This window comes from Lactuca saligna, chromosome 4 (assembly GCF_052625555.1).
Source record: "Lactuca saligna cultivar CGN05327 chromosome 4, ASM5262555v1, whole genome shotgun sequence".
NCBI classification, from domain to species: Eukaryota; Viridiplantae; Streptophyta; class Magnoliopsida; order Asterales; family Asteraceae; genus Lactuca; species Lactuca saligna.
The window spans coordinates 53,340,042-53,412,130 of NC_136420.1; the positions used below are offsets into that span (position 1 = coordinate 53,340,042).

The 72,089-nt window shown below is 34.4% G+C and overlaps 4 protein-coding genes and 1 long non-coding RNA gene across 8 annotated transcripts; 2 read left to right on the plus strand and 3 right to left on the minus strand.

The window, feature by feature from the left end:
• Nucleotides 1–40,361: 40,361 nt before the first annotated feature.
• On the plus strand, nucleotides 40,362–41,966 carry LOC145041868 (proteasome subunit beta type-1). The gene is made up of 6 exons (XM_078990075.1): nucleotides 40,362–40,536; nucleotides 40,636–40,743; nucleotides 40,971–41,052; nucleotides 41,149–41,421; nucleotides 41,494–41,580; nucleotides 41,741–41,966. The coding sequence occupies exons 1-6, from the start codon at nucleotides 40,490–40,492 to the stop codon at nucleotides 41,813–41,815; spliced, it is 672 nt and encodes a 223-aa protein (XP_078846201.1). The 5' UTR covers nucleotides 40,362–40,489; the 3' UTR covers nucleotides 41,816–41,966.
• A 230-nt stretch (nucleotides 41,967–42,196) lies between these two features.
• LOC145041867 (DUF1499 family protein) lies at nucleotides 42,197–43,810 on the minus strand. The gene is made up of 7 exons (XM_078990074.1): nucleotides 43,527–43,810; nucleotides 43,380–43,436; nucleotides 43,060–43,185; nucleotides 42,897–42,975; nucleotides 42,706–42,798; nucleotides 42,505–42,615; nucleotides 42,197–42,402 (listed from the first exon to the last, which is right to left on the minus strand). Exons 1-7 carry the CDS (start codon nucleotides 43,703–43,705, stop codon nucleotides 42,349–42,351), a joined length of 699 nt encoding a protein of 232 aa, XP_078846200.1. The 5' UTR covers nucleotides 43,706–43,810; the 3' UTR covers nucleotides 42,197–42,348.
• Nucleotides 43,811–52,585: 8,775 nt separating this feature from the next.
• Nucleotides 52,586–56,859, minus strand: LOC145041869 (uncharacterized). Of its 3 annotated transcripts, XR_013680455.1 has the most exons (7): nucleotides 56,516–56,859; nucleotides 56,219–56,312; nucleotides 55,831–56,091; nucleotides 55,401–55,717; nucleotides 54,834–54,881; nucleotides 54,527–54,606; nucleotides 52,586–52,658 (listed from the first exon to the last, which is right to left on the minus strand). It is a non-coding gene; the product is annotated as an uncharacterized LOC145041869 (long non-coding RNA). The 3 variants fall into 3 exon arrangements; XR_013680454.1 differs by lacking the exon at nucleotides 52,586–52,658 and having other exon boundaries at nucleotides 54,415–54,606; XR_013680453.1 differs by lacking the exon at nucleotides 52,586–52,658 and having other exon boundaries at nucleotides 54,415–54,881.
• Nucleotides 56,860–62,271: 5,412 nt separating this feature from the next.
• KU80 (Ku80 family protein) lies at nucleotides 62,272–66,283 on the plus strand. The gene is made up of 12 exons (XM_078990077.1): nucleotides 62,272–62,375; nucleotides 63,126–63,218; nucleotides 63,310–63,361; nucleotides 63,460–63,591; nucleotides 63,697–64,100; nucleotides 64,210–64,496; nucleotides 64,580–64,775; nucleotides 64,852–65,058; nucleotides 65,142–65,309; nucleotides 65,379–65,699; nucleotides 65,786–65,916; nucleotides 66,029–66,283. Exons 1-12 carry the CDS (start codon nucleotides 62,361–62,363, stop codon nucleotides 66,078–66,080), a joined length of 2,058 nt encoding a protein of 685 aa, XP_078846203.1. The 5' UTR covers nucleotides 62,272–62,360; the 3' UTR covers nucleotides 66,081–66,283.
• A 980-nt stretch (nucleotides 66,284–67,263) lies between these two features.
• On the minus strand, nucleotides 67,264–70,845 carry LOC145041871 (peptidyl-prolyl cis-trans isomerase FKBP43-like). Of its 2 annotated transcripts, none has more exons than XM_078990079.1 (12): nucleotides 70,762–70,845; nucleotides 70,482–70,555; nucleotides 69,671–69,903; nucleotides 69,447–69,586; nucleotides 69,107–69,359; nucleotides 68,771–68,962; nucleotides 68,551–68,673; nucleotides 68,311–68,436; nucleotides 67,997–68,225; nucleotides 67,772–67,898; nucleotides 67,611–67,659; nucleotides 67,264–67,540 (listed from the first exon to the last, which is right to left on the minus strand). In XM_078990079.1, exons 1-12 carry the CDS (start codon nucleotides 70,772–70,774, stop codon nucleotides 67,459–67,461), a joined length of 1,641 nt encoding a protein of 546 aa, XP_078846205.1. In that variant the 5' UTR covers nucleotides 70,775–70,845; the 3' UTR covers nucleotides 67,264–67,458. The 2 variants fall into 2 exon arrangements, with proteins under 2 accessions (XP_078846205.1, XP_078846204.1); XM_078990078.1 differs by having other exon boundaries at nucleotides 69,035–69,359.
• Nucleotides 70,846–72,089: the final 1,244 nt, after the last annotated feature.

Here is a 72,089-nt window from a genome sequence, read left to right on the forward strand (position 1 = left end):
AAATAAATTAAAAAAATCAAGGACATAATAGTCTTTTTAGGTAAGATAGGGACCAAGCGCGTAACAAAAACAAACAGTAAGGACCTTCCGAGTTAAAAAAATAAGTTAGGGACCAAACATACAAATTACCCTAAACCATAGGGACCATTCGTGTAATTTACTCAAATATTTAATTAGTATTGATCAAGAATTAATTTAGAATTAATTAAGTGATCAAAAAGAAGACTAATTGAATATATGGGGTTGATTATGTAAATCATCTATTCTTGTATAGTTAGGCTAATGATCCATGGTTTGTATAGATTGGGTTAAAACCCATAAGGTGTTCTATGGATAGTCCATGGAGGTTACAAACCCATGGATCATGGAATATGGAAAGCCATGACAATTAGGGTTTACATGGTGTAACCCTACTTGTGTCACAACTCTATAAAGACCCCTATGCAAACAAAATCGGACTACTACAAGCAACAAAGAGAGGGCTAGCCAATTTTGAGGTGTAAGTGTACTTCTCTCAAATTTATTCTAAGTATTGTGGTGTTGTGTGAGACATTTGAGGCATCACACTTGGGGTGCTAGGCTCACAAGGTTTTCAAGGAATCCAAGCAACTAAAAGGTATGTTCTTCTACTAGCAATTATGTTTTAAAGTTCCCCATACCATGCTAGTTATGTTAAGAACCTTGGAAAATCATTTTGCATGTATCTTAGTAAAACATAGATCCAAGGTTTATAGGGTTGCATGCACATCATAGGAGTGTTAGAATGCTCAAAACCGTTCAATAACATCCTGGAGTAAGACCCTGGGAGGAACCCACGACATCCTTATATGTTTGTATGCATGGCTTATATGGTTTATGTAGCTTTTATAGCTAATGTGGGTTATGTGATTATATGGATTGTGTGGGGTATGCTCTGGGGAACTCACTAAGCATTAGCTTACAGTTTGTTTATTTGTTTCAGGTACATCTGAGCCTAAGGGCAAGGGCAAGGCTTGATGGCGCGACATGCACTCTTCTGCATTTGGTTTGATGGGACACTCTGGTATTTGAGATAAAATGTTGATATTATGGATTTCGAAAATAATTGTCATTGTTACTTTATATTTATTAGGAATGTTTTGGTTAATTAACAATGAAAAAATTATTTTAAAATTTAGGTTGTTACAAGTTGGTATCAAAGCCTTGGTTTGAGGGATTCAGGCACACTCTCGGGTGTGTCAAGACTTAAACTAAGGAAATGGTAAAATTGTATTCAAAACTCAAAAGTTAAAAACTTCTTAATATGGGAAAAGAGGAGAGTGCAATGCGCATGATCGGCTAAGCTCATGTAAGTAGTTACTCAATATGTTAGCCATGTTATAATGATATTTGGATTATAATAATCATATGAATCTTGCTATGTGTATGCTTTCAAAATTGTATACAATTAGGGTCTTATAGCCTTAGAATGATTGATTTGGCCTTATTTCCTATTCCTTTTCTGGTTGTGGTCTTAGGGTAGATTCGATTATTCAAAAGTCTATTTGATCCTGTTCTATGTATAATGTGCATGCATAAGGCAATCTGTTATGATTGAGTTCTAGTTTGATATGGATGGAGAAAATCTTAGGATAACTTAGGATTTGAGCTACACGATAGCATGTGAGATATGTTTTGTTCTAGGATGAATTAGAGTTACCAGGTAGAGCTTTTGGAAAGGTACAGGTAGGTGTGGAATGTAGTATTGGGTTACTGAAAGCACATGACTTGTACCAGAACTAATGTTAGACCTGAAAGCTCTAAGGAGAACTGGTGTGGGAAGATCTTCTTTTTGGACATTTTGATCATTCTATCTTCTGGTAATTCAGATCAGAATGGTGTTGACATGGTTTAGAGCAGGGGGTCAAGATCAAGATCAAAGTCCGGATCTGGGTCGGGCGATGGTACAACACCCATTGATGAGACGTTGCGTGAGCTCATTGCAACCGAGTGTATGAGGGGCATCCTTGACGCGACCCCAATGATTTTTAGGACGGTCAAGGAAGGGATGATGGAGATTATGGAGGAGAAGCTCGGGGAATTCAGAACCAAGATTGTTGCGTGCTAGGTCAGGACCCGAACTCCTTCGTTCTGGGAGTTCAAGGTGTACGGGGCACCGGAGTTCTTCGGGGTCAGGGACCCCATAGTAAGCCGACGTCGGGTGGCAGACATGGAGAACGCCCGCCGTACTAGTTCTTGCCCTGATACGGAAAATGTAGGATTTGCTTCGTGTATGCTGAGGGACCAAGCCCGTGATTGGTGGGGAGAGTTGACCAGTCAAGTGGGGTAGCTGGAGTGGCATAAATGACATGGGAATAGTTCGCCATGCATTTTTATTTGGTGTTTGCACCATTTGTTGAGGTGCAACGACTAGTGAGGGAGTTTCATGAGCTCCAGCAGACCACCGAGACTGTGGTGGAGATCACCGCCAAATTTTAGGAACGAGCACTATTGATCCCACAATATGCTACAAATGAGGATATGAAGAGGAAAAGATGTCATTCCATGCTGAGGGATGATATCTGAGAGTTTGTGAGCTTTACAGGGTGCAAAACTCTGAACGAGATGGTGGGGAAGGCCCGTGAGCGGGAGATGGAGTTGGAGTTCCACACCAAGCGGAAACCAGAGCAGGCACAAACAACTGTAGGTCAGGCTAAAAAGCCTAAGACCTCGGATTCTTCTAGTAGGGGCTTGCAGGATCGTGGTCGGTGTGCCAAGTGCGGTAAACTACACAGTAGGGCTTGTCGAGCAGTAGGCTCACGAGATTACGCATGTGGCTATCCGGGTTACATGAGGATTACTGATGGCTGCCCTACTAAGACGACTGCTCCAACGGTGAAGATCCGCGCATTTCAGTTAACTACCAAGGAGGCTCGGGTAGCACCAGACGTTGTGGTTGGTACGTATTTATCTTCTACTCTATATTGATTTGCATTACTTATGTGTATACATTTGTGCTCATGTATAGGGACCTTTTTGGTCAATGGTATGTCGGCTCACGTTCTATTCGACTCGTATGTTACCCGATCGTTTCTATCTCTTGTGCTTAGCAAGAAGTTTTGGGATGCATCGGGGACTTTAGATTCCCCGCTTGAGGTTGAGATTGCTGATGACCGCACCATGAGTGCGGCGCGGGTGTATCGGTACTATGTCCTGAATATGCTTGGGGAGAGGTTTTGTGTTGATCTAGTCTCAATACCGTTGCGATGACTGAAGGTGATCATCGGGATTGACTGGTTGGGGGCCAATGGGGCCATGATAGATTGAGAATGCCAACTGGTGTGGGTTCGAACCCCAAGTGGGGGAGAACTGGTTATTCATGGAGAAAGGGTCTCGCAGGGGCCAACCTTCTATTCAGCTGCGAGGGATAAGAGACTTCTCCATCAAGGTTGTTCGGGATTCTTGGCATATATCTTAGATACGAGGGTTGAGCCTACGACAGATTTGGGTAGTGTGCCAATTATACGAGATTTTTGGGATGTCTTTCCCGAAGAGTTGCCAGGGATGCCTCCAGAGAGGGAGGTAGAGTTTCGTATTGATTTGGTACTGGTTGCTGCTCTGATAGCCAAAGAACCGTACCGTTTGGCTTCGCCCGAGATGCAGGAGCTGTCTACGCAGCTTCAGGAGCTGTTAGACTGCGGGTTTATCCGTCCGAGTAGTTCCCCATGGGGAACACCGATCTTGTTCGTGAAAAAGAAGGACGGGTCACACAGAATGTGCATTGATTATCGAGAGCTGAACAAGTTAAAGATGAAAAACCGTTATCCGCTCCCGAGGATCGATGATTTGTTTGATCAGCTACATGGTGCATCTTGGTTTTCCAAGATTGATCTTAGGTCGAGGTACCATCATATAAGGATTCGGGATGAGGATATACTGAAGACAACCTTCAGTACTAGGTACGAGCACTATGAGTTTGTGATTATGTCATTCGGGCTCACCAATGCCCCGACGGCGTTCATAGATCTCATGAACAGGGTATGTAAACTGATGTTGGATCGATAGGTGATCGTTTTCATTGATGATATATTGGTCTATTCTAAGACCAATGAGTAGCACGAGCAGCATCTGCGGGAGGTATTGGAGACACTGAGAACGGAAAGGCTATATGTCAAGTTCTCAAAGTGTAATTTCTGGTTGCGAGAGATGCATTTTTTGGGGCACGTCCATCAAAAAGTCTGACAAGTATGAATTTAGTGTAAATATGTTGGTTTAGTGACGACTGTGTGGCTCAAACTGTGTCGAAAATGAGTTTTGTTTTAGTAGTGCAACCCCTACAAAAATTGTGTAACCCGTGAGTTTTTTTTCCATGCGTCCGCCGTTGTATATAAAGACTTCAAATTGTTATCTTTTTTATGGATCTCTACTAGGTGTTTGGATGTCGGTGCTACGACAATTTCCTTCTATCCGTGGTCTAAATGCATTAGTAGCTTCTTGCTAGTTTTTGATGAATTATTGTTCAAAAACCAACCCTCAACCAATACTACTACCAAACACTAGGCATGACTAAAATAATATAACTCTAGCCAAACCAAAACGGAATAAAACCCTCTGATAGTGGAAAGACATATATGATCATATTTACACATATAAGAAAGACCTTGCAAAAATTACTCCAACATGTATTACACACTTTGTATCGTCATCTCCATCTTACATTACAATCGTAATTCATTTCCTTACCTCCCTACACAAATGCAAATGGTATAAGAGAAAATAAAAAGCATATATACATCAAATCGAATATCCCTAAAATTATTAATAAAATAAGTTTAGCCGTATCTAGCAAATATTATATTCCTACTAAAGAAACTTGTCTTCCGTTTCCAAATGTTTTTGGCTACAGATTCTTCTGTTCCCCTCCTGTTGGCAACCTTGATTCGTCCAACAAGAACTGAATGAGGGATCGTAATCTTCATGGCTCCCACTGGCACCCTTGACTAATTCTAGATGAACTAAACGGGGAACAAAATCTTGGTCGTCTTCATCTACAATAGTAGTGCTACTGTAAATTTCATATGTCATATCTTCATCAAATCCATATGACAATGGATGTAATTCTAAGACAGAGAAAAAGGAGTCGGAATGATATTGAAAATCTTCTTGAGCAATTCTAGAGAAAATGCCTACAATAAGAATGCTAATTGTAAAAAACATAAGTAAGACGTAGCTAGGTTTTGCCTCATATGCGAATTTCTTGAAGAGGACAACAAGTTTTTGGTGATTATGTGAAAGGAAAAAGGAAATGATCTTAGCCAAGAAAGATAGAAGTTTTGGAACCCCACCGATCTCCATGCACTTCTTTCTTAATTCTTGCCTACTTTTGATTCCAGTGGGAGTTAATATCTTTTGTGCGTGTGCGTATATATGTGTGTGAGTTTGTGTGTACATACGTTACATACATATAATGCATATGAGAAGTATGTATGTAAATGTTCATCATGGTTGACTTGTATGTATGTTCATGTATGATGTATGTGTTTAGATTTGACTATGTCCAAACCATATTATATATATATATATATATATATATATATATATATATATATATATATATATATATATATATATATATATATATATATAATGAAGCTGTGTTGAGTTGTGATGTCAAAGAACATATTAAATAAGAAATCATAAAGAACATGTTAAATCTATATGCATTTGCACCATGATAACAAGGAAAATGAGAGGAAAACGTAGTCTGCTTGTGGAAGTTTAGCGCAAAAGTCGATTGTGTGTGATGTTGTACAAATAATAGATTATTCATATATTGTGTACATGTCGTTAAGATTAACTGATTAACAAAGCTAGAAGATCATTGACCAACTAATACTTCCACATTTGATGGAATATTTTATTTACTAAAAGAATAGACTAAACTACAACTTCCGGCCCTATGATACATCAAAACTTACGTTTTGGCTCAAATATCTCATTTGTTATATAGGTAGTCCCTAAAATTTACTTTTGGTGCAAGACTGACTCTTAATCACCCTTAAACTCAATTGTTCAATCGGTGTGTCTAAATATTAAATCACTAACTAGCCATTTCGTAGAGTTCAAAGCGTTTTCAAGGAATTGAGAAATTCACAAAAATGAGATTTTTTTTTGGGCTGTAATACTAATGGCTTTCATAATGGCCTTAGGCACGTTCCACATGGGCCTCTTTCGCATACAATTTCGTAAATCATATGATTTTTTTTGGTAGCATGAAAATGACCAAAACGACAGTATTTTACTATTTCATATTTTCATATTGTCCAATGCATTTTGCAGATGAATGGATAGTTATTTGTAGGATTTTGTTTTATATATATATATATATATATATATATATATATATATATATATATATATATATATAGAGAGAGAGAGAGAGAGAGGGAGAGAGAGAGAGAGAGAGAGAGAGAAAGAAATTGGTGTGAAAAATGAAGGCTGTCTCGGCCCCCTTATATAGCCGCGAGGCCTCGGGGTACACTGGGCGTACTTCGGACCTACGTTGGGCGTAAGGGTTCGGTCGTAGAGCACGTATCGCTTCGCTGGTGGTGTATCGTGGCATGCTCCGAATCCGCGCAACCGAAGACCGCTGGGCTTAACCTCCTTCCGATGCGGGGTGTACTCGGACGTGGGGCGTTCCTTTCGTACGCGAGGCGTAATGAGGCCAGGTGTCCGAATCCGAAGACCAGACCATGACCAGCAAGCTACGGCCCTGATCGAGCCATGTCATCACTCTCGTACCAGCTTCGCAAATTCGAGTTACAACTTCAAAAATTCGTATCTTCTTCATACGAGCTCCGTTTTCAATGTTCTTTATATCCACGCGAAGGTGGGAACGTACTCTACAACTTTCGTTTAGACTCCATCGGCTAATTTTGACTCTATTTTAAAAGTTATATTATTAACAGACTGGGACAGGATTGGTCCATTAAATTCTCATAACTTCTTCATCCGACGTCTATTTTCATCCATCTTTTTCTCGTTACACTACTCTTAACGAGATCTTCGATTCTATTTCAGGTTGTGTCAGCCAAAAACCGCTCGATCTAATATTATTTAGAACAAAATAATCTTAATCCGAAACTTCGAAAAATCATAACTTCCTCATATGAAGTCAGATTTGGGCGTTCTTTATATGTATGGAAACCTTGTAACATATACTACAATTTGATTAAGATTATTTGTTCTAAATAATATTTTGCCAAAAATTCAATTTCGATCCTTATTGCCTCTAATTTGACTAGCCCAGATCTGCGGGCGTTACAGTTTTGTTATATTGCAGGTTGATGTTATTGTTTGGATTATGAAGACTAGGAAAGTGTTGAGTCATACTCTTCTAATAAAAGAATTCTTTTGGTAGGTAAATTCATTTTCCTTAGAGAAAGTAACACATTTGCTCCCTGAATATAGCTAGTTTTTGCAAATATGGTACCTAATTCTAAATAATAAGACTTTATTTTTGGTACCAAAATTGAAAAATCAGCTTTACTCAGGGACCAAAGGTAGACATTTTATCGGTACGTGGACCAAAAATGTTACAAAAACTAAAATTGCAAGAAAACATTTATCAGCACCAAACTTGAAAAATTCAAATATACTTGTAGACAAAAAAGGATTATTAAAAACTATAATCATAATAAATCTTGAAGGTTCAATCATTTACTCTAGGCAAAAAAAGGTTGATACCCTTCAATAAGAACACAACTTAATGATTTGATTGATCACTTCAACTCCTAATCACACATTTTACTTTTATTGCTGTCCTATTTCTTACCATTTCAATATGTCTTTCAATTATAAAGTAAAAAGCCCCTTTCAGTAACATCTCTTCTCCCCTGTTATCCCTTCATACAACTTGGTTTTCGTACTTACTACAATATCATATATGTAGTGATTGACAAGTAAATCACAAATAAATCATATATGAATTACATGTGATTAACATGTAATCACATGTAATTCACAAGTGATTCACATATTAATCACATTTAATTCATATGTAAATCACAAATGAATCACATATGAATTACATGTGATTCGCATGTAAATCACATATGAAATTCATATGTGAATTATTTATGATTTACTTGTGAATTACATGTGATTCATATGTAAATTACATATGAATCATATATAATTCACAAGTAAATCATAAATAATTCACATATGAATTACATGAGATTCACATGTTATTTACTTATAAATTACATGTGATTCATATGTAATTTACATATGAATCACATGTAATTTATAAGTAAATAACAAGTTATTCACATATGAATTACATGTGATTCATATGTAAATCAGATATAAGTTACATGCGATTCATATGTAATTTACATATGATTCACATGTAATTCACAAGTAAATAAAAAATGATTCACATATGAATTACATATGATTCACATATAAATTACATGAGATTCACATGTAATTCACATGTAAATCACATATGAGTTAAATGTGATTCATATGTAATTTACATATGAATCACATGTAATTCACAAGTAAATCATAAGTGATTCACATATGAATTACATGTGATTCACATGTAATTTACATATAAATCAGAAATAAATCACATATGAATTACATGTGATTCACATGCCATTCACATATGAATCACATGTAACGCACAAGTAAATCTCATATAAATTACATGTTATTCACATATTAATCATAAGTAAATCACATATGGATTACTTTTATATTCACACATATATTTTTTATGAGTTTTCTTGCATTAATCATTTTTTTTTTAATTTTCTCGTAGATTTAAAAGAATTGTGGAAACTATTGAAGATGTGCAAAGTGATATACTATATATATATATATATATATATATATATATATATATATATATATATATATATATATATATATATATATATATATGATAATCGTGACACGAAAACATGAAAACTCTTTGAAATTTTGTAGTATTTTTTGTTTTTCTATATTTTATTTTGTATCGAATATAATACTTTTACTATTGTGTTTATAGATTATTAAATAAAATGGATTTTTATATGATTTCTTACGAATATTATATTATAAGAATGATGCATAAATGTACTTGAAAAATATGCATATATGCACTTAAAACGTTGATTTTTTTTGTTAAAAATATTATAGTTTTTTTTAAAATTTTCCAGATTTTTCTAACTTATTGATTTTTCAAATTTAATTGTTTTAAAAAATTTTGAGTTTATATATATATATATATATATATATATATATATATATATATATATATATATATATATATATATATATATATATATATAATTTTCATTTTTTTTAAATTAAAGTTTTCCATAAAAATTTTAAAAATCTGCAAAAAAATCGAAAACTTTTATTTAGAAAAATGAAAATTTGATTTATTATGTTAATTTTAAAACCTTTTTATTAATATTTTCAATAACAAAAAAAAAATAGAACATTAAATGAGATTGTTAAGATGATGATCAAGCCCTTAATGAGTTTACTTTTATCTAACATTCCACCTTTAGTTAACGAAAAACTATGAGTTTCAACGGATCTCACCCCAATATATATATATATATATATATATATATATATATATATATATATATATATATATATATATATATATTTTGTTGGATTAGTGTCTAAGTCCATAACTATTTTGGTATGTACTTGACCCAATGGTGCATGGTCTTTTTGGGTTGCCTTCACCAAAGCAACTTGATAGGATGAATTATGGAGAGAAAGGACTAAATATGATTTATTAATATATTATGGGAATAATATATTAAAGTAGAAATCATATTGTTTAATTAATATTAGTCAATATATAATTGGTAATTAGTTTTGTGACTAAAAGAGATTAATTAAACTTAAGGGACTGGAATTGTAATTATAAGATAATTGCAATTTGGGTCATGGATTGCCTTGTATCAAGGGTTGGACGAATTCTATGGGGAAGCCCATAAGGAAATCGTCCAAGGGCTTGATTAAAAGGAGTCTATGGGTTGCTTAGGGCTTAAGCATCCAAATTAGGGTTTCCTTGTTAGATAACCCTAATAGCCCAACTATATAAAGACCCCTTAAGGCTCAAAAACATGGCTAAGCTTTGTGTTAGGGTTTCACACGTTTTTGGCAGCCTCCAACCTCTCTTCTATTCATCCTCTTGCTTATGGTGTTTGTGAACCATTAGAGGAGTGACACTTGTGACTCTAAGCATTCCAAAGTCAATTCAAGGAGGAATTGGGATTGTTATTGCTACATAACAATCAAGGTATGATCTTAAACCTAATTACATATTAATATGATTACTTGAATGCTAGAATTAGAGTTTATAGTCTTGGATAACTTGCATGTACAATAGAGAAACCTAGATCGAAGCTTTAGGGTTTGTATGAGCACATAGGATGTCTTATGACCAAAACCCATCATATATATATATATATATATATATATATATATATATATATATATATATATATATATATATATGGACAAAACAATAGAAAATGCATAAATGTTTGGAATTGCTAAAACCTATAAAATCAATAGTAATACATAAAAAAATAATTTAAAGTATCTAATCTTTTTCTGATTTTATAGGGCTAAAAATCGTAAGTTTTGGAACAAATTCACTGAAAAAAAAAATTGAAAATAAAATCAGCAGTTTTATAAAAAAGTAGTAATTTTTATGTTTGTAAAGTAATATATATATATATATATATATATATATATATATATATATATATATATATATATATATTAGATAACTCAAAGTATTTTTTTATATATTTATAGCTTTATGCATATTGTATTAATTTTTCCAATATATATATATATATATATATATATATATATATATATATATATATATATATGTATGTATGTATGTATCTTAATACCTTAAAAAGCATTTAGCTATTTTAGGACAAGAAAATCTTAATTTTAAGTAGTACAAAATGTTAAACACAATATACAAATAGCTAATGCATGGTCTTATACACCTTAATTCTTGCGTATTCGATTCCCAATCTTTCTTATCTTATCTTGACCTGGTCTTTCTTTTATATTTGAATTCCTGAATCATATTTAGTCAACAAATTTGTATCACGAGAACGATTCATAAGGAATATAGTTACATTAACTTAGAATCCCAAAATTTGAAAAATTCCCATCTCTATAATTTCTCTCTAGAAACCTAGAATCCAACAATTCAATGTCGACGTCGCCATCCTTCTCTACAAAATCTCTTAACTCGATGGAGGTGCTTCCAGTAACACCCACCGGCTGAAGTGTAGACTAGGGTCACCATTGCTAAACCACCAGTAACCATCTCTCTCTCTTTCTCTCTCTCTCTCTCTCTCTCTCTCTCTCTCTTTCTCTCTCTCTCTCTCTCTCCTTCTCTCTCTCTTTGTGTGTGTGTGTCTGTGTGTTTCTCTACACACAAACACATACCACCATTAATCATGATCTCTCTTATGTTTTGATCGATTGCAGGTTAGTTTTATCTCACACATCTTTAAATTTTGTAGGTGATAGGTGCTTTGAATGTTTTGTATTTCACGACATATAAATTGTTATGTTCAATCTTCAGGTTTTGTCTGATTTATGTTTTGATCTATTGCAGGTTAGGTTTATCTCTTATGTTATGGTCAATTGCAGGTTGTGTCTGATTCATGCTTTGATTCTGATTTTTGGTTACAACCTATGACTTTTACATGTTCACATGATCAAAATTTGATAATTTTACAACACTATGATATTTTTTGTTACTACCATCAACTTCCCATAACAAGATTATTTACTTTCTCTCAATTTTTCTAGATTCGGTTTTTAACGTATTGTTGGTTACATGTATTTTTTTTAGAACCAGAATGACCATAACAGATAGGATACCTAAAAGCTTCCCGACTAGAGTAAAAAATGCTCAAGAACTTTTTATAAACAGGGAAAATTGGTAATATATGTTAATTCATAGTTTTAAAGGTTAAAGGTAATATTACTCATAGTTTCTTGGTAGTGTCTTTTTCTTCAATGTAGGTTCTTATTGTTTCTTGATGCAAGGCATGAAATTAATGTATGTTGAACTTTACCTCATATATATATATATATATATATATATATATATATATATATATATATATATATATATATATATATATATATATATATATATAGAGAGAGAGAGAGAGGGGGGTGGGTTCAATTGAGAAAATAAAAAAGTTGAGAATGAAGGAATCATTCACATCCACTAATTTAATTAGCCTCTAAACATAAAGGATATGGTGGCAAACTTGTAAATATGATATAATAGCCTTCAATCACAAATACATAAGTGTAAAGAATTAGATAACAGTTGAAATTCATTCGTTTTTTGCTCTTTCAATCCAACCTTCAATTCTGCTTGAATTCGAACAGATGTTCAACATCTACGATTAATTATACTCCCAGCATCATTAGAACAACATCATCGATAATCAACAAAAAATTCAATTTGTATCATTCATTCAACATTATTCATCAAATAAAATATCGAAATTAAGGTTAGAAAAAGATAAAATCATTTTTTGTTTTAAATTTTCATATATTTCTCTACCAATATACTATTTTGTAACATTTAAATAGTCAAAGTATCATATTTATCACATTTTTAAAAAAGTTAACTTGTATGCACTCCAACTGTTTGATGAAATGCATAAACTAAATTACCACGTTAATATATGAATATGTTTTCTCACCTTAATTAATATGTGATTATTAATACACAAAACAAATATGCAAGTCTGTATGTTATTCATATGTGAATAACATATAAAAATTATATATTTTTTTTAAAACACATTGTAATATTCATATATGAATATACTGTGCAATATTCACATATAAATATACCAACTATTATTCATAAGTGAATATACGATCTAATATTTATAAGTGAATATACTATGTATTATTCTCATGTGATATACCATGTAATACTATATAATATTCACATATGAAAATATCATCTGATATTCATAAGTGAATATATCATCTAACATTCACAAGTGAATATACTATGTAATATTCACAAGTGAATGCATCGTCTAATATTTAAATATGGATGTACTATGTTTAGTATATGCTATATTCATATATCAATGATACTTAAATTGTAAAAAAAATTAATTATAGTTTTTATTCATAAGTGAATAACGAATGTACTGTAGTAAAAACCAAATTCATTTTTATTTACTTATGAATAACGATAGCTATATATATATATATATATATATATATATATATATATATATATATATATATATATATATATATATATATATATATATATATATATATATATATATATTATCTTAAAACTATATTAATATGGATGTCTATTTGTAGGGAATAAAAAATCATGAATTTTGGTATATTTAAAATCATTTTTCGATAAAAATGGTTTTTAAAAAATTAAAAAAAAAATTTAAAAACGATAAAACTATGTTTTTGTATATATTAAGGTAATGCTTAGCATAGTTTAAGAAAACATCTTTTGTCGGAAAACACATATGCATTCCTTTCCCATTTCCGCCAGTAAATTGGAGGCTTTTGCGGCAAAAATAAATGATTGACTGAAATTATCCCCCATTCTCAATCTTTATTTTTCTCAATTGAACCGTCCTCCTCTCTCTCTCTCTCTCTCTCTCTCTCTCTATATATATATATATATATATATATATATATATATATATATATATATATATATATATCGCTATTCTAATAAAATAATAAGTTTAATCTCATATTGATAAGTGTCATACAATTAGGACTTCTCATTAATGTTATATACCACATATTATATCAATTGTCAATCTATTACTTATCAATTTCAAATTTCAAATTTTAAATTTCCACTCTAATTACATTAAATTAATAATTGATTCTTCATTTTAAATTTCAAAATTTTAATTTTCTCACTTTAATTATATTAAATTAATAACATTAGATTGAAAAATAAAATAAAAATAATTTTATAAAATAATTGATTAATAAATTTGATTTTTTAATATAAAATTTTAATTAATACTATAACCGTGGTTCTCACGGGTTATATATATATATATATATATATATATATATATATATATATATATATATATATATATATATATATATACACTAGTCGTCTACCCGCGCAAAGCGGCGGATGGTGTATAATTTGATCTCTTTAGAGTTAAAACAATTTTGCGTTCACTTCGAGAAATGAATATTAAATGACCTCTATTTTTCAAGAGCATTACCATACCATATTAAGGGGGTGTTTGGCTAAGCTTTTTTTAAAACAACTTATTAGGTTCCATATCACTATAAGTTAAAAAAATACTTGGATTAAAATAACTTATTCCGGTGAGGAACCTTTAATACGTCATTTTTTTCATAAATTACCCTACACTTACTTATTAACTTATAAGCTAATAAACTAATAAGCAATAAGCTTTTTTGCCAAATACCCCCTAAATGGTTATTACTTCCATTTATACATACCCAAACCACTTGTACTGTTTATCGTCCTCTTTTTTTTCGTTTTCCTTAATTCCTTTATTAATTTTATGTCCTACTAAGTAAAATGTTAAAATATATAAATAATAGTTTATAAAAATAAACCTTTAGAAGGCTTTTGAGAAGGCCAAAATACTCAAGTGTCAAGTTGTTCATTTTTATTTTAAACCAAGTTTGGTCACAAATTAAAACGTTTTCAACGATGGTATGTAATTCAAGGATTCATATTGATTTAGGTTTCCGAAACTTTAAAATATTGAACAAAATCTATATAGAACCTTATAATAAGGACAATAATCACCGTAATCAGGAAGTTCATGTAATAAAACTTATATTATAAGGACCAATGATGAAAAGGGTTTCATTTTTAGACTAAACAAGATGAAAAATATACAAACTACCTTAATCATGTCAAATCTTGTGTTTAACCGTTCTTTATTGCAAAAGTAAGATGTCAAAATATACAAACTAATGATAATACAATGCTCTAACTGGCCCTCTTGGTTGAGTTCTTTAAACCTGCAAAGCCAACACATTAAAAAAACATAGTAAAAACCTTTTTAGGAACAAACCTAATATAATAAAGCCTTCATCCAATATATTTATAAGATAAAAATACAAAAAGTTAAAAATAATGAAATCAATTACAAGTAAGGATTAAAATAAAAACTTGTTAAGAAAGAACCATCTGCAGAAGGGATATTTGAATCAACATGTATTTTCTGCTGGTTTCAAATTTTGAATTATCCGAAATTTAGGGAAGGAAATAGAATTTGTTGAGAAATATAAAGATTCAAAACACAGGTTAAAATTTGATATTATTTTATTGATGACTACTTGTACTATTAGCTTAATGATTTGAACGTCTTAAAAAAATAATATTATTATATTCAATCTATTTTTAGAAATAGTGAGATTTCTTTTATAATATATATATATATATATATATATATATATATATATATATATATATATATATATATATATATATATATATATATATATATATATATATATATAGGGAAAAGTGAATATACCCTTAAGGGTATATAAGCTTAGGTACCCAAACACATAATACTACTTCGTTTTGTATCATTATGTATACATTATAATTATCCAATGTTCTTATAATTCAACTTATAACTTGATTTACTCTCAAGATTTTTATAAATTTCACATTTATCTCCCTCTTACATAATTTTTATTTTCAACTATAATATATATAGCTTAGTAAGTGTTCGACAAAAAGATGTGATGTAAGAGAAAGATAATAGTGAAATTTCGAAAATCTTAATTGTAAATCAAGTTAGGAATTGAAGTTAAAGAACATTATAATGAATATATCAAACAAAACGATATATTATGGTGGGTTTGGGTACGTAACCTTATGTACCCTTAAGGGTATATATATATATATATATATATATATATATATATATATATATATATATATATATATATATATATATATATATATATATATATATATATATGCAATTCTATGATCAATGTATAAATAAAAACCTGAATATTAAACTGAAATTGCACTCAGTTATAAAAACATACATATAAAAGTGGGGCACTTTTAACTAATTTTTTTTTAATAATTAGTTAATTCAAAGCTGAAATGGTCCCCGACAAGAAAACTTCAACCAAAATTTTCAACAATTTATTTTGTACATTTGCAAACTCTAATATTAAAAAAAGTCAATTTGAATAAGATCATAAATATTAAACATTATATTCAATTAAAGGTTGAATCCAACAAGTTCCCACTATTGGGGATTTTTAACATGACGAAATTGAATGTCTATTTTCCCAAAAATATATTAAAACGCAATACGCATTCTCCTATAATATATTAACGAGATAAGTAGATAACCATAAAAATATCAATATTTGATTTAACCTTTAACAAATTAATCATCTTTTTAGCTAATCGTAAATGATGACCAATTTTAGAACATCTGCCAATTGGAAAGTATTGTAGTTTTGATATATCCTATTCAAAAAACTACAATTATTCCATTAGATTTTGCAACTTTCTAAAATATTGTATTTTCTAAATATTCGCAATAATAAAATTATAGAACATGCGCATAGGGCCGGGGGAGTGTGTGTCGAGCTCCAACTCAGCTTCTTCCTTTCCCAAGTTTAGTCGAACGGCATGTGGTTGTCCACATCATCCTTCTCGACAACCTAATACATAATATGGGTCTTAATATAATGTAAATAAAAATATCTAAATTTGGTAAATATATTTGAGAAAAAAACTCAAGAAAAAAGGTTGTAAAATTGTTTTTGAAGGTTTGAAATAGGCTGGAGTTTTCTAAAGATCGTTTCAAAATGTATACAATACCATGTTCCACTATACACCAAGTTTAGCATGTTATTAATTACTATATGACCTTTTTACACCAAATTAACTTCGAAATAAATAAAATCATTAAAAAAGTGAGTTTTAAAAATGTTCTTGAGCGTTCAGAGAAATAGCATTTCAAATTAAAATTGAAAGATTTAGTTGATGAAAAGATTATTTCTAGGAATATATATGCAACGATTTAGAAAAATGAAAAGTTGGGAGATTGCATTGCCAAGAAAGAATTCAAAACTGGTTGCAGAGTATGATGTAAAAGCTTCAAGATATCCGTTTTTAATACTTGAAACCACGTTAAAGAATTCAAAACTGGTTGTGCAGTATTAATGCATTTTATATTTAATTATGATAATATTTTTCATAATATATATATATATATATATATATATATATATATATATATTATGAAAAATATATATATATATATATATATATATATATATATATTATGAAAAATATATATATATATCTTAAAATCACATCTATTATTATCTAAGAAATGCGAAAACGAAAATTAATATAACGATATTGATGAGACAAATGAAATATATATCATACACATTATTTACATTTATAATTCATAATAATTACACAACCATTAGTTTCATTTACACAAATTATCCCAAATTATCCGACAACTATACATATATATTAAGTATATGTTACTTATCACCAATCCTATCTTACATCAGAAGCATTTTGAATTATAAAAACATTTACCAACACCATTATAATTTCAAATATCCTTACATCCCTATAAAAAAAAACAAAGGGAAAAAAGAGAAAATAGCATGTATATATACAAACCATCAAACCTTAAAATATCCTAACAATATCAAGCTAGTATTCCAAGTATCGAATATTGTCAACTAGCATCTCCTCCTTCCATTTCTTAATGTTCTTGGCTATAAATTCTTCTATTCTAATGTTTAGATCATCAACGTCGTTACCATCATCTGAAGTACTATTATCAACATCATCTTCATCAATGTCATCCTCGTCATAACCATCATCCCCATGAAACTCTACAATCTCTTCATCGCTCCTAATGGCACCCTCAATCAGTTTTACGTGAGGAAAACCTAGTATGGAATCTTTGTAATCATCATGTCTCCCTGTGGCACTCTCTATTAATTCAAGATGAACTACTGGAGGGATGAACATGAACTCTTGGTTATCTTCTGCTACAATAATATCCCTCATACTATTGATTTCATCAGCATTATCAGCGAAACTATAATTAGTTTCATCTAATATGTCATGATCACCAACTTTGTACGATAATGGGTCTAATTCTAGTAGAGAGAGAAACGGTATGGAATGATACTGAGAATCTTCGGTATCATTTGACAGTTTGATAGAGCTTAAGAAAATGGCTACAATGATGAGAAAGCTAAGTGCCAAAAACTTCAGCAAAACACACGAAAATATTATTTCATATGTGTATTTCAGAAAGAGAAGAAGTAATTTTTGGTTACGATCTGTGGAAGAAAAGAAGGATAAGACTTTAGTGAAGAAAGCTTCTCTACGGATCTTCATGTACTTCTTTAGTAGTTCTTGCCTACTTGCCTACTTCTGCTTTTAGTGAGAGTTGATATCTTATATATATATATTAACGAAGATTCTAAGTTCAACCAGGGATGAATTAAATTAATTTATTACATAAAAAATGTAAAAATATTGGAGGTATGATGTCAACGAACGTGGAAAATATATATCTATCATAAAGTCTAATTGTGTAATTTCTTTGAAGAAGTTGAATGTACATGACATTGTATCAAAGTTAAATTATCAATGTACACGTCATGTTGATTATACACTCAAATTTATCTTTGACCAGTACTTAAACAACCACCGCCACCCGCCCCCCGCCCCCACCCCCAAGTCCCCAACACACATACACACACCCCACAAGCACCCCAAGTTAATCTTTTTCATCTAGAAAAAAGTTACACTGATAGACCCTTTGGTCTACAAAATCTCGCGATAATAAGTTCTTACGATTTTTGTCACCATCGTTTCTATTTTTTATATTTGATCAAACCATTACTATTTTACGCTTAATTTAATTTTATCATAAATGCCAGTCACCACCTAACTCCACAACCCATCCTATGTGCAACCACGAGCATACTCTATCATTTGCAAAATAGGGTTTTCAATTCCAAAGGGTTTCTAGTTTTAAAGCATATTCTGTTTTATATATATATATATATATATATATATATATATATATATATATATATATATATATATATATATATATATTTCTTGGGTTACAAAGAGAAGTTGAAGTTTGTTAGGCGGTAAAAGCATTAGTTTATAAAATTAAAGGTCTCAAGTTCAAAACTATTTGCTTATTTGAAGGACTCCAACTTTTTTATTTGCTTAGAGCTCCTAAATTGGTTGAGCCGTCCCTGTCAAACACTCTCCTCTATAATCACTTTATAATCATAGTTATATATGACGGCCTAGATCTACATCTTTCATCCTTAACATAACTTTTTGAGATAGATAGCATGACACCTTAAGGAAGATTTTATGTTTTGAATACTAGGAAGTCATTTAATATAGAGAAATTAAATATTTTTTTATAATTTCTTCCTACTCATCCCAACTATGGATTCAAGGGTTAAAGAGTAGGGGCAATGCCCAAAATGGCTAAAAATTTATACATATAAATATACCAATTATTTTCAATTTTACTTTAAAACCCTTTATGTTTTTTGAAAAAATTCAAAAAATGTCCCCAACAAAATAAAATACTAGAATCGCGGCTCCTCATCCTCTATTGATGTTAAATACTTACATGTTTCATATCCGATTAAATTAATACTATTTTAATCCATTTATCATCACTTAACATAGACATAAAAATAAATAGAAAGAAAATAAAAAATAAAAAATTAATTACTCTTTAGTATATGATATTTTGAATTGCAAGTTCTAGTTACACGGTCATACACCCTCGGACATTTTAATCATACTAAAAGACCAAGACTTCAAAGATATTATATTAATTATATATGCACTTGCTGTCACGAATTTGCTAAGATCTTTACTCCTATAACTAATGTATTAATAGCAATCTTCCAAAAACACATACATCATAATTAATTAGTGTTTTTTGTAGTGTTTTTCTTGTATGGATTATAAAGAGTGTTCTACAAAAACTCTTCATACATGTTATGTAATCCTGTACAAGTTTAGAGATCTTTAATTCCTGTTTTTTATTTTCTAGTTTGTATTGTATTAAAACTTATGAACAAGTTAATCATGATGTACACGTGTAATGAAAATTTATTTATGTAATAACTTTTGTATGCTTTTAATAATCTATGTAACAATATTTCGTTTTTTAATATTTCATCTAATAATATTTGGTTTTCATCAATTTATACAACTGATATACTTTATAAAAAAATGTTTCAAGTGGTTACCCATAAAACATGATAACTTTAGGCCTTAAAATAAAACATATTTGCCTTTTATATTAAAAAATACAATTGTTACATAAATTTAAGGGTGTTTTGAATTGTTTATTATTTTTTTTGGTTTGACACCGGCAATATGGAGTCAAAATTGTTTGGATATAAAGAATTTATAGTTATTTTCTACTTAGTTATTAACTTATTTAAAAAGTGTTTAACAAACTATTTCTTTATTACACGTATAACACAATTTATCAAACATTAAAAAATAACTAATCAATTTATTATGTTTTAATACCCAACAAATTAACCAAAACACTTTTTTTGAACTTTATTTTTTTACTGGATAAACTAACAAACAATTTTACAAAAAAAACATAAGTTATTTTAAAGAAGCAGTCTCAAATACCCTCCTAAGCAAAAATAATGAGTTTTTCCGTTAAGTGGCATTTAACCCTTCAATATGGTAATTACTAGAATGGTAGAGTACATAAAAGACCTTGAGATTTTTTTTTCGTTTTAATCTCAACTTTTTTTTTTTTTTTAATTTTCCTTTAAAGAAAACTATATAAAAGAATCTATACACTGGGGTTTTTGTTGAGACTTTGCAAGTGCATATATACATACTCACATGTACATATATCACTTAGACAAGCTAAAGTTACTTAGAGTTAGTTGCCCTCAAAGGTAAAATAATCTTTATTTATCAAAAGTAGTTATTACTCTTTTGATGGTTAGAAATAGTTAGTTGTGTAATCTCTCTCTCTCTCTCTCTCTCTCTATATATATATATATATATATATATATATATATATATATATATATATATTGTGCGAGCTGAGTTACTAGAGATGTTCGGGTCCATCAAGACCGCGTTGATTGAGACATTTGACGAGCGCTATGCCGCTCTTTCTGAGGCTGCGGTTGCAGCAGCTACCGCAGCGATTGCTGCGGCAAGACCCCAGGGAGGTGATGCGACATTGTTTAGGGAGTTCAGCAACACCAAGCCACCAGAGTTTGATGGTACGCAGGATCCGGTGGCAGCTATGAGGTGGATATCTGATATGGAGGGATGCTTCTTCACTTGCTCGTCCCCTGAGCATTTGAAGGTTCGGTTCGCGCTGAACCAGCTTCGCTTGGGAGCGAAGGACTGGTGGAAGTTTGTGACGGCACACTTCACACCGACTGAGCTTTCGGCAGTGACCTGGGAGAGGTTCACTACCATGTTCCGAGATGAGTACATTCCTCAGGTGGAGAGGGAACGTCTGACACAGGAGTTTCTGACCCTCAAGCAGGGTACAAAGTCAGTCACAGCTATTACGAGGATGTTTCATGAGAGGGCGATGTTCTGCCCTGAGCACGTGTCCACCGAGCAGGCACGTATGAGCTGTTACCTGAGCATTCTGAGACGGGATATTCGGGAGTTCGCTGCGAACTCCTCGTATCGGACATTTGCCGAGCTTCAGGCAAATGCTCGGAAGAGGGAGATTGAGCTTGAGACTCAGGCCAGGGAGGAGGCGGAGTCTCTGGGGAGGGATCGGCGGCCGGCACAGTCCCAGCCGGCAGCCAAGCGGGCCAAGCCCGCTGATCCCCGACCCGGGAGCCAGAAGGGCCGTACTTGTGGAAAGTGCGGCAAAGGTCACGATGGAGTCTGTCGAGCGGGGTCTTGCTACAAATGTGGCAAGGAGGGGCATATGGCCAAGGACTGCCCCAAGGGGTTTACAGTGTGCTTCCACTGTAACCAGACCGGACACCGGAAGGCAGAGTGTCCGCTGCTGCGCGGAGCATCTCAGGGGTCTGCTCCCGCCGCCATCAGAGCTACTGCTACAGAGAGTCGGCCCGTGAAGGCCGAGGCACCGAGGGCTCGGGGGAGAGCCTTTCAGCTGACTGCGGAAGAGGTCCGCGCTGCACCCGACGTTGTGGCTGGTACGCTTTCTTTTATTATTTATTTATGGTGTCGAGATATTATGCTTATATTATGCTATGCATAGGTACCTTCCTTGTGAATTCTGTACCTGCTTTAGTGTTATTTGACTCGGGTGCGAGTCGATCTTTTGTATCTTTGGCATTTAGTCAGCATATCAGTGTTAGTCGTGGGGCACTGAGTCGGCCCCTGCGGGTTTCCATAGCCGCCGACAGAGTGATTTGTGCCACGGAGGTCCTCCGAGGATGTGTATTGGAGATTTTTGGGGTTGAGTTCCCGATCGACCTGATTCCTATTGCGATGGGTGATGTCTGTGTTATAGTGGGCATGGACTGGTTGAGCCGATTCGGCGCGGTTATCGATTGCGAGCGTCAGCTGGTGACTATACGAGATCCTAGTGGGGGAGTTCTTTCGGTTTACGGTGAGGGTACACGTTCTGGATCAGCCTTTTGTTCGGCTGCTAGGGCGAGGCAGTGTTTACAGCAGGGCTGTAAGGGTTTTGTGGCATATGTGATGGATACGCGAGTGATCTCTGAGAGACCGAGTTCGGTGGATGAAGTCCCGGTGGTGCGTGAGTTTCCAGATGTCTTTCCCGAAGAATTACCAGGTGTGCCTCCCGTGAGGCAAGTGGAGTTTGGTATCGATTTGGTTCCGGGAGCCGCGCCTATCGCTAAGGTGCCGTATCGCCTTGCGCCTCCAGAAATGCAAGAGTTATCCTCGCAACTTCAGGAGTTGCTGGGGAAGGGGTTTATTCGGCCGAGTAGCTCGCCGTGGGGAGCACCCATCCTGTTTGTGAAGAAGAAAGATGGCTCGCATTGCATGTGTATTGATTATCGGGAACTGAATAAGTTGACGGTCAAGAACCATTACCCGTTGCCGATGATCGACGATTTATTCGATCAGTTACAGGGAGCATCTTGGTTCTCCAAGATTGATTTGAGGTCGGGCTATCATCAGGTGAGAGTACGGGACGAGGACGTCCAGAAGACAGCATTCAGGACGCGTTATGGGCATTATGAGTTTGTGGTGATGCCTTTTGGGCTCACCAATGCCCCGGCTGTATTCATGGACCTCATGAACAGGGTATGTCGGCCGATGTTGGATCGGTCGGTGATTGTGTTCATTGATGATATTCTGGTATATTCGAGATCTAGAGAGCAGCACGAGGAGCATTTGAGGGAGGTTCTTGGAGTTTTGAGATCGAAGAAACTTTATGCAAAGTTTTCCAAGTGCGATTTTTGGTTGCGGGAGGTACAGTTTCTGGGACATCTCGTTAACCAGAAGGGGATATTGGTCGATCCGGCCAAGGTTGACGCAGTGATGAGGTGGGAGGTACCAAGGTCACCTTCTGAGATCCGGAGTTTCCTTGGGTTGGCAGGGTATTATCGGAGGTTTATTAAGGATTTCTCCAAGATCGCGGTTCCACTCACCAGATTGACCCGGAAGGGTGTTACATTTCTATGGGGTCCCGAGCAACAGACCTCCTTTGAGACGCTTCGCCAGAGGTTGTGTGAAGCTCCGGTATTAGCTCTTCCGGAAGGGATGGAGGGTTTTGTGGTATTCTGTGATGCATCGATTTTAGGACTGGGAGCGGTACTGATGCAGAAGGGGCATGTGATAGCATATGCATCGAGGCAGTTGAAGCCTCACGAGACGAGGTACCCCACACATGATCTGGAGTTGGGGGCAGTGGTGTTCGCCCTCAAGATTTGGCGGCACTACTTGTATGGGGTTCGATGTACGATTTACACGGACCATAAGAGCTTGAAGTACCTGATGGATCAGCCTAACCTAAACATGCGGCAAAGAAGGTGGTTAGATGTGGTCAAGGATTATGATTGCGAGATTTTGTACCACCCGGGCAAGGCTAATGTGGTAGCCGACGCATTGAGTCGCAGGGCGGAGAGTGCTCCACTGCGAAATGTATGTTTGCGACTGACTGTGATAGCTCTAGTTCTGGACGCCATTCGTGGGGCACAGGCCGAGGCTGTGCATCCGGAGATGCAGAAGAGAGAGCGGGTCGTTGGGTTGGTTTCGGAGTTCGTATCTGATAGTCGAGGACTTATGACTTATCAGGGCCGGATCTGGGTACCGTTTGTAGGCGGTACACGTACTACATTGATGGAGGAGGCTCATAGATCAAAATTTTCGATCCATCCCGGGGCTACAAAGATGTATTTGGACCTAAGGAAGGAGTATTGGTGGCCTTGTATGAAGAGGGATGCCGCATGGTTTGTCGAGAGGTGTTTGACCTGTCGAAGGGTAAAGGCCGAACACCAGAGACCGCATGGCAAGTTGCAGCCATTGGAGGTTCCCGAATGGAAGTGGGAACAGATCACTATGGATTTCATCACCAAATTGCCGAGGACTGCCAGAGGAGTCGATGCAATTTGGGTGATTGTGGATAGGTTGACGAAGAGCGCTCACTTCCTTGCCATCAGTGAGAGTTCTTCGGCGGAGAAGCTGGCGGAGATTTATGTGAGGGAGGTTGTATCTCGGCATGGGGTGCCGATCTCGATCGTTTCAGACCGCGATGTGCGTTTCACCTCCCGCTTCTGGAAGAAATTTCATGAGGAGTTGGGTACTAAGCTGCATTTTAGTACCGCATACCACCCCCAGACCGACGGCCAGAGTGAGCGGATGATTCAAACACTTGAGGACATGCTTCGGGCATGTGTATTGGACTTTGGGGGTAGTTGGGATACGTATTTGCCTTTGGCGGAGTTTTCCTACAATAACAGCCATCATTCGAGCATCGGTATGCCGCCCTTTGAGCTGTTGTATGGTAGGAGGTGTCGGACTCCCATATGTTGGGGAGAGGTTGGGCAAAGGGTAATGGGCAGTACGGACATCGTGAATCAGACAACAGAGCAGATACAGCTGGTCAGACAGAGGTTATTGACCGCTCAAAGCCGACAAAAGAGTTACGCGGATAGACGCCCGTCCGAGCTAGAATTTCAGGTCGGCGACTTTGTTCTCCTGAAGGTCTCTCCTTGGAAAGGAGTGATCCGGTTCAGGAAGAGGGGCAAATTGGGGCCCCGGTTTATAGGTCCGTTTCGTGTGATCGAAAGGGTAGGACGGGTAGCCTATCGGCTGGAGTTACCAGCAGAGTTAGGACAGATTCACAACACTTTTCATGTATCGCAGTTGAGGAAATGTATAGCCGACGAGTCGGCAGTGGTTCCATTAGAGGATATTCAGGTAGATGCAAGCCTGAATTATGCTGAGAGACCAGTGGCTATTAGGGATCGAAAGATCAAGATTTTGAGGAACAAGGAGGTACCTCTGGTATTGGTACAGTGGCAACATCGGAAGGGATCAGAAATGACCTGGGAGCCGGAGGGTATGATGCGGGAGCAGCATCCGGAGCTATTTTAGAGCGAGACTTCGAGGGCGAAGTCTAGTTCTAGTGGGGGAGAGTTGTAACATCCGGATTTTACCAGGTATCTTGTAATCTAATTTTGTCATATTGTGAGAGGGACTCGGCGAGTTGGAGCTCAGACTCGCCGAGTAGAGACGCGGAATTGAACATTGGTGCGCGCCTGGACTCGGCGAGTCCAGGATATGGACTCAGCGAGTCTGCGCTGTGTAATGAAACCCTAAATCTCAGGGTTTGAGGCCTATTTAAAGGGCCTTATGGCTGTCATTTGTGCTCACCCAACCCTCAGTGAGTGACCCTTGTGTTCTTGAGCTATTGTGAAGAGAAAGGAGCCATTCTTGATCTTGTGTGTGTGTTATCTAGCAAGAAGAAGGAGACCCTAGGCAAGAGGAAGCAAAGGAGGTTGCTATTTCGTGGATTTGGAGCTTAGATCATCACTCTAGAGGTATTATCTCGGACCATTTTCTGTTTAGTGAAGCATGATGCAATTTAGGGCTTGTGGTGGTCATTTATGGGATAATTTGTTGCCCATTGGTTCCCTCTTTGAGTTGAGGCCATGGATCTGGATCCATAGAGGTCCAGAGAGCCTCACTCATCAAGCTTTATGAGTGACAATAGAGTCTTTGGCCTTGTGTTGTAGTATTTGAGTCATAAACATCATATATGGTCATATAAAGGTTGTATGTGCATCAAGATTGTAACTTTACGTGCTAAATGAGCTTGGAGGGACTGGATCTATGGATTAATGAACTGGATCTGACCTTTAGAGCAAGATTGAGTCAGTGCATGGCATGGACTCGCCGAGTCCGAAGAACAGACTCGGCGAGTAGCATGAATGTTGCCCGACCACTCTGTGAGTGGCCTCGCCGAGTTGGGAAAGGTGGACTCAGTGAGTCAAGGGGGAGTCAGAATGGATAGGTGGACTGAGTCTAGCTGGACTCGCCGAGTTGTTCTTGAGACTCGGCGAGTTGAGTTGTGGTGGCCCCACAACTCATGCCAGGTGGAACTCGTCGAGTTGAGGGAATGCTCGACGTGCCAAGGGAGGATTCCAGGGAAATTGGTGTACATGCCCAGACTCGCCGAGTCGCCTGGGTACTCGCCGAGTCCGGTCAAAGTTGACCGTTGACCGTTGACCAGCGTTGACCTAGATTGACTTGTTATAGTGTGGTCAACCCCAGTGGGGAAAGTGTTAATTAGAGGTGTATTGTGCTATAGGGGGACGACAGCTCAACAGGTCGAGTGATTAGCGATTTCAGGTTTACGATTTACCGAGACACGCGAGGTGAGTCTTCTCACTATACTTTACCTTGAGTAGGTAACCAGAGTTATGTGATAGAGTATTTGTATGCTATGTATGTTATGTGTTGTACTGCATTACTTCTATGTGCTTGATGTTGTGCATGTTTACAGAGTTAGAACCGGAAGGTTCACAGAGTTAGAACCCGAGGGTTCACAAAGTTTGGGTGCACGGACCCACAGAGTTATAGCCTCGAGTGGCTAATATGTGTTATATGTAGTATTTTGGGGAACTCACTAAGCCTTGTGCTTACAGTGTTGATGTTATTGTTTCAGGTACTAGTGACGACCGCGGGAAGGCGCCGGCTTGATCCGTACATACACACATTCGGAGCTTGATATCATGATCTTGGGATTTTGTATTGTCTTGTTTGGATAATTAAAATGGTTGTTTAATGAATATCAATGGAATTATGTTTTATAAAAATTGAAAATTTTGTTTCGAAAATTTTCGGTGTTACAAAAGTGCTTCTAGTTCTAGTTCCAAACCAATAATCCCAAAATTAGGGTTTTCCAACCCAATCATAGCCCAATAGGCACAATAGCTAGGTCTTTTGATCAGTTATGGTTCATTAGGCCCATTAGGGTTTCATTGGGCCCAATTTGTCCAAGCATCCCTAAACTAGTCAAAACGCAAACGAGACACATCGCCACCCAACACAGTGGTTGGTGGCGGCAGGAGGTGGTGGTTATGGATTTTTCTATTATTATTTCGGGCACCATTTACAATTTACAACTCAATCCAAATAAAACACACACACATCCTAATAAAAAACACACACACACAACCACCCTTGTGGTGGCCAGTGGTGGTATAAGGTGGCAGAAGAGCAGCATCCAGCCGACATTCACCATGGTTGGCTGCCATGGTGGCTCCAAATGTTTTCCGGCCACTATAAACCCCGTACACGACCTTGACTGGATCACACCTGAAGATACACACACACACACACACAAACCCCGGAACAGTTTCACTACCACCTACCTAGTGGTTTACGATGACGATAGCAGCAGCGCTAACAGCATAGCGATGGCTAACGGCGGCAGATGGTGTTGGCAGCAACTTCACAGAGGAACAGCCACATGGCGGCAACAATAATGACGAACCTAACAGTAGCAAACACGATCGGTCCTTCCACCACCATAGCATCGGTCTTCCTCTTCTTCAGCCACCACAGAAGCGGCGACAGCTGATGGCAGCAGATGCAACAATGGGACGATGGTGTGTCTTCAATCGTTGGCGGCAGTAATCGTTCGTCGGTCTCAGCATTTCCCTCTCGGCCGTTCACGACGTCCGACAACGAAGTTGGACACGAGATGGGCGTCTGGTGGCTTAGGAGTTCAACCGATCAGAAAGACGAAAGGGTGTTGGGGTGGTAACGGTGGCTGGACGAGGTAGAAAAAAGATGGCAGCTGGTTGTAGAGGTTAGGGTTAGGGTTATGGTTACGGGAGGAATTAACGACTATATACCCGACTCTTCAAACTTCAACCCATAATGACATAAATGATCCCTCTTTCTCTTTTTCCTTTCAACTTAAGTCCTTCATTTACCATTTAAACCCTTCCATCTGTAATTCCTTGCAAAACAAGTCTGAAATATTTACTAACAACCCTAGCCATCCAAAATGGCAAAATCCTTTCAGTTTAAGTCCATTAATTTCCAAACACATCCCGACTTCTGAAACCATTTTCAAATTAAATCCAGAATTTACACTTTTAACCCCCAAGCTCTTAAAGTATAATATTCGGTTCCCCAAAACCAACACCCCACTAAATAATACGGATTTAGGGCGACTATTCGTTCATCAATTTTTATTTATTATTTAATAAATAAACAGAATGTTACACAAAAGTTTACCGCCTTGAGAATAGTAGAGTTGAATCATTATAGAGATAGTCGAATTAATCATCTCTTGTCACTCTTTGAATCACCTTTTAAAATGTTTTTTTTCGTTTGCAATCAACAACAATCTATCATTGTAGATATGGCCGATAGTGGAATTAATCATTTGTTGTGTGTGTGTGTGTATGTTTGACTGTTTGTGTATGTGTGTGTGTGTATGTGTGTATATATATATATATATATATATATATATATATATATAATTGTCTAAGTTTTGCGTATTATCAATCAAGAAGACAAGCAGTGTTTCTGATATATTATTACTCTTGTTTTACTTTTCTGTTTTTGTTTATACTTTGGTTGTTTTGCATTCCGTTTCTTTTTAATATATTCTGCAACTACTAGCCATATTTTTACAAGACATTCCCTCATCAAAACTAAACTTTGGGTTTGATTTAATTATACCAAAACAAAACTCATGTTCACTATTAGATTGTTGGTTGCCTTGGCAAGTATCCACAATCTGGTTATTCACCAAATAGATGTGAAAACAGCCTTTTTAAATGGTGATCTTGACAAGGAAGTTTACATGAAACAACCTGAAGGTTTCATTATGCCCGGTAAAGAGCATATGGTTTGTAAACTTGTCAAATCTTTGTATGGGTTGAAACAAGCACCTAAACAATGGCATCAAAAATTTGATGAGGTGATTTTGTCTTTTGGTTTTAAAACAAACCAATGTGACAAATGTGTTTATAGTAGATTTGATGATGCTACTAGAGCTGGAGTGATCATTTCCTTATATCTAGATTACATGTTGATTTTTGGTACCGACCAAAATCGAGTGAATGAAACAAAGAAATTGTTGTCATCCAAGTTTTCCATGAAAGATTTAGGAGAGGCTGAGGTAATTCTTGGAATAAGAATTAAGAGGATGAACAAAGGATTGGTAATGACTCAAAGTCATTATATTGAGAAAATTCTCAAGCGGTTTAATTTTACCGATTGTTCTCCTATGAGTACTCCTATGGACCCAAGTGTGAAATTAATGCCAAATAATGGTATTCCCATTTCACAGTTGGAATACTATAAGGCTATTGGTAGCTTGATGTATGCCATGACAAGTATCAGACCTGATATTGCGTTTGTTGTGGGTAAGTTGAGCAGGTACACTAGCAATTCTACTTCTCAACATTGGCAAGCAGTGAATAGAGTGTTTAAGTATCTCAAGGGAACCATGAATTATGGTTTGTGTTACTTGGGGAGTGCTTCGGTTTTAAAAGGTCATTCAGATTAGGGGTGAGCATTTGGACCGGTGGACCGGACCGAACTGGACCGGACCATTTTTTTGGACCCTCGGGCCGGTTCTCGGTTCTAAGATATGTATCCGGTCCGGTCCGGTTTTTTTTCCCAGTTCAGTCCGGTTTTTACCGGGTCCAGAACGTGTTGGACATGGTAAAAAAAAACAATTTGATCGGCCTTATTATACCACCACTAGCAAGAGCGGCGTTCCTTTCCCATAACACATAAAGTCGTTCGATGTCGATTATCTCAAATCGCAAATCGTGCCTTCCCTGATTATCTCAAGTCGCAAATCGGCCCTTCTCTCAAGTTGCAAATCGACAGTGTGTCTCAAGTCTCAAGTTGAAAATCGCATGGAGCCGCTCCAATCGCAAGTCGCAAGTCTCAAGTCGATTCTGATTTTTGAATCCTCACGTCGCAAGTCTCAAGTCTCAAGTCGATTCAAGAGTTTTGTGAAACTCAAGTCTCGATTCAGAAGTAATGGAATCAAAAAACGGGATTGCTAATTGGATTGGACTTGATGATGATGAAATTCAAGTAAGGGTTACGATTTTTGGTTGTTTTTTTGTTAATTTTTGTTGAAATAACAAACAATATTGTTATATTTAGTTGAATACTTGTCAAAACAAAATTATTGTTATTATATGTAAACTAAGGTTATGTTTTTTGGTTGAATTTTGTTAATATTTGTTGAAAGTTATAAAGTATGTTGCTATATTTTGTTGATTAATTATGAAAAAGTTTTTGTTTTGATTGTATGTAAACTAGGGTTATGATTTTTTGTTGATTTTTGTAATTTTTATTGAATGTCATAAAGTATGTTGTTATATTTAGGTTATTTGTTGTTAAAAAAAATTATTGTGATTGTATGTAAACTAAGGTTATGTTTTTTGGTTGAATTTTGTTATTTTTTGTTGAAAGTTATAAAGTATGTTGCTATATTTTGTTGATTAATTGTGAAAAAGTTTTTGTTTTCATTGTATGTAAACTAGGGTTATGATTTTTTGTTGATTTTTATTAATTTTTATTGAATGTCATAAAGTATGTTGTTATATTTAGGTTATTTGTTGTTAAAAAAAATTATTGTGATTGTATGTAAACTAAGGTTATGTTTTTTGGTTGAATTTTGTTAATATTTGTTGAAAATTATAAAGTATGTTGCTATATTTTGTTGATTAATTGTGAAAAAGTTTTTGTTTTGATTGTATGTAAACTAGGGTTATGATTTTTTGTTTATTTTTGTTAATTTTTATTGAATGTCATAAAGTATGTTTTTATATTTAGGTTATTTGTTGTTAAAAAAAATTATTGTGATTGTATGTAAACTAAGGTTATGTTTTTTGGTTGAATTTTGTTATTTTTTGTTGAAAGTTATAAAGTATGTTGCTATATTTTGTTGATTAATTGTGAAAAAGTTTTTGTTTTGATTGTATGTAAACTAGGATTATGATTTTTTGTTGATTTTTGTTAATTTTTATTGATTGTCATAAAGTATGTTGTTATATTTAGGTTATTTGTTGTTAAAAAAAATTATTGTGATTGTATGTAAACTAAGGTTATGTTTTTTGGTTGAATTTTGTTAATATTTGTTGAAAATTATAAAGTATGTTGCTATATTTTGTTGATTAATTGTGAAAAAGTTTTTGTTTTGATTGTATGTAAACTAGGGTTATGATTTTTTGTTTATTTTTGTTAATTTTTATTGAATGTCATAAAGTATGTTTTTATATTTAGGTTATTTGTTGTTAAAAAAAATTATTGTGATTGTATGTAAACTAAGGTTATGTTTTTTGGTTGAATTTTGTTATTTTTTGTTGAAAGTTATAAAGTATGTTGCTATATTTTGTTGATTAATTGTGAAAAAAATTTTGTTTTGATTGTATGTAAACTAGGATTATGATTTTTTGTTGATTTTTGTTAATTTTTATTGAATGTCATAAAGTATGTTGTTATATTTAGGTTATTTGTTGTTAAAAAAAATTATTGTGATTGTATGTAAACTAAGGTTATGTTTTTTGGTTGAATTTTGTTATTTTTTGTTGAAAGTTATAAAGTATGTTGCTATATTTTGTTGATTAATTGTGAAAAAGTTTTTGTTTTGATTGTATGTAAACTAGGGTTATGATTTTTTGTTGTTATTTGTTAATTTTTATTGAATGTCATAAAGTATGTTGTTATATTTAGGTTATTTGTTGTTAAAAAAAATTATTGTGATTGTATGTAAACCAAGGTTATGTTTATTGGTTGAATTTTGTTATTTTTTGTTGAAAGTTATAAAGTATGTTGCTATATTTTGTTGATTAATTGTGAAAAAGTTTTTTTTTTATTGTATGTAAACTAGACTTATGATTTTTTGTTAATTTTCGTTGAATGTCATAAAGTATGTCGTTATATTTTGTTGATTAATTGTGAAAACATTTTTGTTGTAACTATATGTAATGTAGGATACAAATGTTGATGAAGAGGAATTTATTGAGGATACACCACAAATCAATTTAGTTGATGATTCGGCAAAAGATGATCAATCAAATGTTAACAAACGAAAAAGAACAAATAGCAAAACGAAAACAAGTCACAAAAAAAACAAAAAAAACAAGTGGCAAAGAACCATCCTCTTGCTGGGACTCATTTGATAAAGTTATGATAAAAGTGGATGATGGTATGGAAAGAAGATATGGAAAATGTCATTGGTGTGATAGGCTACTAAAGGCGGATGTGGAAAGAAACGGGACTTCTAGTTTACTCAAACATGTAGGTCGGTGTCAAAAAAAAAACCCGGATAAGCTACAAGATCCAACTCAAATCAAATTGAATCTAAAAAAGGAGTCAAATGGAGATACTAGTGTTAAAACATGGAAACACGATGATGAAAGGATCAAAAAAGCATTACTTAACATTTTTGTGGTAGGCGAATTACCTTTCAAGTTCGTTGAAAACGAGGCTTTTGTGGAATACACCAATGCACTTAATGTTAAGGTTGTGTTGCCATCTAGACATACAATATCCCAGAATGTTTCCAAATTTTACATAGAAGAAAGAACCAAAATGCTTCAATTTTTAAGTAACCCAAAGACCGATATACATTTGACAACGGACACTTGGACGTCTTGTTGTCAAAGGACTACTTACATGGTGGTCACGGTTCACTTTATAGACGAGAATTGGATGATGCACAAGAGAATTATAAACTTTAGGGAGATGGATATCCATAAGGGAGAGAATATGGGCCGAGAATTACTCGATTGTATTCGTGGATGGGGAATGAAAAATGTCATGACCATTACCTTGGACAATGCCACTACAAACGACAAGGCAAATGCCTTTTTGGTCAAAAAGTTGCCCAATCTTTACGAGGGTGGAAAGCATTTCCAAGTTAGGTGTATGGCCCACATTTTAAACCTTATCATAAAGGATGGACTAAAATACCAAAACTATCATGTTGAGTGTATCCAACAGGCGGTACGGTACATTAGATTGTCACCACAAAGAATAAACAAGTTCAAGAAGGCGATGAAAGATTGTGGCTTACAAACGAAGAAGTTTCTATGTGGTGACACTCCTACCCGATGGAACTCGACTTTCGAGTTATTGAAGTCCGCATATCAGTTACGAGAGGTATTTATGGAATTTGGCATAAGAGGTAATATTTATTTTTAAGTTATATATCAACTTTTCAGCAAAATTATTAAGATTTTGTAATTTGTGACGTTTTCTAAACACCCATAACTTATTCGTTTTAAGTCGGATTGACCTCCGATTTTTTCCAACATTTAGTTTACAGTTTGTATATGAATTTAGACTATAATTTTGTTTATTTTGGTATTATATTCACTGAATTACAATCATTCAAAGTAGAGCTATCAAAGCTGAAATATTTGTTTGTTTAGACTATAATTTTGTTTGTTTATGTATCTTTGACAGATAAATCATATGAAAGGGATCTCGATATAGTACCGGAAAATTATGACTTTGAAGTTATAACCGAAATGGTGAAATTCTTTGAAAAATTCAAAACAAAAACAGAGCTTGTTTCGGCTACATCAAAACCTTTGGTAAATCTTTTTATCCGGGAAGTCTTAGATGTGGACATACATCTAAGAAAGTGGTCAACCAAACCAACGTTTCTTGATATGGTAAAAGATATGAGGACGAAATACAACAAGTATTGGGGTGCATACAACAAGATTAATGATTTTATGTACTTTACGGTTTTACTTGATCCTACCACCAAATCACCTTTTTTGTTACATGCTTTTAAAAAAATGATCGGGTACATAGAACCATCATTGACCCCCGCGAGCAAGGACATAAAAGCACGTCAAATGGTCCGAGAGGTTGAGAATAGGATGGAAAATTTATTTATGACATACTTGGAACGATTTGACGGCGGTGGATCATCTCAACAAGAAGCGAGTCAAATAGTCATTGATGTTGATGATGATAACGATTTTTTTGGTGATTTTCTTTGTACGGGAGGTAGCAACTCGGATCCAACGGATAACGAGTTATGAACTTATTTGAAAGAGAATATAGTTAATTATAAAAAAGATTTATCAATTCTCGGGTGGTGGAGAGTAAACGCAGTTAGGTTCCCAACAATTGCTCAGATGGCGAAAGGTTATTACTTTTTTTAGTCTTTCATAATTTCTTTATAAATTAATGTTGTTACAATTTAATTCTTTGTTGTTATACATATTGGCGATACAAATCTCAAGTGTAGCGTCCGAGTCCGCGTTTAGCACATGTGGTAGAGTTGTAAGTGAGTATCGGACTAGTTTATCGATGTTGATAGTTGAAGCTTTGCTATGCACCCAAGATTGGGTGAGAAAGTCTACAAATCCGATAATTGACAACGTTGATGACATCTTGAATGATGATGATATAGCTTTGGGTAAAAAAAATTACAAGCTTTGTTCTTTTTTTATACAATTATTACTTTTTATTAAATACTAACAACATTTTCATTTGTGTTTATGTAGAGATTGCACAAGCTTTAAATATGTTACATATTGATGACAATGATATGGGGAAGAAGCCAATGGAAGATTAGATTATGAGTTTATGAAGTTTGTTATTTTGATTGATTTTAAAGTTTAAACTATGATTTTTGTTGCTACGGTATTACTTTTGTATGTTTGTGTTAAAATTGTTAACTTTTGTTGGTGAAGTTGAATTATATGTTAGTTGCTTTTATTTGGAAAATTAAGTTTGAAAGTTATAATATTATACATCAATGTAGATTACTTATACTCTATGCAATTAAAGTTGTACCGGTCCAAACGTGTCCAAAAACCGAAAAACTCGGACCCGAACCCGGACACGGACACGATGCATCCGGTCCGATCCATGGTCCACAATTTTCTCCATAAACGGTCCCGTCCAAGAGCCGGTCCGGTCCGGTCTGGTCCAAATGCTCACCCCTAATTCATATGCAAGTTGGATTACTAACATGGAGGACCATTCCTCAACTTCTGGTTGGGTATTCTTGCTTGGGGGAGGTGCCATTTCTTGGGCTTCCAAGAAGCAATCTTGCATTACAAACTCAACAATGGAATTTGAGTTTGTTGTGTTAGCAGCTGCTGGTAAAGAAGCAGAGTGGCTAAGGAATTTGGTCTATGAGATTCCTTTGTGGTCTAAACCGATAGCACCTATTTCAATCTTTGTGATAGTGTTGCCGCTTTGGCTAAAGCATATAGCCAGGATTATAATGGCAAGTCTAGACACCTAGGTGTTAGACATAGTATGATTAGAGAACTAATCATGAATGGTTTGATTTCGGTTGAGTTTGTGAAATCGCAACAAAATTTGGCAGATCACTTGACTAAAGGTCTGACAAGAGACTTAGTGCACAAGTCTGTAATTGGGATGGGATTAAAGTCCATTTAATTCTATAATGATGAGACACCCAATTCCCTCCTAATATAATGTTAGGAGTTGAATTCAATGTGGAAAGCTCATACTTATAGATTGGAACACATGAAGTATTCATCCCAGGTATGTGTTTGGTTCTGCAAGTTAGCTAGGTTGAAGTTTAACTTCTTAATAATTCCTTTGATAAATGTATGTGCAGATACATGGAAAGGAGTTACCTACGTGATTGTCAAGTGTAGCTGTATTTCAAGAGGTTGTGGACTTGACCTTGATACGATCATGAGAGGATTGGGACACACGGCTTTATAATAGTGTCAAGTTGTATTATGCTAGAAATTCAATAAACTAGTATGTATTTTACTTTCTGGTATTCAAATGGGTTGATGGGTTCAATTCTTAGAACACCCTGATTCTCGAGTATTTGCAAGTGTATGATACTAAGTGGAAATTCAATCGTTTCGATATTTTCATTATGTACTAGTTTGGTTTGTTGTTGATAAGGTTATGTTGGTTCAAGGTTTACACTAAAATGGGGGAGGATTGTTGGTGATTTTAGTGTCACCATGTCATCTTAAGTAACTGGAACTAACATGTGAGCTAAGGGGCTTCATGATTTGTACTCTAATACATGTACGGGTTTGTGCGGAGTGCATGCATGTATAAGATCGAGTCAGAAGCCGGTTCAACGACTAGTCGGGGGTTCGGGGGCAGCGCCTCCGGGTCCGGGGTTTTCAAAGGGCAGCGCCCCTTTGGCGGGGTCTAGGGGCAGCACCCCTAGTGGGGTCCAAGGGGCAGATCCCCTGGATGGGGTCCCAAACCTCACCGAATTTTGCATGTGGGAACATAATGGAAAACTCAATTTCTTAAGGGTGATTATGGTAAAACTAACGAAACTCGTTAGTTTTTGGTAGCCCTAATCCGGATTAATATTACTTGCTTCCAAAGCAACTAATGATGTCCCAACCCTAATGAAACCCTAATCGTGTTTAGTATATAAACAACTCTTTCTTTCCAGAAGGGGGTCTTTTTCTGAGCTCTCGTTTTTCATCACACATTCACAGAACCTTTTAGCATATTAACTTACGTTTTTTTGTGCCTAGAAACGTAAGTGTCCACTTGGATTATCCTAGGTTGAATTTCTTGTAACCCATGCATAGGGTAGAAATATCAGTTCAGAAAGTGATATCACGATCCAAGTTGGTATCCAGATCTCCACCACAAACCCTAATATTCCCAACATATCTTTTGTTGAAACTAAGAAAAATTTTAGAAATTCGTAAATAATATATCGTGAATCTTGTTTTATCATATACGTGTGTACAATTAAATTTTGTCAATTTTGGTATTTGGTTTCGTTCCATCCTAATTACTAATTAGAACACCCCTCGAGCTTTTTAATAAAAACCAAGAAGTTTAAAAAAATATGAAATATCCGATATAGTAAAAAAATCACAAATTTTATTTATAAGTTGTATTAGAAATATGAACAAGTTTGAATTTGTAAATTTACAAGGAATACAAAAAAAATCAAATCAAAATCAAATAATAATTCTTTTAATTTTACATAGCTTATTTTTTTTTATTAAATTTCTGAATAAATAAAATATGCAAATGCTCAAACTTTTCATGTATACAATTCAATTGTGTCACAGGCCTTGTTTCAAATGTTCGATCTAGACAATTTCAAGAAACAAATGTTTTAAAAACCGGTTTGAATCAGTCGGTCAAACCGGTATGACCAGGAGTAGAAGAACGGAACGGTTCAATTAGAACTAGTTTATGTCTATTTCTGAACCAAAATGAATCGATCGATTTTTACAAGTATTCAGTTGTATCAGTTAAATTAAATCAGTTGAATCGGTTAAATTATATAAAAACATATGGAAACAAATCATTTTAGATAACAAACTTTTGTGTTTTTTCACGTCTATTTATATTTCCTTCAATAAAAACACATGGTAAATGTTTTGCAATTTTCGAAGCGTACGTATTCATCTAAAACTATATTTTTTTTATGCGTATTATACTTTATTTTCCTTTTTGATGTACGTAGATTGATGTAAAACTTATGGCAATGACGGAACCAAGAATTTTCGTTAGGGGTAGCACCAAAATACCATTCTTATTTTTAAATTTTTTGAATTTTATAACAATGAACTTTCAGTTTTTTAATTTTATAACAATATACTTTCAGTTTTTCAGTCACTCATGGTCAAAATACCATGCAACACCCAAATATAGAGGATTTTGGTTCCACTAACATTAAAAATAAAAGGGAGTTGCATGAAATAATTTTTCAAATAGAACTTACAATAAAATGTGTTTTAAATTTTATCTTACGCAATGATACTTTATATTCACCTCATATTTGGATTTGCAAGTCCTACAACTAATTTTGCTCCTAGACACACACATGTAAACACATTAGGAAACACTTTATTCTATCCAATGAAGTCTTTTACATCATCCAAGGAAATTTATTTAAGATGACTAATTATTGAAGATCAAGTATTCTCTCGAGTAAATTCATGTGTTTTCTTGTATTGAATATTTTAAGCGAAAGACTCAACTGCCAATAATTCTTTTTATAATTAATTCATGTAATTTTATTAGGACTGCTTAATGTTAGGGCTGTAAACAAACTGAACGTTCAACGAACTTTTCATGTATATTTCGGCGGGATGTTCGTTTATTTAATAAATAAATGAATATGAACGCAGATTCCCGTTTGTTTAGTTATACGAACGAACATGTACAATAATCTTGTTCGTTCAATTATGTTCGTGAACGTTCGTTTATGTTGTTCGTTTACATTTGTTTATGTTCGTTCATATTAGTTCTTTTAATGATTATATATGTTTAATTGTATTTAATTATATTACTATATTATATGTTCATTTATGTTCATATATGTTTGTTTATCTCTGTTCATTTATGTTTGTTCGTTTACCATGTTCACGAACATAAACGAACAAACATGAACCGTGCAATTTGTTAACCGAACGAACATGAACAAGAAAATTCATTCGTTTATCCGTTCGTGTTTGTTCATTTGTTCGACTAACTTAAACGAACAAATACGAACAAGCATCGTTCGTGTTCGTTCGATTCGTTTACAACCCTACTTAATGTTCAAGGAGAATCTCAATCCATTTCCAAATAGCAAAAAAAAAAAAGTCATTTAGGCATTCTACCAAACACTTGATATGCACAAATTTACTAAAAATCAAAGTTACTTGTTACTAGTATTGGATATCGGATGGCAAAGAAAATGAGAAAAAAACAAGCACAAACTTTTCAATTAATTTTCAATTTAGCTTTTTGTTGCCATTTATATGGATCGATTTACGATTATTGGGTTCTTCTTACCAATTTCTTAACAGACACATTCTTGAATCTCTCCACATTAATATTTGAAGTAGCATCATACATCATAAACGAGTACCATCCCATTATCCAAAAAAATTGCAGTTCTTGAACAAATCCAAGGGGTAGCACGGGCTACCCCTGACTCTATGCTAGTTCCGCCACTATTATGGTTATGTGTTTTTTAATTTATTTTGATTGATATACAACTTGTATTTATGTGAACCGGCGGTTGAACACTCCCCCTTTTACAGATACTGATTTTATTAAGCAATAATAATAATGTCAAAAATTTTAATGTAGTATACAAAATAATCAAAAAAAAATTATAAACTCTGAGAATCCGTCACCATACCAATTTAACTTAAAACTCAGTTTTTAATATATTGAAAAGGAGTACCATCCCATCATCCAAAAAAATGGAGTTCTTGAACAAATCCAAAGGGTAGCACGGGCTACCCCTAACTCTATGCTAGTTCCGCCACTATTATGGTTATTTGTTTTTTATTTTACTTTGATTGATATACAACTTGTATTTATGTGAACCGATGATCGAACCAGTTGAACATTTACTTTTTTCAGATATTGATTTTATTAAGCAATAATAATAATGTCAGAAATTCTATTGTAGTATACATAATAATAAAAAAAAATTATAAACTCTGGGAACCCGTCACTATACCGATTTAACTTAAAAATCGGTTTTTAAAATATTGAAAATCTTCAATAAGTCTTAATATTTTGATTTAGTTTACGATTTAATCCCAATTTTTATTTTTTGAAAAAAAAAAGTTGTAGCTATTTTATATTTTGGTCAAACTAACGAAAAAATCTTTATTTTTTTAATAGAAAATAACAAATTATCGTATAAAATTAGATAATCACGATTTAACTAAATATTAAGACTTTATCAACATTTCTACAACTAAATTACTTCTTTCTCAAAATAATAATAATAATAATAATGATAATAATAATTAAATAAGTAATTTTTTTGTTTTCTTGATAGAAAAGAAAACAGTCACAGAACACAAATGCTCAAAAAGGTTTCTTTTCCAACATCAAGAAAAAGAAGCATACTTCATTCTTCTCTCACAACGCACATATTCACGTAAACGCAGCGACTTTGATCTGAAATCCGATATCATAATAATGCCGAAGGAGCAAGCAAACTGGTCTCCCTACGACAACAATGGAGGGTATCCTCATTATGCCCTAAATCATCTCCCTTTCTCTCCATAAATGTATCAATTTCTCAATGTCTTCCCTCTTTGGTATGCATCTATGAAAATGTGCAGAACTTGTGTCGCGATTGCCGGTGCGGATTACTGTGTGATTGCAGCCGATACTCGAATGTCCACTGGCTACAGTATTCTCACCCGAGAGTACTCCAAAATCTGTAAATTGTACGACCATTTTCGTTCCAATTTTGTGTTTAATCAACTAATAAGCTTATATGTACTTGTCATGTGAATTTCGTTTCAACTGGTATGCTGAATATCCAAATCCCTGTCTTGATTAATTGTGAATTCGTGGTAGTTTGATCCACTTTAGGGCTTTAGGGTTATCAGAGATTTACACAATCAACACCTTTCTCAAAGAAAGTCATCGTTGTTTGATCCTTTATTTTCAGAGCGGACAAAAGCTTCATGGCTTCTTCAGGATTTCAAGCCGATGTGAAAGCATTGCAGAAGGTCCTGGCCTCTAGACACTCTGTAAGTACTTAGTCTGGATAAAGTGCTGAATAAATAAATTTCCTTTCATTAAGTCAAAAAGAAACATCACTTTTATATGTTTTTCATCTTCAACAGATCTATCAGCATCAGCACAACAAGCAGATGAGTTGCCCTGCAATGGCGCAGCTTTTATCAAACACCCTTTACTACAAACGCTTCTTTCCATACTACGCATTCAATGTTTTAGGTGGACTTGATAGTGAAGGAAAAGGTTGTGTGTTCACATATGATGCTGTTGGATCATATGAAAGAGTTGGATACAGTGCTCAAGGTTCTGGTGCTACACTTATTACTCCCTTTTTGGATAACCAACTTAAATCCCCTAGCCCTCTTCTGTTGCCAGCAAAGGTTTGTTTGGATCGAGTTTTCATACATTTTTTAGTTTTATATAAGTTTGTTTATGATTGTTGTTTTGTGCAGGATGCTGTTACACCACTTTCTGAAGCTGAAGCTATAGATTTGGTGAAGACTTGTTTTGCATCTGCAACAGAAAGAGATATATACACTGTAAGTATCTACACCACATAAATGATGCCTAAGAAAGATTTATAGGATATAATAGGGAAAGGGAAAGTTACGTTAAGTGAAAAAGAAACACTTATCTATATAGCTTAACAGATGAAAAGTTTGTGTATCTTATAGCTTCTTTCTTATGCACATTATACAGGGAGACAAGGTCGAAATCGTAATTTTGAATGCTGATGGTATTCGTCGTGAATACGAGGAACTTCGCAGAGATTAGTCCTTCTTGTGATCAATCATGTTTGATGGTGTTTCATATCTGAGTTCTTGTAATTTACTCTTGATGTTGAATCACTTAAGTTTGCAATCACATAAAACTTGTGTTTTCGCCTTATTGTCTTTCTTGAAAAGTAAACCATTTTTTATTTTTATTTTCTGGCTTTTGGGATGCAAGCTTTTCATGTTTGGGTATGCATCAGCCTTTCAAGAAAATCAATAATCATTACGTGCTATGTTGAATGTTGTTGACAGCTTTGTGTTTTTTTCTATCTGTTATGGAAAGAGAACACATAGGTGAATACAGTTTCTTTTGCTCCACGCTTTGACTGGAAGCATTGTATTTTTTTTTTAACAAAATATAGTTTGGGTGAAACATGACATACGAAAACAAGCCCTCATTTTTCAATCTACATAACCTAACAACAGCAAAAAGTCCTTAAATCTTATTATTTGAAAACAAAAACTATATAATCAAAATAAGGGAGCTCCACATAATCAAGTTCAATGTTAACATGATCAGCAACTGAAGCCTTATTAAAAGTCATCTTCAGAAGTCCATCCCTTTTTCTCTAAAGCCAATCTCAATGCCTACAAAAACAAATATCACCTTAAAATCATGTGATCATTTTGTTGCATAGGGGTTTGTTTTTTAATACACAAATTCAGTATCAAAAGGAGGCTTATTATTACCTTGACTCTCTTTTTGTTGGCATCAGAAACAAATCCAAAACGTGAAGCTGATCGATATTGTACAACTGGTTTCTTCCCAGAAGGAAACCAAAACTCAACATCATCCACAAACTGACACATGTAATGTAAAACCACAAAACCAATTCAACACCATCATTTCAACATATAAGAAAAACACATTTTGTTTTTTCTTTAACTTACCCCTAAAATCGGGCTTTCATACTCCACTCTTATGTAATCATCTTTCTTCTCTACTACCCTTGGTGTGAAGTTGTCTGGTTTTGTTGATTTTATCTGTGATACCCATAAAAATCAACTAAACTCCTAACACACTTGAAATTTGAAGAAAAATAGGCTTGTAAGTTTTACAACTTGGAAATTAATTATCTAACCACATCTACAAGCTCCTCCATTGCCGCTTCTTTGCTCACAGGTTTCTTGCTTCCACGCCCTTCCTTTGGATTATAATTCCTGCATAAATTTTGAAAATTGAAGTAGTTTAATTGATATTCAAAGTCAATGTATGATAACTTAAATGGTAACAAATGATCTTACCAAGGTGGTGCATAGTGGACAAGGTCACTGATATTCTCAGAAGTTGAAATGCAATTGTTAGTTGCAGGGCATAAAGCTAAAGCAGGAGGATTCTTCTGCACGCCAAGATAATTGGGTTTATTTCCACTGCAGCAAACACAAATTAACTCAAAATTTCTCAATTCTAATTCTTTTTCATTTTTGCAATAGCCCCCAAATAATTTCAAAACTCCGAGGGTTTCTCGCATTTTCCATAACTACAAGCACAGCTAATGAAAATCTAATTCAGTCAAAATATCAAGCATTCAATATCAGAACAATGATTTTTCCACAATAGGTACCTAAAGTGAAAGATAGCACCAAGAACTGCAATTTCGCTGCTCCTCAATATAACCTCCCTGAAAAGTGTAAACACCACGCGTTTGGATAAACTAATCCAGAAATTCATCAGCATTCTTAGACTGATGTGAACGAATGAGATGGGTTACCTTCGAGTTACTTGTTCTTGTTGGTCGTCGGAGTTATTGTTCTTCGAAGATGATATGAACCGACGAGACCAATTGATTCTACTTTTTATGACATTTAATTTACCTTTTGGATTAATTGAGCTATTGTTGTTGTACAAATGCTTATAGATGCTTGGTGATGATGGTGCCATAGACGCCATTGCTGCGAGTTTCAGAGTTGGTCCAGTGATGTGTGTGAACCGGAGATGAAGGGATGGTTTCGACTTTCGAGCACCAAAAAGCGTTTAATTACTTTGTTACGAATCCGGCTTATTTCACATGTTCATCGGATACGTTTACTATGAGTACTCTACGCTTATTGATTTGTAATTTACAACTTTTTTTCTTCATAAATCGGTGTAAAAGTATTGAGAGTTGAGATACAAAATTCTTACCCCACAAATTTAACCCTTCAGATAAATTAGTCGATATGTCTAAAACTATGGTTTCGGGTTTTGACTTTTGAACATTTGTAACACTAAAATATACTTTTACAACCCACAAGGCACAAGATGCGTAAAAGGGTCTTTTTTTAAGCATTAATTAAAGCTTTAAATCACATTCAATTAAATGTGTATGCTACAAAAAGTACGTGGGTTTCAGACTCTGTGGAGCTAATTGACTAAATGAACGAATGCTGTTAAAAAAAACGTTTTTTACTTCCATTTTTTCTTTATGGACACCTCACTTTGTGGATATATGTTTTTAATTGGTGCTTAGTCACCATACTTTTTCTACTCATGCCACGTATATACATGTTCACCATTTCCTATCTCAATTTATTCACCGTATGCACATAGGAATCACCAATTCTACACTCTAATCGTTATAGATAATACGATTATATATATATATATATATATATATACATACTAGGTAAATTTAAAGGCCGTCCTAAGGACGGCCCAGGGTCATTTCACAGCTATGTAGGAGCAAGACATTTGTTATTTATTTCAAAAAAAATCATTGTTTAGATTTAATTTTCAGTAGTATATACATATTGCAAAATGAACATATTTATATACAGAATTTTTGATACATAAAAGCAAACAAACGTCGGAGTTCAAACCTCAAATTAGATAGTTTAGTTAATGAACATAATATATTTAATTCAACACTCTTATAGGTATGTTTAGAAGAATTAACTTTGATTCTTTCCATACTACATCCACAAGATTAACATCATACAAGTATACCAACTCATAATTGCTTTGACCAACGACCTTTAATTCATTTACAGCATCAGAAGAAAAAAGAAACTGCTCCCTTCACAAATGGAAAAGCAGTGGTATTCAGACACAATCATAGGAACACATGATAACGCTAACAAATCAAAAGATTATAGATATTACTCATGGACTTGATGCCAATGCTGTCAACAGGAGCTAGAAAATCATTAAGTCATTCAGTATGCATTCCTGACCAGCAGTCTCATATTTGTAGTTTGACTGTTTTCCATCAAGCTCAATGGTCCTTGTCTTAAATTAAAATACTATTTTAAGTGTCACGAGCACACAAATCAAATTTTAATGTTATAGTTAGGTAGATTTCTCAATGTATAACGTCCAAATAAGAAAAACATTAGAAAAAGTACAATGCTATAATTAGACAGAATCTACATACTATAATACATTAATTACAAAATATTTGTGACATCCCCAAAATCTCGGCCAGAAAAGACCAATTTTCATTTATGCTTTTAAAATAAATTCAGAGTTAATCCTTTTGATTTGAAAGAGTTGCGGAATTTGTTCCCAAAAACAAAACATGATAAAACAATGTTTACCAAAGCATTTCATAAAAGAAATGTATTTTTCATTATATAATCAAAACTCGGGGTGTCATGTTCCGATATAGACCAACAAGCATAAACGATAACATTACAAGTCATTCAACAAATATATACATATACAAACTTGTAAACAAAACAAGTTGATGGTTCATCCATCTTACGCCCTTGCGCCACTTCCTGTAATACAAATAAAACTGAGTGGTCAGGCTTGGGAGCCTGGTGAGTATATAGGGTTTTCAACCCACAATAAATAATTAAATTAATTATTATCAACCAACAATAACCCAGTTACCCATTCCCGTTATTCTCACTTTACGTCCCTAATATAACTAACACAAGGGACCTAATCTAAGAATATTTTCATCGGGGTGACAACACATGCTGCGGGGGTTCCTCAGCAATATAAGTCAAATAAGGCAACCATGAGGGGGATGGAATACAGCGAATGAACACCCAAGTTCATTAACACCTACAGGTTATGAGCCTGCTAGCGTTCCACTGGACTGTCTAGAAAAGTCCGTGGTCGTCATCTAAATTCCGCTAGATGACTGGATCAAAACAACAACGAGGCCTCTCATCTGTTTATTACACACCAACTATCTACCCATGTTCTACCCAACATATTAGTAGATAAAAACATACATTTTTATACATATTTTCAAAACCTGTATAGCATGCTTGATCAATACATTTTCCATATAACAGATGAGGCACACACACATAACACGTATTTCATATAGAAATAATCAGATCTGTAAGATAGAAGAAAGTGAATATACATTCACACACATAACAACAAAATATATACACATAACACGTATCTCGTATAAAATACTTCATAATTATACGTCAGGAGAAAGTAACAACGCACTTACACGTATAAACAACAATATACTTAATACACTCAAACCATACTTGTATTATTATTGCGTTTATGAAAGGTAGTATACACTCACTTCATCAGAAGATGATCGGACAGCACTACGACTTGCAAAAGTAGTAATCCTCAGTAGATCTGGAAGATCTCTTCAAAAATCGAACTTCTCGCAGGCAGAGCTTCGGCTCGGAAACCGCACTTCTCGGGATCTTCGGGATCTCAGGACTTGCTTCGGGACTCGGGAATATTACCGGGGCTTCGGGATATTTCTGGCACGCAAATCGAGGCAAAACGGGAGAGAGAATGGAGAAAAATAGCAAAGAAACTCGGCAGCCTCGCATCCTATTTATAGGAGGCTGATGCCTCGGAGTACGCGGGGCGTACGCCTGTACGCGGGGCGTACAGGTCCGAAATCGTAAGCGCATGCGTCATCCGAAGTCCTCGAGTGCGAATGTCGATATCTTCACTGTACGCGGGGCGTACTCCGGATGAGTCCGGTGACTCGTCTTCGGATAAGGTCGGATTTAATAATTAAATTTAATTATTAATTATTTAATAAACTTCGAAAATTCATATCTCCTTCATACGAACTCCGTTTTCGACATTCTTTATATCCACGCGAAGGTGAGACTACGCTCTACAACTTTCGTTTAGGCTCCGTCGGCTAATTTTGAATTTATTTTTATTATTTATTTTTAATAGGCCGGGACAGAAAATTTCGTTATAAATTCCTAACTTCTTCGTTTGACGTCCGTTCTCACCTAACTTTTTATCGCTTTGATACTAACAACGAGATCTACGATTCTCGTTTAGATCACTAAGGCTAAATATCGCTCTAACGTAAATTTCACTTTTTACGTTAATCAGCGTTGTCGGTTCTGTCGCGAAACTTCGACATGTCATAACTTCCTCGTTATAACTCGGATTTCGGCATTCTTTATATCTTCGGAAACCTTGTTTCAACTACTACAACATTACCTAAAGATATAAAGGTTATTTTACACTTAAATTTTGATGCTTATTTTTATTCTTAATTAATCAAACCACATAATTAACCAATTAAACACAAAACACATAATACTCAAATAATACACTTCTATTATTTCAAAACGGGTTACAAAGGTTAACCTAGACTATCACATTGCTAAAAATGGCAAGCCCAGAAACACAGGCGTTACAATTCTCCCCACCTTAGAATGATTCCATCCCCAGAATCACACCTCAACAAACAAATGCGGATAGCGACCCATCATGTCACTCTCCGTCTCCCAGGTGAGATTCGGCCCATTCTTGTGTTTCCATCGGACAAGCACTAATGCGACCATCTTGCGTCGCAACTTCTTAGTCTTTCGGTCAACAATTGCCTCTCGTTCTTCAATCAACCTTTTGTTCTCATCGATTCTCAACTCCGAAAGTGGAATCATATCGGGAACTTCCCCCGTGAACTTTCGTAAATAACACACATGAAAAGTGTTATGAATTCCATTCAGTTCTTCTGGTAGTTCAAGCTTGTAAGCTTGGTTCCCAATTCTCTGAAGAACTTTAAACGGTCCAATAAACCTTGGACTCAACTTTCCCCTTTTACCAAATCGTATAAGTCCCTTCAACGGCGAGACTTTAAGTAAAACCGAATCCCCAACTTCAAAAGTCATCGGTCTTCGCTTTTTATCAGCATAACTCTTTTAACGATCTTGAGCTGCTAACATTCTTTCCCTAATTATTTTCAACTTTTCAGCAGTTTGATGAACCATCTCCGGTCCCATAAATTGCTTTTCCCCAGCCTCAAGCCAACAAGACGGCGTACGACACTTTTGTCCATACAAAGCTTGGTAAGGTGTCATCTTAATGCTCGAGTGAAAACTATTGTTATAGGAAAATTCTACCAATGGTAACTGTTCATCCCAATTACCTAGGAATTCTAAGGTACATGCTCTCAGCATATCTTCAAGTGTTTGTATCGTTCTTTCACTCTGACCATCAGTCTGCGGATGGTAACATGTACTTAAACACAACTTGGTACCCAATTCCTCTTGTAGACTTTTCCAAAATCGTGAGGTGAAACGGCTATCACGATCTGACACAATCGTTAACGGAACACCGTGAAGCCTCACAATTTCCTTTAAGTAAGAATTCGCAAGCTTTTCCATAGACCATTTCTCCCTGGCTGCTATGAAATGCGCACTCTTAGTGAATCGATCGACAACCACCCAAATCATGTCGTGACCACTCTTTGTTCTGGGTAGTTTAGTGACAAAATTCATAGCAATGTCTTCCCACTTACCCATAGGCACAGGTAAAGGTTCTAAACTCCCATACGGTTTCTGATGTTGTGTCTTGACTCTTACACAAGTCACACACTCTGCCACATACTTTGCAACATCAAGCTTCATCGTCGGCCACCAGTAGTAGGGTTTCAGGTCCCTATACATTTTAGTGCTATCGGGATGAATCGAGTACATGGTTTTGTGAGCTTCTTCCATCAGAAGATCTCTGATTCCTCCTATCTTAGGTATCCAAATCCGATCCTGGAACACCTTTAGTCCGTGACTGTTTACACCGAACACCAACGTTTTGCCCAAACGTTCCTCCTTTCGGTCATTCTTTTCGAAAGCTTCCTCTTGAGCTTTCTTTATACTTTCCACAATGGTCGAGACAACTTCAATTCTCAACGCTCTTGGCCTTTTCCTTTCAAGATTGACTTTCCGACTGAGAGCATCAGCAACAACATTAGCTTTATCGGGATGGTAAAGTATCTCACAGTCGTAGTCCTTGAGTAATTCCAGCCAGCGTCGTTACCTCATATTCAATTCCTTCTGATTAAAGAGATATCGGAGACTCTTATGGTCAGTGAAAAGTTTTCACTTCGTGCCATAGAGGTAATGCCTCCATATTTTTAGAGCGAAAACTACCGCTGCCAACTCCAAATCATGAGTCGGGTAGTTCTTTTCATGCTCTTTTAGTTGTCGAGACGCATATGCTATCACCTTTTCTCTTTGGGTCAAAACACAACCCAATCCAACCCCAGACGCATCGTTATAAACAGCAAAATCTTCGACTCCATCGGGTAGAGAAAGTATCGGTGTCTCGCATAGCTTCTTCTTTAGCTTCTCGAATGCTTCTTTATGCTTATCACTCCAAGCATAAGTACCTCCTTTGTGGGTCAAAGCTGTCAATGGAGTAGCAATCGAAGAAAAGTCTTGGATAAACCTTCGGTAATATCCGGGTAATCCAAAAAAGCTTCGGATCTCCGTGGGACATTTCGGTTGTTCCCACTTCATTACAGCTTCAATCTTCGCTGGATCAACCATTATCCCTTCTTGGTTGACCACATGACCCAAGAATTGGACTTCACAAATCCAAAAATCACATTTGGAGAACTTAGCATATAACTTCTCCTTCTTCAAGACTTCTAACACTTCTCGCAAGTGTCTGCCATGCTCCTCCTGGCTTTTCGAGTAAATCAGAATGTCGTCTATGAACATTATCACAGATTAATCAAGAAACGGATTACAAACTCTGTTCATTAAATCCATGAATGCTGCCGGAGCATTGGTTAGTCCAAACGACATAACCAAGAACTCGTAGTGTCCATATCTAGTTCTGAATGCAGTCTTCTCTATATCCTGCTCTCTTACTTTCAGCTGATGATATCTTGACCTAAGATCGATCTTCGAGAAATAGCTCGAACCATGCAATTGATCAAATAGGTCATCAATCCTTGGCAACGGATATATATTCTTTATTGTTTCCTTGTTCAGCTCTCTTTAATCAATGCACATTCTCATACTTCCATCTTTCTTCTTCACGAATAACACCGGAGCTCCCCAGGGTGATGAACTAGGTCTAATGAAACCTTTGTCCAATAACTCTTGAAGTTGCATCATTAGCTCCTTCATCTCCGTCGGTGCTAATCGATAAGGTGCTTTTGCTATTGGCGTGGTTCCTGGTAACAAGTCAATTTGGAACTCCACTTGTCTATCAGGCGGTAATCCAGGAAGATCTTCAGGAAATACTTCCGGATAATCACACACCACAGGAATACTCTGCATCACCTTCTTTTCCTTCTTAACATCAATCACGAATGTTAAATATGATGTACATCCCTTGGTCAAACACTTTCTGGCTTTCACTAGAGAAATGATTCCATAATTTACTCTACGTTTATCTCCATATACCATAAACGATTCCTTCCCTGCGAGTTTACCTTCATTATCTTCTTCTTGCACAATATCTCGGCATCATTGGCACTAAGCCAATCCATTCCCAATACGATGTCGAAACCATTAAGTTTGATAGGCAATAATTCCTCGTGGAACTTATTCCCATTCAGATCGATTAAGATGTTTTTCATATGATGGCTAACAGGTACAAACTTGCCACTAGCAACTTCGACTAATAAAGCATTATCTAGTCTATCAACAGGCAAAGCTAGTTTTCTACCAAATTCATGCGATATAAAGGAGTAGTTGGCTCCAGAATCAAATAAAATTTGGGCAAGCAATTTGTTTACGAGAAAGGTACCTGAAGCGACATCAGCTTCATCTTTAGTAGCTTCCAGTGTCATCTGAATGCTCTCGCCTTCGGCTTTGGTGGAATGTTGGGCTTAGCTGCCTCCTTCTTCTTCGAACAGTCTTTCAAAATGTGCCCCTCTTCATTACAACCAAAACACATTCTTTTGTTGTTCGGACATTCGTTAGCAAAATTTCCAAGCTTCCCACACTTGTAGCAGGTCATATCCTCGCTACATTTTCCAAAGTGCTTTTTCTTACACTTTTCACACCACTTCGCTTCTCCTCCTTTTCCCCCACCAAACCTTTTCGAATCAGATTTCGAAAATTTGCATTTCTTACCGGAACCAGATGCCCCCTCAAATTTCCTCTTCTCACCAACCTCAACCTTGTTGGTGGTTCTCCCCTTTATCATGTTCTCAACAGACTTGGTAACCCAGATAGCTGCCTCTAGAGTATGTGTCTGACGTACTGGCACCTCATACTCCCATGGGAGTCCCTTCGCATACCGGTCCACCTTTGTCAGCTCGTCTGGAACGATACGCAAGGCAAACTCCATCTTATCGGTGAAGTTATTGGTGTATTCATCAACTGACATGCTGCCTTTCGTTAGTGTCAGAAACTTGTTCTCTAGCTCTAATAGATTTTGAGCCAAGCAGAACTTGCGTTTGAACTGCACCAAGAATTCTGCCCATGTCAATTGCAGTGGCTCATTTGGGCTTAAAGTCTTCCCTAGAGTATTCCACCAACGAACGGCTCCACCTCGGAACTGACGCACTGCATAGATAGTCTGCAACTTGCCTCTGCAGCCACAAGTCATGAAGGCCAATTCCATTTCTGAAATCCAATCCATAACTCCAATCGGATCCTCCTTTCCATTGAAGGTCGATGGTTTGCAAGTTAGAAAGTCCTTGTACTTGCATCCTATTCCATCATTTCTTCCATCATTGTTATCTCGCCTAACTATCGGTGGGTTGGCTTGACCAACTGATCCACTGAAGTTTCCACCTTCCGAGTGCCCTTCATTCAATTCAGGCTCTTCCACACGAATTTACAGTTCTTCATGATTCTGTTGAAGCAACCGTCTAGTTTCATCCATATGACGATCCAACATTGTTTGAATCATCATTTGTACACCATCCATTGTTATTGGCTCAGGTGCTGCTGCTACGACAGGTCTTTGCTCAATCACTGGTGGTTAATTCCGGTTTTCATCAGCATTTCCAACTCCACTTCTTGTTCTCATCATTTTTGATCTACACACCGAATAAGGTGAAATTAGATCCTTACTCACGATAGATATTCAAATCATCATTATCACTCCGAAACGTTTACATGCAAGTTCTAATATCGTAGACGTACGCTTAGAATCCTACACACATAAAGTTTCTAGATCCGGTCGGCAACAGACCATAGATCCGAACAATATAATATCATATATGGCAACATATAACATTTAGCACATAACGCATTTTAGGCAACTTTCCTAAAATAAACTAGTGCTCGTGTCTAAAATATAGCAGACACACATCTCAAAATTTCACTTAGCATTCTAAGTTTAAGTCTAGAAATCCTAAAAATTCATAGTTCGCTTAAACTAATGCTCTGATACCAACTGTGACATCCCCAAAATCTCGGCCAGAAAAGACCGATTTTCATATATGCTTTTAAAATAAATTCAGAGTTAATCCTTTTGATTTGAAAGAGTTGCGGAATTTGTTCCCAAAAACAAAACATGATAAAACAATGTTTACCAAAGCATTTCATAAAAGAAATGTATTTTTCATTATATAATCAAAACTCGGGGTGTCATGTTCCGATATAGACCAACAAGCATAAACGATAACATTACAAGTCATTCAACAAATATATACATATACAGACTTGTAAACAAAACAACTTGATGGCTCATCCATCTTACGCCCTTGCGCCACTTCCTGTAATACAAATAAAACTGAGTGGTCAGGCTTGGGAGCCTGGTGAGTATATAGGGTTTTCAACCCACAATAAATAATTAAATTAATTATTATCAACCAACAATAACCCAGTTACCCATTCCCGTTATTCTCACTTTACGTCCCTAATATAACTAACACAAGGGACCTAATCTAAGAATATTTTCATCGGGGTGACAACACATGCTGCGGGGGTTCCTCAGCAATATAAGTCAAATAAGGCAACCATGAGGGGGATGGAATACAGCGAATGAACACCCAAGTTCATTAACACCTACAGGTTATGAGCCTGCTAGCGTTCCACTGGACTGTCTAGAAAAGTCCGTGGTCGTCATCTAAATTCCGCTAGATGACTGGATCAAAACAACAACGAGGCCTCTCATCTGTTTATTACACACCAACTATCTACCCATGTTCTACCCAACATATTAGTAGATAAAAACATACATTTTTATACATATTTTCAAAACCTGTATAGCATGCTTGATCAATACATTTTCCATATAACAGATGAGGCACACACACATAACACGTATTTCATATAGAAATAATCAGATCTGTAAGATAGAAGAAAGTGAATATACATTCACACACATAACAACAAAATATATACACATAACACGTATCTCGTATAAAATACTTCATAATTATACGTCAGGAGAAAGTAACAACGCACTTACACGTATAAACAACAATATACTTAATACACTCAAACCATACTTGTATTATTATTGCGTTTATGAAAGGTAGTATACACTCACTTCATCAGAAGATGATCGGACAGCACTACGACTTGCAAAAGTAGTAATCCTCAGTAGATCTGGAAGATCTCTTCAAAAATCGAACTTCTCGCAGGCAGAGCTTCGGCTCGGAAACCGCACTTCTCGGGATCTTCGGGATCTCAGGACTTGCTTCGGGACTCGGGAATATTACCGGGGCTTCGGGATATTTCTGGCACGCAAATCGAGGCAAAACGGGAGAGAGAATGGAGAAAAATAGCAAAGAAACTCGGCAGCCTCGCATCCTATTTATAGGAGGCTGATGCCTCGGAGTACGCGGGGCGTACAGGTCCGAAATCGTAAGCGCATGCGTCATCCGAAGTCCTCGAGTGCGAATGTCGATATCTTCACTGTACGCGGGGCGTACTCCGGATGAGTCCGGTGACTCGTCTTCGGATAAGGTCGGATTTAATAATTAAATTTAATTATTAATTATTTAATAAACTTCGAAAATTCATATCTCCTTCATACGAACTCCGTTTTCGACGTTCTTTATATCCACGCGAAGGTGAGACTACGCTCTACAACTTTCGTTTAGGCTCCGTCGGCTAATTTTGAATTTATTTTTATTATTTATTTTTAATAGGCCGGGACAGAAAATTTCGTTATAAATTCCTAACTTCTTCGTTTGACGTCCGTTCTCACCTAACTTTTTATCGCTTTGATACTAACAACGAGATCTACGATTCTCGTTTAGATCACTAAGGCTAAATATCTCTCTAACGTAAATTTCACTTTTTACGTTAATCAGCGTTGTCGGTTCTGTCGCGAAACTTCGACAAGTCATAACTTCCTCGTTATAACTCGGATTTCGGCATTCTTTATATCTTCGGAAACCTTGTTTCAACTACTACAACATTACCTAAAGATATCAAGTTTATTTTACACTTAAATTTTGACGCTTATTTTTATTCTTAATTAATCAAACCACATAATTAAGCAATTAAGCACAAAACACATAATACTCAAATAATACACTTCTGTTATTTCAAAACGGGTTACAAAGGTTAACCTAGACTATCACATTGCTAAAAATGGCAAGCCCAGAAACACAGGCGTTACAATATTTACCTTCATAATCATGAGAAGGTCTTCATCAACCACTGGTGAATAAGTAAATTAAGGAGAATCATGAGGTTCCAAATTTCTTCCTATTAAAACAATAAGAAAGGGTCGTGAAATATGGTATCACAAAGTTACCTCTAAAACCTAATATAACAACTCAAAATGGCTAAATTTGAAAAAAAGATTGAAGTTTTTTTTGTTTGATTGGAAAAAAATACTTAATGTTTACTACTAAAAAAGAACTGCTTATGGTCAAGAACCTGTCGGAAAAATACAAACGAAAAAAAAAAGTACATAGAGTAGTTAACGGTACCATTTCAAAACACTTCTAGCAGTTTCATTTATATTGTCATTTTAAGTCCTGCATTCATATAATACAAAAAATAGGTTAATATTTAAGAACAAAGATGATGGAATAGAATTGATAAAACTTAAACCGGATCTTGAGATAGTCACACATTTTCTTAACCATATTCTACTTCTCTATATTTAGAAAAATGGCATTGCTTATGTATTCATTTATATAACAGACCATGTGACTTATAGCATCATCAGAAGGAGAAATCGGATAATCTATCTTGCAAACCAGTGTTACAAGTGTAAGCACTGTCAGATTCTAGAAGATATGATTCAGGGGTGTGCATCTCCTTTTTTACTATGATGTTTGATCTTTGGGATTGATATCAATTTTTAAAAAAAAATGGGATTTACTTGATATTTTACCAACTCAATTTCTTTCCTGTTTGAGGTTATGAATGTATTTGTGATGAATATATCATCATTACTTGTTTCTACAACTAATCCAGTACAGAGTTTTCATCTTTACTTACTAAACAAATATTACCATACAAAAATTTGAGATAGAAAAAAAATTAAGAACCTTGACATAGCTAGAAGAGAAATGTATACGGTTCAACTGAAACTATGGTAGAGTTTGGGTGAGAGCAAGAGGAAGAAGGTTAAAAGTTGGACTTTTGGTGGACTTTGAACACTAAAGGCCATTCTCTTCAACCTGATCTCCATTCTTCTCAATTAATGGATATGAAGTTATGCCAGTACAAAGATTGTCACTCTCATGATGGTTAGGATTATATGTCAACTGCAAAAGAGGCACTGTAAATCCATCATGAGAGTGGCAATCAACAATTAGAAATTTAACATTTCTAATATAATTTGTGGGTTTGATCCAACTTGAACCTAAATTAAATTCACAATGCCAAAAAAAACACAAAAAGAGAATCTCATGTTAAATTAGAGAGGAAAGGGATTGAATAATGAATTACAGCAATCGTAAATAAGTAAATACTTACATACAACATTAGAACCCTTTGATCCCATCTCTTCCTGTATCTCAATCCGTGACACGATTGTACCTTTAATAAAGGAAAGAAGACACTAAAAAAGGCAAATGGGATTCTGGCCAGCCAGAATGGCAGATATGTCAAATCTGCAGCTTGATTATAGTCGGTGGCAAGTGTTCTTTCAAATTAGCTGGAGGTGGCGATGCAGAGGGAAAGAAAAGCACGAAGTCTACCTTTTTTCAAATCTTGACGATGTACTTGGGAGAATTCCTAATTGGGGAAAACATCAGCAGAGAAATGAGATGCTAAAATCCTTAATCGGTGCATCATAAAAGAACAAAATTTAAAGGAAATTAAAAAACAAAAAAAACATTGGAATTGAAAGAAGAATTATTACCTTTAATCGGTAGCCAAGAACCAAAAAGCCCTAAAATCAAAACTAGAGATCATTTGGAAATCGGTCTTAGAACAACACCATGCACAAATTCATGCTGCAAAGAAACACCAGTTTCAAAATCAAACAAAGATGATACATGAAGAACTACAGAAATCGAAGTTTTCTGATGCTAGTATCTAGGAGAGAGAAAAGAAGGTGGTGATGGCTGTGGTGCGGTGCTAGCCGAGAGAGTTGAACATCGACATTTTAGGGTTAGAGAGGAGAGCGTTAAAGGATATCGCTGGAAGAGAGAATTACCTGAAGAAGAAATCCAATGTTTGGAACCACCATCGCTCATTAAGAAATAAATAGAGAAACAATAACAAAAAATGCTAAAAATCCCCAATTTCACATGAATAGAATAGGAATGAGAGAGGGAGGATCAGTTCGAGTGAAAGAGGGAGCTTAATAAACTCATCGGGCAAGTGACCTACTCAAAAATCAAAAACTGAAATCGTTTCCAAAGAAAAAGGAAGAACATAGGAGGGGATGTCGCCTGAGCTTTAAATTCTAGTCGATTACCAGTGAGGTATAGAAAAAGAGAGAAAAGAGGAGTCTTGAAGAAGGAATTAAAAGCGGTGGAAAAGATGTATGGTGGGATATATGTGTTAAAATTTAAAAATATGATGGAGGATTGAGACGGTGGGATACATGTGTGAGATTTAAAAAAATCCAGTAGCGACCAAAAAAAAAAAGAAAATATGGTGAAATACCTCAAAATTCCAACAAAATTCCTCAAAAATCCAAAGAAAATCTACATTAATTCTTAGAAACCCACTTTCCTTAACTTTTAGAAAAGGTGATTTACTTATAAATATAATATATATATATATATATATATATATATATAGAGAGAGAGAGAGAAAGAAAGAGAGAGAGAGAGAGAGGTGGGTTCAATTGAGAAAATAAAAAAGATTGAGATTGGATGAATCATTCTCAGTCACTTATTTAATTAGCCTCTAAACATAAAGGACACGGTGACAAACTTGTAAATATAATATAATAGTCTTCAATCACAAATACGTAAGTGTAGAGAATTAGATAACAGTTGAAATTCATTCGTTTTTTTGCTCTTTCAATCCAACATTCAATTCTGTTTGAATACGAACATATCTTTAACATATACGATTAATTATACCCACAGCATCATTAGAACAACATCATCGATAATCAATAAAAAAACCAATTCTTATCATTCATTCAACATCGTTCTTCAAATAAAATATCGAAATTAAGGTTAGAAAAAGATCAAATCATTTTTTGTTTGAAAATTTTCATATATTTCTCTACCAATCTACTATTTTGTAAGATTTAAATAGTCAAAGTATCACATTTATCACATTTTAAAAAAAGTTAATTTGTATGCACTCCAACTGTTTGATGAAATGCATAAACTAAATTATCACGTTATATTCACATATTAATATGTTTTCTCAACTGAATCAATATGTGATTATTAAAACACAAAACAAATATGCAAGTCTGTATGTTATTCATATGTGAATAACATATAAAAATTATATATATTTTTTAAAACACCTTATAATATTCATATATGAATATATTGTGCAATGTTCACATATGAATATATCAACTATTATTCATAAGTGAATATACGATCTAATATTCACAAGTGAATATAGTACGTGCTATTATCATCTGATATACAATGTAATACTATATAATATTCACATATGAAAATATCATCTAATATTCATAAATGAATATACCATCTAACATTCACAAGTGAATATACTATGTAATATTCACAAGTAAATGCATCGTCTAATATTTAAATATGAATATAATATGTTTAGTATATGCTATATTTATATATGAATGATACTTAAATTGTAAAAAAAAAATTATACTTTTATTCATAAGTGAATAACGAATGTACTGTAGTAAAAACCTGATTCATTTTTATTCACTTATGAATAACGATAGCTGAAAATATAAAAAAAAATAAACTTTTTATTTTATCTTAAAACTATATCCATATGGATGTCTATTTGTAGAGAATAAAAAATCATTAATTTTGGTATATTTAAAATCATTTTTCGATAAAAAAATAGCTTTTTAAAAATTAAAAAAAAACGAAAAAACTATGTTTTTGTATATATTAAGGTAATGCTTAGCATAGTTTAAGTAAACATGTTTTGTTGGAAAACACATGTGCATTCATTTCCCATTTCCGTTGGTACGTTGGAGGCTTTTACAGCAAAAATAAATGATTGGCTGAGAATGATTCCCGCATTCTCAACCTTTCTTTTCTTAATTGAACATATATATATATATATATATATATATATATATATATATATATATATATATATATATATATATATATATATATAACTAGGTTATTTTATTCAAAATAATTATTATGTTATTCTATACATAAATGTGGACCAGTCATTTTTGGTAAATTAAGAAATTGATTATTGTGGTTAAAGAAATTAAAAAAGAAAAAGAAAAAGCTTTCCATTTAATAAATAGATAACATTCATTTTTTTAATTTACCAAAAATTTACTAATTAGGAAACACAATTTTAATTAATAAAAAGTTTCGAATTTTCAGAGATATTTGATTTTGTTAATTTTGAATTTTGATTTTTTTTTTTTTAACTAACTAGATTATAATTCTAAGCTAATTATGTTAGAATGATATTTTATGAGAATGTTAAATTATGTATTCTGAAAAAATAAATGTTTTGAATTAATGAATATTTTGAAGACACACAATAGTTTTGAACCATTAGTGTAAAAATAACATGATATATATATATATATATATATATATATATATATATATATATATATATATATATATATATATATATATATATAGACATTGAATGTAAATATAGATTCATACATGTTCTTATAGAATAATAGTCATGTACATTTTAACACAATTACACATATTCTACCAGAATGTCATAAAAAATAAATAAAGATTTTAAAAAGCATAAAATTCTTAAATATAGAATTCTTGAACGAATGCACTTGATCATTTTATTATGAACTATTGTGCCAGAATATAACGATGAATAATGCTTACTTTTGTGAAGACCATTGAGCATTATTCATCTTCATTTCACATGTTATCATTAAACGTTCACGCCCTTGATCAACATGTCTCCTTCACGCATTATATGAGAATAACTGCTATGAAATTGAGCATTTTATAAGAATAACTACGATGACATCGTATGACAATCCTTAAAACCAAATTCACAAATTACAAGCAAAAATTTCCAAAATGATGAATATATTTGTTTTAAATAATAAAATAACAACGTATCTAATTTGACAATTAGGCCTTATGAAGAATGCTTATTAGTTATTATTATAGTTGCAAAACAAGTGAAGATAATACAGGGCTTGAATAACTGTCATGAAATTGAATTATGTAAGAATAAAACTATGTGAGAATGCTTTTATACGACAAAAATAAAATAAATTTTAGTAATTCTTAGAGAACTCATACTACATGTTAAAATCAAGTAACACTACTAACGAACTCATAAATTATTTTTGTGTTCTTCAAGAATTTGAACATCAAGTTCTTTTTCAGACATTTCTACAAACACCTGGTGTGCAATATTCTCATAAAATTATTTTTGTGTTCTTTAAGATTTCTTAACCCAATCATTCTTTTTTACTTCCTCAACAAATGAAAATCGCACTAATTGTCTTTGTTCTTTCAGCATTCCAGCAAATATACACGAGATACAGAAAGCATAAGAACGAAATCTAGGAAGTGAATTAGAGGACTTACACAGTGACATCTTCCCTCCCACGAAGTTTGACATGAGTTCCAAATCGGGGAGATATGAGAGAAGAAGCAGAGAGCTTATCGGGGCCCAAGATCTTACCCGGCTACCACGAACCATTCCGCCTCCAAACCCAAACGATGGTCCCAACACCGCTGAGGAGGAGAGAATGCAGCTTTCGGTGTTGCGGGGGTGGCGATATGTTACCAAATTTGGGTGGGATGGGGTGTGAAGCAGGAGCAACGATGAGGAGAATAGGGTCAAATGGAGATGCAAGAATGGTCGGCAGATGGTGTGCGACACCGACGAGAGGAGCGACAACAACTTCCAGTGGTACGACGATAGTGCTAAGTCGTCGGTTGGATGGACAAGTGAGTGAAGCAGGAGCCTTCAAAGGATTTTAGGGTATGGGTCTTGAACGAATTTAAAGGGATTTATAGGAAAGCAATCCAATATTTTAGAGATTAGATAAATTTTTATTTAGTTAACAAAGTTAATTAATAGGTTAGATTACATATCCTTATTTAAGTTTTCAACTGATTGACTCATATTAATGCATAAAATAACACAATAATTACTTTTAATATCTGAACCTATATATATATATATATATATATATATATATATATATATATATATATATATATATATAGGGTTAGGTTCATGTGAGACGGTCTAATTTTGTGAGACCGTAAGACGCATTTTTTTATTTATTTTTTATTTTTTTAGTTAATTCAAATTCCGAAAATAATATTTAAAAAAATAATTTTTGGATTTTTCCATTTATTTTGCATTTTAAAATTATTTTTTAGAATATGTACTGTGTAATAATCACGTATTTTTTTTTTAAAAAAAAAAGGATTTTTTTTTTTATTTTTTTTAGTTAATTCAAGTTCCGAAAATAATATTTAAAAAAAGATTTTTTAGATTTTTCCGTTTATTTTGAATTTTAAAATTATTTTTTAGAATATGTTAATGTAGTATTCTATTAGAATATTTCACGTATTTTTCAAAAAAAAAAAAAAAACGAGATTTTTTTTATTTTTTTTAGTTAATTCAAGTTCCAAAAATAATATTAAATTTTTTTTTTAGGATTTTTCTATTTATTTTGCATTTAAAAATTACTTTTAGATTTGGTCTCACGGTCTCATAAAATTATAATGGTCTCAAATGAACGATTAAACTCATACCCACAAATTTCAATGTAGTTATATATATATATATATATATATATATATATATATATATATATATATATATATATATATATATATATATATATATAACCCTCATAAAGCTTAAGGAATACAACTCTTCTGGACCTCTATGGATCTCATCTCAAGCCTTATCATAAATAGGGACAAAATGGACATCAAATCTAACCAACAAAGGGGTCAAGAAACCCTAAACCCCCATGTTCATCATAAAAACCGAAAAGGAAGCCAAGATATACCTCCAAGATGATGCTCTGAGCTCCAAAATCGAAGAATGTCCACTTCCCTTGCCTTCTCTTAGCTAGAATCTCTTTTGCCTTGCCAAACCAAGCTTCAAATGTCAATAATGGCCTCTTTTCTCTCCTAAAATGCTCAAATCTCTTTAGGGTGTCTCTCTAGGGGTTGGTGGCTGCAAATGATGCCCACAAGCCCCTTTAAATAGGTCTCAAACCCTGGGAATTAGGGTTTTATTAAGCAGCGTGGACTCGCTGAGTCCACTCTTGGACTCGCCGAGTCCAGACGCGAACCCGCGTCCAAAATCGTTTTATATATATATATATATATATATATATATATATATATATATATATATATATATATCTTTTGAAGTCTACTTTAGTGAATTTAAATTTCAATCCCACTGTTGCTTCACCTCTTAAACGACTAAACCCATACCCACAAATTTCAATGTAGTTTTATATAACTTTAATATTTTAAATTTTAATGCATATAATGGATGTTTGGTATCTACTAATCGAGGCTATTGGCTTATCGCAAGCCCAAAATATTTGAAGTGCCTGCACCAATTCTACTGATGTCATAGTATCATTAATCTATTAAGAATGTATTTTTCAGGAAATTTTATATGAAAAAAAAAAAAAAAACCAAAATATATTAAAGTAATTATATTATAATATTAAAAAGACAAAAAAAGAATTTAATGAAACATCGATCCGCTAAGTCTGAACTCGTCTTGGACTTGGAGTACGTCATTGGGCCTTCATTTATAGGTCCGCAAAGTTTGGGGGCGGGAAGGGAAAGGGGAGGAACATCTTCTGGCTTCTCTGGTACGATTCAAACCTCCGTCTTCGTATTTTCTTTCCAGAGAAAATGGCTCGAAACAAGGTCAATCTTCATTTCGTTTTCTGTTTATTTTACAGTATTTACACCTGCAGTCGTTTAATGCTTTGTTGTTGAGCTTTCTAACTTGAACATTATATGGTTTCGATCATGATCATTGCAAATATAAGGAAACTCCACATAGTTATAGTTCATCTTTCTTTCCGTGGAATCACTGTTTGGTGTCTACTTAGGGCAAAGAAAAATCAAAGTTAGTTTTGTTGCTTTTGATTTTTGATTGTTTTCAAATTGTTTTTCGAGAAGTGAACTCATGAACGACTGAACGAGTTGACGCTGCTCTTCGTAATCTCTGCTAAAACGCTGAAATCCGCCTGTATTCTATGTAATTACTAAGTAAATGTTTGCTAGGGCAAAAAAGGCATTATCATGTCAGTTGTAATACCAAGCACTTCATCATTGAGTTCAACTAGTTTCAGTCGAGCAGACTGCAGATTCATCACACTTGCTAAAATCTCAGAAGGCCACCTGTTCAACTAGTATTTTGCTGTTAAGCTATTTATAGCCCGAGTTTCATAACTTCTGACCATGTTAATGCTTGTTTAGGGCAAGAAACATCCCAATTGCTGATACTCAAATCAACTTTTATTTGTTTTTGCTTGTTGATTTCATACATCAGTTGGTTTAACAACGCCCATTAAATGTTTTTTTTTTCATAACTTTTTTAATATGTTTGATTATTTATGGATCAATTACTGGTTTTTGCTTACAGTTTTAACTGTTGTTGAATATATACAGGAAGCATTGATCTTATTGATTGATGTTGGTCCATCAATGCACAGTGTCTTACCAGAGATTCAAAAAGTTTGTTCTTTGCTAATACAAAAAAAGGTAATTTTTTTCTTGTTTTGTTATAAGGGTTAATCCCATAGGTTTTACATCATTTAACTTGTTTTAATCACCCAATGTTCTATCCTTGCAGCTGGTTTTCAACAAATATGATGAAGTAGGAGTTGTTGTATTTGGAACAAAAGGTAATATCATTTTACTTGACCAAAAAGGTGTCTACTTTTGTAATTTTCTTGTCCATTATCTTATTTAAAATATTTAAAATACCAATTTAAATATACAGATACCGACAATGATTTGATGAAAGAAGTAGGTGGATATGAACATGTCACAGTTTTACAGCCAATCAAAGTGGTTGATGGAGATCTTGTTGATGTTACACAACAACTTCCTCAAGGAACACATCCTGGAGATTGTATCCTACATTTATCTTTACATTTTTTATAATCATTTAATATCCACATTATATTTATTGGTTTTTTAAAATTTTCCCGTTTGGTACCTTGACCTCTTACAATAGTTATGGATGCGATTGTTGTTGGAATGGATATGCTAATTAAAAAATACCAAGATACAATCAAGGGTAAAAAACGTATCTGTCTCATAACTAATGCCATGTACCCTATTAAAGATCCATATGAAGGTACAAAAGAAGATCAAGTCTACACCATTGCTGAACAGATGGCTGCACATGGGATGAAAATTGATTGTATCATATATAGAGGAGATCAAAACCCGGTCCCACATAATACCACAATTGAAGAAAATGATATGCTATTGAGTATATTTTCAAAAAAGACAAAAGCAAAAGCTGTTCATGTTGAAAGTTCAACTTCACTATTAGGTGCATTGAGAACACGTAACCTAGCTCCTGTAACCACATTCAGGGGTGATCTTGAGTTAAGCCCTACATGTAAAATCAAGGTGATTTCATTAACTTTTTTTTTCTGCCCAATTTTATTTGCTTTTTCTAGGGCAAGTTAAAGAAAAAAGTTTGGTTTATTCTTTTACTTGATAACCTTGGTATGATTAGGTTTGGGTATACAAGAAAACATCTGAAGAAAAATTCCCAACTCTCAAAAAATATTCCGATAAAGCCCCTTCAACAGATAAATTTGCCACACATGAAATCAAATTAGATTACGAGTATAAAAGTGTTCAAGATCCTAGTAAAGTTGTCCCTCCAGAACAAAGAATAAAAGGCTACAGATATGGCCCACAAGTCATTCCTATCTCATCTGCAGAATTTGAAGCAGCCAAATTCAAACCAGAAAAGGGCGTGAAGCTTTTAGGGTTCACAAGTGCTTCAAATATTATGAGGTATATAACTTCTTTTCTTTATTATAATATTGATGTTATAATCTATAAACATACGTGACTTTTTATTTTCAATTTTTATAAAGACACTACTACATGAAAGATGTCAACATTATCATCGCTGACCCTGGCAACAAAAAGGCAATTCTTGCTGTTTCTGCATTAGCAAGGGCAATGAAGGAAATGGACAAAGTTGGAATTTTGAGATGTGTGTGGAGACAAGGGCAAGCAAATGTTGTTATAGGTGTTTTAACTCCTAATGTATCTGACAAAGATAATATCGTGAGTAGTCCTCGATTGTGAGTTTTTTGAACGGAAGGGTATTTTTGTCTTTTTTGATGTTTGTGTGGAATGACAGGCGGATTCTTTTTACTTCAATGTCCTTCCTTTTGCTGAAGATGTAAGGGAGTTTGAGTTTCCTTCTTTCAGCAACCTTCCAAAATCACTTCAGCCAAATAAGGAACAGCAAGAAGCTGCAGATAAGTTGGTGATGATGATGGATTTAGCACCAGCTGGCAAGGAGGAAGCTTTACGCCCTGAGTTCACTCCGAATCCTGTTTTGGAGGTAGAGTTGCGAAAAGTCAAAAACGCCCTTGGTTTATGTAGTGTTTTGGTAATTACATTGACTTTTCTTTGCTATTTGTGCAGCGTTTCTACCACCATCTTGAACTGAAATCAAAGAATCCAGATGCAGCAGTGCCACCACTTGATTCAACTCTGAAAAGAATAACAGAACCTGATCATGAAGTAGTATCACAGAAGAAGCTTGTAATTGATGAGTTTTGTAGAAATTTTGAACTCAAAGAAAATCCCAAGGTTATTTATTTCATCTTTAGTGTTATAATTTCTATTTCTGGAAATTAACATTTAAGAATCCATTTTCAGCTGAAGAAATCGGTTAGGCGCTTACTGAGGGATCAAAAGTCTGGATCTTTTGAAGGGCAAGTTGGTAAAATTGAAAACAAGTCGATGGACATAGTAGGGTCCACATCAGCAGTGAAGGTGGGGACAATTGGGGAGTTGACAGCTGTACAAGATTTTGAAGCTATGATATCGCGTAGAGATAGCCCTGAGTGGGTTAGTAAAGCAATATTTGGCATGAAAAATAAAGTATTGGATTTGGTGGAGAATTCGTATGAAGGGGATAATTATCCAAAGGCTTTAGAATGTTTGGTTGCTCTCAGAAAGGGATGTGTCATTGAGCAAGTAAGTTTTTTTTTTTCTGAAATTTGAAAAAAAATTATTTTTTATTTAGTTAATTACAATGTTGTTTTACTATATATGTTGTACAGGAACCGAAGCAATTCAACAATTTTCTGCAACACCTTTATAGATTCTGCGAAGAGAAAGATTTAAAAAGTTTCTGTGAGTTTCTTGCTTCAAAAGATGTTACATTTATTACCAAAACAGAGGCTGAAGACAGGTATTCATTTTTAATTTAATTTAATTTTTTTTTTCTATATGTGTGATTGAGTAAATGTTTATCAATCTCAAACTCATGTAAAATTTTTTATTTTTTTTGGTGATTTGAGCAGTGACATTGCAGACAAAGATGCTAGAAGCTTGTTTGTGAAAGCCGAGACTTGAATGATGGTGTAAGTTTTATGTTTTTGAAGATGCGTCAACTTTGGGAGTAGAAGGTTTAATGTCTGTAATGAAAGCTTTGTGGATTTTGGGCATATGTATTTATGGTAGAAAAAGTTACTGTGTGTTTTTAATTATTAATCATAGTGCCTTTAAGGCACCTATTATAAATGAAAGGTGCTAGGATGGATATATTGTTAGTCTTACAGATAGTATTCACATTTTTAGGATATATGTCTCATGAAACAAAATAAAAAGGTTAAAAAAAAGTAGAGGAAGTGGTTATTGTAAAAAAAAAATATATATTTCTGTGATCAAAATCAATAGATTAATTGGAAATAAACAGAACATCCCAGTAGTTCGAAGGGTGAGTTTAGCCATTTCAGTATATGCAAACACCAATACAGACTAAAATATAGTCATAGCAAGCATTTTCAAATTATTAAATCTTCCCCAAAACATTTATCTTATTGTTAACCTCCCAATTTGCTCTAACTATGTATATTATTAATTTTTAAATGTATATCTCAATGTCCACTTCAATTGGGTTTTAAATTGAAAACCACTCCTCTTAACTCTTTTCGGCATCTCCAATCAAACATCAAATCACTTTTTTTATGTAAAAAATAATGCAAAACCACTCCAACCCAACACCATTTTCTACATCAGATTTGGTGTTGCTGAATAGTATAATATAAATTTGGTGTATTCATTACCACCAAATTTGACAATAAAGTTTCATGTCTTTTGCGGTTCTTCAAGTTTGTGTTTAAATATGTTTAGTTTATTTTAGTTGTTTCGAGTTTGATTTTATTAATAGAGTTAATTTAGTTGTGTAGTATATTTTAAAATGTAGCAGTCATTTAAAATTAATTCAAAATTATGCTTGGTTAATTAGACAATTTAAAGTTAAGACAAAATTGTAAAAAACTAACAAATACAAAGGGTATATAATATAGTTGAATTTTTTTTGGTATAAAAAGTGAAATGATATTAAGGTAGGAGAGGAGATGGGCTCAAGTAAAATTTGACCCTCGTTAACATCTCTATTATAAAACCAGAAACAAAATGTAGAAACACAGCACAATTGCACAAAATATTTTGGATTTGGAGCATCCATGGTGTTAATCCCAATGCCAACGACCCATAACATAATAAAAAGCAAAGGAAGAAAGAAACTAACTCATTGAAGAAAGATGTTTGTAATTAAAAATATGACCAAAATTGGGCATTTAAGTAACAAAATGTCCCCCCTCCGTGCAAATACAAAAATGTAATGTTTCTCAACACATTCATACTCTTACAATAAGAGACCCATATCTCTAACAAGAACAAAACTTTTTGTATGTATTGGAAAAATCCAACAAGAATGGAAATGGTATCAATGGACACTGCACAATTCCACATCATATACCAGCCATGAATTTGGAGGCACATTCTCACCCGTTCCTATATACCCCAACCTGCACAACAACAACAACATCCCCATACTAAATGATGCTTTTATTCAGAAAAAAAAAAACTTTTACATACCTCATTGATGGTGGAATGGTAAGTCTCCTTTTATCACCAACTCTCATACCTGCAATAGCAAAACACCACCACGTGCAATGTAAGCTGTAACATCATCAACTACTAGTAATATATATTTTTTAATCTAAAAAAGTCAATAGATTATAAATACATATACATACCATCTACACCAACATTGAGCCCCTCTATAACTTGTTTATCACCTAGTCGAAATTTATAAGGGGATTCCCCATTTGAATCAATAACCTGTCCATTCTCCTTTAACTTCACCACATATTCTACCTTCACCTGTATGTAAATGTAATGTACCATAACATATTCTTCAATATGTTCATATTTATATTTATATAATATGAGCCAACTAAAAACTGGTTGAAAACACTTGCCTTTTTCCCAGGAGCTGCTACTTTTCCTTTAGGCTTGTTGCTTGTCACAAGCTCTTCAATAACAAGTCCATTAGACAGTGTCTTTTTGTTATTTTCTTTTTCAACCTCCATATTTGTGTTTTCCTCAACCTCAACCTCAGCCTCAGTTGATTTTCGCCTTTTCTTTTTAACTTTCTTCTCCTCTGAATGGTTTCCGTTATCTAACTGCTTAGAATCAATTCCAGAGTTCCTGCATTTCATTCATTGTTCTTGTGTTATACAAACTAGAATTTCAAATCATTTTGCATTACCAAAGGTGAAACACAAAAGCATACTTGTCTATTGGCTGTAGATCATCCTCCTGTTTATTTTCTGCACCCAACATCTCAACTGAATTGCCACGTGCTTTTCTCTTTTTCTTTGGTTTCACATTCTCTTCACCCATAACTTCCCCAACACCCCTGATTTATAGAAGCAAAATTATTCACTTTTTGGTACCCTTTTGAGGTCAAGACATATACATGTGTTTGAAAAACAAAAAATCCCTTCTACTATAATAATATGCTCAAACTTACATATTATTAGCCTTCTCATCATCTTTAGCAACCAACACATCATCATCATCTTTAACAGCATTCCCCTTCTTGCTCTTTTTCTTCTTTGTTTTTGCTTCATTTACAGGAGCTTCTGCAGGTTCCCTGTTCATTACATGAAAAATATCATTTTACAAAATTAAAAACAAGATTATATAAAGACAAAACAAGATTAAGTAGAGAACAATGCAGGAATACTCACTCATTAGCAACAACCTCAACGACAGATTTGTCATCAACATTGTTGGGATTTTCCTCATTCTGCTTGATTTTTTCCACTTTAAGAGCAATGCTCTCATCAACACAAGGAGGAACAGTATCCTTCTCTTTAGAGGACCCTCGTTTTTTCTTTTTAGGTTTTGATTTACTTTCAGGCACCACTTCAGCCCCTTTCCTGTTGCAATATATTGTTATTAAGAGATAAATAAGATAATTTTTTTTTGGAGAAAACTAGTTAATTGCTCACTCTTCTGGTTTGCCATTTACTAAGTGTACATTAACATCATCCTTTGAATCAAGAACCTGAGAATCCACGTACGCATCATCATTGTTTTTTGTCTCTTTGTCTGTTGTTTCTTTCTTGATTTTCTTTCCTGAATCTTCTGATTTATTGATATTTTGTATGGATGCAACTGGAGAAGAGTTTTTATCCTCAATCTCAAAGAACACCATTTCATCATCAGATTCAATTAACTGACACTTCTTTTTGAGTCGTCTACGCCCGCCCTTCACATCTCTTTTCTTCTTCTCCAAATATTCTCCATCATCATTATCATCATCATCATCATCATCTGCTCATTGAAAATCAAATTCATTCGAATGAGAAAGAGCTTCATGAATCATTTTCTTGAAGTAACAAATGTATGAATTTATAAAACCTCTGTCACTTGAGATAGGAGAAGGTGTAAGAGCTTCAGGTTCATCATCATTGATAAAACTGTCCTCATATTCATCCTCATCACTATAATGATCAGATTCCTGTGTCTCAGAATTTGCAATGTCCTCCCCATATGATTCTCTTTGCCATCATAGTAAAGGAAAAACAACATTACCTCATCTTTCTAAAAGGGGTGAAGAAAAAAATTCAATGAACAAAGGATACGAATCATCTTGCAAAATTGATTGTCGGCTGTGGCCAACATAGTATCCAGTGAGATATACGCCTCGTGGACCAATAACAGAAAAGATTACATCTTCAGCCTCATCAAATTCCAAATCCAATTGCAATGACTCAGTCTTATCAGGAAGAAGTGCACATAAAAGAACAGGACTTTTATCTCCTACATTGCATTGGACCAGACTCTTTTTTGTTGCAGATCCAGTAGCCAATGTCGCCTAAAATGCAAACAAAAGAAGTAGAATCACATGGAGAATTTCATAGATTAAACACCATTCAGAAAGTGTGATGCCTGCTTTGAAATTGATCTCCAAATATCTTAAGATTTGGAGAATCTATCTAACCTGTGACAAATTCAAATCCTATTGTTCTTGCTTCATAACCTAGATGATCTTATCATATCACATTTAGAATATATTTTATCGCTGTTAGCCTCAGATGATATGATCAACACACTCTTCATTTCATTTTCCAACTAAATCAGTGAACATACTAACCCTTGGTTCACTAATTTTTGTTGGAAGAAGTTTTACAGAGATTAGATGACAACCAAAAGCAGTAGATGACATTAGTAATACTAATACATATCAATTCATATAGAACAGAGATTTCCTGGCCCCACTCTCGTCAACCTAGAAGTTTTGAAAATGAATCTGTGGATGATCATACCCTTTAGTTCTCCAAAATCGTCAAACATTGTTTTGTTCATTATTGTTATTATTTCATAACCCAAAAAATCATCGCCATAGAGAAAAAAATCGCCCAATAACACTTCAGTGGAAGATAAAGCATCTACCTGAGATATTCGCAGTCGTCCTCTACCCTCTTTGGATGAATGCGTATACGGCTTTCCAGGTTTCACTTCGATTCCTAACGTATTATAATCGAAACATTAATCGTAAAAAAAATATATATTAAGGAGAAATTGTGTTCGGTAAACGCAAATCCATGATACACATGATAAAACATATGATGCAGTCGGAATTTATACGATCGGACTAAGAGCAAAATAACCTAACTACAATGAAATTTGATATAAACTTCCAATAATTTAAGATAGTTTAATCAAGACTGACCCCAGAAAGCCATGATAAGAATTTGGGAATCGAATTGCTAGGGTTTTGAAAAGAACCCCTGTTTCTGTTCCTTCTGTTTAAACCCTTGGTGTTACTAGGGTTTAAATAAAAAGGTTATAAAGTCGGAAAATGGCAGGAATTACGATTTGTTGGGTGGACCACCAATTGCAGACGTGGACGGTTAAGATTAGATGCACGCGACGTATTTTGCTTATGCGCGGGAGAATTTAAACCACACTACAATTAAAAGGTTCTACTAAAGTAATTGTAAGTTTTTTTACCCTTTCCAAAAGATTGTATTGAAAGACAATCCTTATGTTATCCGGCATATGTCCCCGAAGGGTTCCGATGGCGACATGGAGCTCGGACATCCCTCAGATACACCACGTTCCGAATAAAACAGGTCCAACTGAAGCGGATCAAGTGGACGGGCACCAAGCTCCTTTCTCATTTTTCTATCTTGTGTTATCTCTTTATAATGAAGTTTGGAGGTGTTCGGGAACACTATATTTCATAAGTGTTTGATGATGTAAGGTGGTGGTCACATTGGTATAGGTTGTGGGGTATGTATGTCTTATTTTAAGATTTAAAATTGAAGTACTTCAGTTAGGAAATAAGTATATTAACTAGTTCATAATGCTTACAATCACTCAAATCAAACAGTTGAGAGCTCAAGTTGATTAGGAACGCTCTTTATCCAATATGACTCATTCCCAAATCATTTAAAACATCATTGGGTGTTTTCAAGTACATAAAACCACAACCAATATCATTGTAGGTACCTAATGTAACTATGGAATCCTCAATTTCATTCCATGTTCCCAAATTACCATTGGGTCAATACAACCACTAGATCTAGAACTTCACTAGCATTCCTTCATTTTAATGTTCCAATAACATATCTAGAGTGTTAATTCATGTTTATGAATGTCATTCACTTCTTAGATGTTAATCATTATGTATTTATCAATAGATTTCCCAAAATACCCTTATGATCAATAAATCCATTTATCAATCTAGGAATCAAACAACACCTTATGCTGTTATTTCAAATCATTCCAAGAGTATCCATTCATAATTATGAACTTCTTTTACACATCAATCTCTCAACTACAAATGACCCCACTGGTTTTGTAACATCCAAATATCAGGTATTTTTATTATTTCTTGTATCTTTATCAAAAGTTGCACAATTGGTCCATTGAGGAAAAAGGTTTGAGTTTGTGGTCGTACACATGACGTACTTAAGAGTATGTGCATTATACTCATGCAACATGGAATCACGAATGATCAGCTTGTACGTTGGGCGTACGTGTGGCATGCCGAGA

Coding starts and splice junctions, on each gene's coding strand:
- LOC145041868 (XM_078990075.1), top strand. CDS start 40,490: ATGCCGAAGGAGCAAGCAAACTGGTCTCCCTACGACAACAATGGAGG. Junction 40,744..40,970: donor TACTCCAAAATCTGTAAATT/GTACGACCATTT, acceptor CTTTATTTTCAG/AGCGGACAAAAGCTTCATGG. Junction 41,053..41,148: donor TCCTGGCCTCTAGACACTCT/GTAAGTACTTAG, acceptor CATCTTCAACAG/ATCTATCAGCATCAGCACAA.
- LOC145041867 (XM_078990074.1), bottom strand. CDS start 43,705: ATGGCGTCTATGGCACCATCATCACCAAGCATCTATAAGCATTTGTAC. Junction 42,976..43,059: donor GTCCACTATGCACCACCTTG/GTAAGATCATTT, acceptor AAATTTATGCAG/GAATTATAATCCAAAGGAAG. Junction 42,403..42,504: donor CCAACAAAAAGAGAGTCAAG/GTAATAATAAGC, acceptor TTGTTTTTGTAG/GCATTGAGATTGGCTTTAGA.
- KU80 (XM_078990077.1), top strand. Junction 64,776..64,851: donor TATCTGACAAAGATAATATC/GTGAGTAGTCCT, acceptor GTGGAATGACAG/GCGGATTCTTTTTACTTCAA. Junction 65,059..65,141: donor CTCCGAATCCTGTTTTGGAG/GTAGAGTTGCGA, acceptor CTATTTGTGCAG/CGTTTCTACCACCATCTTGA.
- LOC145041871 (XM_078990078.1), bottom strand. Junction 69,360..69,446: donor TCCTATCTCAAGTGACAGAG/GTTTTATAAATT, acceptor TTCAATGAGCAG/ATGATGATGATGATGATGAT. Junction 68,437..68,550: donor GATGAGAAGGCTAATAATAT/GTAAGTTTGAGC, acceptor TCTATAAATCAG/GGGTGTTGGGGAAGTTATGG.